Source organism: Psammomys obesus, unplaced genomic scaffold (genome assembly GCF_907164565.1).
Source record: "Psammomys obesus unplaced genomic scaffold, mPsaObe1.curated_primary_1811, whole genome shotgun sequence".
NCBI classification, from domain to species: Eukaryota; Metazoa; Chordata; class Mammalia; order Rodentia; family Muridae; genus Psammomys; species Psammomys obesus.
Genome location: NW_026594428.1, coordinates 13,678,002 through 13,750,090, shown reverse-complemented (window position 1 = coordinate 13,750,090; position 72,089 = coordinate 13,678,002).

Here is a 72,089-nt window from a genome sequence, read left to right as displayed (position 1 = left end):
TGAGGTGGGACCCGTCGGTAAAGGTCAGCTTCCAGAAAATAAAATAGTTGCCCTATCAGGTAGAGGAACAAAGGTCTTCATTCCAAAGTTCACCTGTGCATGGCCCACAGCATTCACGAGAGTAGGGCACTTTAATCCATTACAAGCAGCAAGCACGGCGCAAAGTAGATGCTCACAATCGTTTACTTCAAGTATTTGAAAGAGGTTTTTGTGATGGCTTGTTTTCACTTGGGGATCATCTCAAATCATAGGATCCCAGATTGAATGATATGAGAGATGCTTCATTCCAGTGGTGTGAGAAAGCCTTTGCCAACTTGCCCCAGGCCCAGCAGGTTTGGTTTTTCAAAACAAATATTACAAAGGTATGTAGATAAATATCAAGTCTCTAGTGGGTTTGTTCCCAAAGGATAAAGTTTCTATGTACATGATGCTAAGTATAATATCCAGATGAGACTTAATATTCAAAATGAAATTAGAGATTTTGATTTAATTACAGTTTACATGTCTGAAATACATAGCACCACAAATAGTTTCTGATTCCAGTGGCATTAAGTTACTTCATTTTAATGTGTCCTTTTCTGACCATCTCTTTGGTTTTATGCAGTGATGGCTTTCACCTTTCTTTTAAGGATTCATAAAGTTGGACTGCAAAAAATTTATCTCCATTTTATGCCTGGCATTATAAAAATTAATATATTTATACCTAACAGGCTGTCGAAGCTACACTGAAGAATCTGAGTGTCATTTACATAAGAATATTAGCCTACTTTGGGGTATTAAAATAGCATATAATATTGTATAAAATCAACTTGGCTGGAGATTGCTAAAGACACAGGAAGATTCCAGAGAGCGAATCTTGTCTACATTTTTTTTTCACTTTCCTTTAAGAACCACTTAAACTGATTATTTTTAAAATAGGAGTTTCTTGAGTTTATACATCTGATAAAAATGTGTTTGTTGTCAAATTTAAAATATGCTTAATTGAGAGAAAACAGGCTAAATTTTTAAATTTTTTTTAAGTCTATGTATTTACTTGGGCTTAAAATAAATAAATAAAAAATCTCTTTCAGCCTAGAAATAGAGCAATCTTATTATATTCTTAGAACCACACAGAATTTATGAGAGATTAGGAAACTGCTAGAAAATATCACTGGAGAGGAGTCAGGGAATCATGCTCATGCATATGGATTGAGAGCACAGGGTCTCTGTGCATAAAAGAGCTGACTTTGCTCTATTAACAGGTTGGCCTAGTTTGTAGTGTCAAAAGATAAATGGATCCTTCTTCAGTCTCAAAAGTTGTGCTTCCTCCAGGCATCCTGATTCTCAGCTCATTCGTGTGACTTTTTGCCTGTTCTTTTAATATGTGTGTCATCTACCTCTCAGTTTATCTTTGGGATGAGTCTGAGAAAGAGATAAAATAAGTTTTAGCCCAAAGCAGTCAGTAATTGGTGAATAATTTACCTTTTCCTGGACTGCCTCAAAGACCAGCTCATTCAACCACTTCATTCATTTACAGCGGATCAGTTCTTTGTTGAATTTTTGATGCAGAAGTAATTGCATCTGATGTTCAAAACACTGACCAATCAATGCAATTAAGCCATTGGCCATTCTGGATATTTCTTAATCAGAATTTGTATCAGTTCATATATTACTTTCCGGTGATAGCAGCCTTACATTTGTTCCTAACTTAGGTGGACTCTGTCCTTCTGGGTTCAGCTGCCCTCCCCATACCACCCAAAGACCTCACTTCCTAGGTATCATCATACGAGGGACATGATTTCAACTTTTGAATTTCTGTGGTGAGTGGGCCCAAGCATTCAGTCTATTATAACCACAGACTATTAGGTGTTCCGCTTACAGTTTAGTAGTAAAATATATGTTAAAGGCAGAGATTCTTACTTTATTTGAGTCACCATTTTCCCATAAAATTTGTGTAATCATACAGATGAGATCCTGGGAAGTGGATGATGTTGATTGAAAGTGAGTTCTTAAGAGGCAAAATTGAGCTTATTTGTGTGTGTGTGTGTGTGTGTGAGAGAGAGAGAGAGAGAGAGAGAGAGAGAGAGAGAGAGAGAGAGAGATCTGGGGACAGAACAAACCTGGGAGAACCAAGGACTGAGGTAGGTCTCCTGTTTGGGAGTGGACTCTGTTTATGCGGGGCATTGGTCAAGGGTTCCACTGCTGCCTCCATACCTTTCATGCTGCCACATTAGATGGGAGACAGTCAAAGCTGCAACACCTGTCATGATTTACCCAGTAAACATTATACACAGGTCACGTAAGGATTTACACATAAATCCAAGTGGTCTTGTTTTATCTCTTTCTCCTTTCCCATTGATAATGTTCTTTTCATGTGTTCCCAAACTGCCATTGGGTTTGCCAACTTAACCTTAAACAGGTAAAAAGACATCCAAAAATTTAAGAATGATTGAGGCATGTCGGGTAAAGGAGGACGTGGAGCTTCATAAGCCAAAGAAATTAGATGAGCCACTGTTTCATTGAGCCAGAGTGAAGTAAAAACCTGGAAAACATTTAAAAATTCAAATGCTCTCCATATACCTGCCTTATTCCACTTTTTGATTCTGGGTTCAGCAAAAGCAATGTGAATCAGAAATAGAAAACAATGAACCAAAAGGAAGACAAAAAGCAGGACGGGTATGTGAAATAATACAAAATAGGGTCACCAGAATGCCAGAGTAATTAGAATAGGGATAAATATACATTCCAGAGGTCTCCAAAGGATTAATTTTTGACACAATTAATTTTGTTTGCTTTATAAATCTGAAGTGGATTTGGCCCTCATCTGGATGCAATTGAGTCTTCCCAATTCTAGGCTACATGGTTATTTTTTTCTAACTTTAATATGCTGCTAGTGCCAAAAGTCCTCTGGGTAAATATATCAGATTTATAAAAATGCCCAACAAAATCAAATTAACCAAACACTGTTGAATGAATGACTCACAAAATGTGACATTTTCACTGAACAAATAATTTTTGCTCTCCATTTTATTAAGCTAAGAAAAAACAAACAAAGAAAATGTTTAGATAGATCCAAATACCTTAGTATGTTTATTATGACCATGTGTGTAATTCAGTATCTTAATTTCACATGCAGGTAGGTGAAAGGTGATGCATATTATTTGAAGGACTCTCAAAATACCCCTTTTTGAGATCTACAACATTTCCACACACTATCCAAGGGGATGCTCTTGAGGTTTCAACTTTACATGATTTCGGTTTAAAAAAAAAAGGCTATGTGATTGTTAAGCTGTGGAAAAAGTCTTATAAAACGAAATACATTGCAAGTTTGGCTTCTAGGAGCTCTTAAAATTAGATCCCTTTGAGAAGTGTTCACATGTGTGAAAAGAAACCATCCCTTTCTTGGAAAGAATCAGGAAGTGAGATCTGGTCCTGGGGACCACTTTTATAACTAACCCAGAAACAGTGTATAAAGCTACTTGTAAGTGACTCACATTCATTCTTTATGTTTACAGTGTAGTGTCTCAGTAGATACATATATTGTTGTGGTTGTTTGAAAGAGAATGGCTCCCATGTATTTGAATACTTTGTCCCAGTTTGTGGAACTCTTTGAGAAGGATTAGAGAGTATTGTCTATTTGAAGGAAGAGTGTTATTAGGCACAGGCTTTGAAGTTTCAAAAGGGAAACCATTCCCAGTAATAATTATCTGTCTATCCCCTCTGACCTCCTCCCATCCACCCCCCTGTCTCGTGGTTGTGGATCAGATTGCAAGCTTTCAGCTACTTCTCCAGCACCATGCCTGCCTGCCTGCTGCTAGGCTTCTCACCATGATGCTTACAAACTCAAACCTCTGAAATGGTAAGTCACTTAAAAGTACTTTCTTTTGTAAATTGCGTTGGCCATGGTATTTCAGCACAGAAATAGAATACTAACCGAAACAAAGGCATAATAATTATACCTGGTTATCACATCTGTCACCTCAAACACTCTGTGCTTCAGGGAAACAGTTTTACTGACAATAGCTAAAAGAGGTGTTAATTTTAGTGCAGATTTAAACATGTGTGGTTTATATCAACCACCTGAGTCTCTGGGTGTGTATTTATGATACAAATGTTATGTCAGATAAAACTCTGTGTAGTTGGGGAGTTATGGGGCTATGACAAATACCCAGATAGAAGAGGGCGCGACTGGGATGGGTGATGGGTTCGGATGGAATGGTGGCTCGGTGGATAAAGTGTTTCTTCTTTATAAGTTGCCTTGGCCATGGTAAAGAACAGGCATGAGGACTCGAGTCTGGGGTCTCAGAATCCACATAGAAGCCAAGAGTAGCAATGTCTGTCTGTAATGCTAGCTCTCGGAGCTCAGCAAGGCAGGCAGATCCTAGGAGATGCTGGCCAGTCAGCCCAGTCAGTCTATGAGTTCCAGGTTCAGTGAGAGCCACTGTCTCAGGGAATAAAGTGGACAATGAAAGAAGGAAACACTCCCTGCCACCCCCGGGGCTCCGTGTGCACACTCACACAGGTGTGCATGCACCTACTAACATTTACATGAATAGGTACATACCATACACAGCACAGCACACACAGAAACAAAGGAAGGAAGGCAAGTAAAGAAGAGGTCACGCAGCACAGGAACAGCCTGGGGAGAACTAAGAAAGTTTGAACATTGCTTGGGTTTATCACTGGGATGTCTTTGTTCACCAGAAAGATATTGAAAAAAGCCTAGCGGCAACTCTGAAGAAAGAGTCTCTGTTTTAGTGCCTCTATCTTTTTAAAAATAGTTATTAAACATCAGGAAAATTATGAAATGCCTATAAATAGTCAGAACAGAGTCATTCATTAGGAATTTTCTTAAGCCCCAAATGCTTCAACCTTTCCCAAAAAACTACAGGCAACTAGGAAATGCTGAGAGCAGGAAAAATACTCTTCCTAGAGAAGAGCACAGAATGTCTATCTAACCTCAAGAGTCAGCTCTGAAAGCATGTACATACTCACAACACTGTACTTACTGAGAGAGTTGTATGTGTTTACGAATATATGTATCCATATACATGTCTATGTAACAACAATGAAAAACAATCCATGAATTTGAAAGACAGAAAGTACTGTTATAGAGGAGAGTTAGAGGGAAAGAGAGAAATGATCTGATTATTTTACAATCCCCCAAATAAAATAATGGTTTAAGGTTCATTGGCACCATTTCAACATAACAGAAATGTCAGTAGTTACTGTGAAACTGTGTATTCTAGTCTTTTTTTTCGGATGTAGTCAGAAAGTGCACTATTCTAACCTAATAAAATATAACTTGTATTCATTTCTTGATCAATTATTTTATTTTGTAACTTGTTTATTGTCTGTTGATGTAATTTAGTTTTATATTAGCTAAAATAGTTTTTTTTAATTTAGCTATTAATCAGCTTCGTATTTGGCCACACAACCATTCACAGTTTTTGCACTAATCACTTTCTGATCACTGTAACAAAACACTCCAGAAAATTAACTTAAGAAGGAGCACGTTGGGGGATATAGGACTATTTAATTGATTTACCTGGTCCTGATTCAGCTTTGGTAAGTCAAATCGATCAAGAAAATTGTCCATTTCATTTAGGTTTTCAAATTGAGTGGCATATAGACTTTTGAAGTAAGTCTTAATGATTGTTTGGATTTCCTCAGTGTCTGTAGTTATGTCCCCCTTTTCATTTCTGAATTTGTTGATTTGGGTGGTGTCTCTCTGCCTTTTAGTTAGCTTGGCTAGGGGTTTGTCGATCTTGTTGATTTTCTCAAAGAACCAGCTCTTGGTTTCATTGATTCTTTGAATTGTTTTATTTGTTTCTAATTGATTGATTTCAGCCTTGAGTTTGATTATTTCCAGCTGTCTACTCCTTTTTGGTGTGTCTGCTTCTTCTTTTTCTAGGGTTTTTAAGTGGGCCATTAAGTTGCTTGAATGAGCTGTCTCTAATTTCTTCTTGAAGGCACTTAGTGCTATGAACTTTCCTCTTAGTACTGCTTTCATTGTGTCCCACAAGTTTGGGTATGTTGTGTCTTCATTTTCATTGAGTTCTAGGAAGACTTTAATTTCTTTCTTTATTTCTTCCCTGACGCAGCTGTCATTTAGTAGCAAGTTTTTCAGTTTCCATGAGTGTGTAGGCTTTTTGCTATTTCTGTTGTTGTTGAGGTCCAGCTTTATTCCATGGTGATCAGACAGGATACAAGGGATTATTTCAGTCTTCTTGTATCTGTTGAGGCTTGCTTTGTGACCAACTATGTCTATTTTGGAGAAGGTTCCATGAGGTGCTGAGAAGAAGGTAAATTCTTTTGTGTTTGGGTGTAAAGTTCTGTAAATGTCTGTGAGGTCCATTTGATTCATGACCTCTGTCAGAGATATTGTTTCTTTGTTTAATTTCTGTTTTGTTGACCTGTCCTTTGTTGAGAGTGGGGTGTTGAAGTCTCCCACTATTAATGTGTGGGGATCGATATGTGGTTTAAATTTTATCAATGTTTCTTTTACAAATGTGGGTGCTCTTGTATTTGGGGCATAGATGTTCAGGAGTCCTGAGTGAGTTGTCCCAGAAGCAAAAAGACATGCATGGTATATACTCACTCATATAAACATACAACATAGAATAAACCCACTAAAATCTGTACATCTAAACAAACTAAGCAAAAGAGAGGACCCTAACTAAAATGTTCAATCCCCATCCTGAAAGGCAAAGAGGATGGACATCAGAAGAAAAAGAAAATAGGAAACAACCTCGGAACCTGCTACAGAGGGCCTCTGAAAGCCAGAAGAAAGCAGGAAACAACCTTGAAACCTGCCACAGAGGGCCTCTGAAAGCTTCTGCAGTATAGACTGTCAAAGCAGATGCTGAGCCTGATGGCCAACTGATGGGCAGAGTGAATGGAATTCTATGTAAGAAGTGGGAAATAGTAAGAGCTGGAGGGGACAGGAACTCCACAAGGAGAGCAACAGAACAAGATAATTCGAACACAGGGAACTTCCCAGAGACTCATACTCCAACCAAGGACTATTCGTGGAGATGACCTGGAACCCCTGCACAGGTGTAGCCCATGGCAGTTCAGTGTCCAAGTGGGTTCCATAGTAATGGGAAGAGGGACTGCCTCTGACATAATCTGATTGGCCTGCTCGTTGATCACTTCCCCCTGAGGGGGGAGCAGCTTTATCAGGCCACAGTAGAGGACAATGCAGCCACTTTTGATAGAACTGATAGACTAAGATCAGAAAGAAGAGGAGAACCTCCCCTATCAGTGGACGTGGGGAGTGGCATGCATGCAGAAAGGGGAGGGAGGGTGGGATCGGGAGGGGCTTATGGGGGGATACAAAATGAATAAAGTGTAATTAATAAAAAATTTTTAAAAAAAAGAAGGAGCACGTTAGCTTAGCTCACAGCTTTAGAGTGCTCTGGCGCTCAGCTGCACTGGCTGCTTTGCCCTGAGGCAATAGAGAATCAAGGCAGCAATAGTGTATGACACAAGCTGCTCATACCCTGGAAGCCAGGAAGCAGAGCATGAAGGGAAGGAAAAGAGGACAAGATGCATTTTCAACGCCATGTCCCACACACCTATTTCCTCTGAATAGGGTTCATGTCCCAATAACACCAAAAACTCTAAAAAAATATTTTTTATTTAATTAAATTTTTATTTTTTATATTAGGGGACTTGGAGAGGGGAATGGGAGGAGACGAGGGAGAGAGGATGGGGTTGGGAGGGAGTGAGGGAGAGACGGAGCTACAGCTGGGATACAAAGTGAATGAACTGTAATTAATATAAAAATATTTAAAAAATTTTTATTTTGCTCTTCTGTGTGCATGTGTGGGTATGTGCATTATGTAAGTACAAGTACCATAGAGTCAGGAAGAGGAGCTTGAATTGCAAGCAATGACTGATGCCTGACATTTGTGCAGCCAAATTATTAACCCATTGGATTAATTTACTGATGATTAAAAGCCCTCATGACCCAATAACTTCACCCAAAGCTACATCTCTGATCACTGCTTCAATGGAAACCAAGTCATCAACACACAAGAGTATATTTTATATTCGGATAATAGCAGTGTTCCTTTGAAAATGTGCTCATACAGGTAACATATCATTGCATAATTATATTTGCCTTTTTTTGTTTCAAATCCTTTCTTTTTTTTTCTCTGTTGCAAAAAAAAAATGAGAAAGTGTGAGTGTGTAAACTCTTCTTTAAGCTCATTTTCTAGAACCCTGACTGAAACCGGCTCCAAAAGTTCTTTTCTGTTTAATGTCTCCCCAGATCCTTTTCAATTTCAGTCCACTAGCCCTAGGCCAGATTGTAAGAACAGAGTGAAACTTGGCCAAGCCGATCTGTCTTTCCACTATCACCACATTCCCGTTAACCGGAGATTTACCCCAGGCATCTATTTTTGCTTGCCTTAGTCTCAATCCGTGAAGGATCTCTTTTGAAATTAATTAAAAACTAAGAAAGACAAAAAGAATTCCCATTTTCTCATGAATAGCTGTGAGTAAAACTTACTTTGTTATTCTACAAATGCAGCAAATACTCAAAAGTTGATCCTAAGAGCAAATGGAAATTATACAACAGAATGTTGCCTGACAATCAGTTTCCTAATTTAAATTTTTTCCTCTCTGAGCTTCCATCTTGTCATCTTCTGTTTCCTTTGTTAACTTCTCTAAACATGCAACTAGTGTCTTCACCCACCTTGCTCTTAACTTCTAAATTAACTCCAAGCATCTGGTGGTATCTCCAAGCACAGTTTTAGAAGGTATCTCCATCTGTGTTTTTCTCTCAAGTCTCTTTAAAGTGTCCACCTAAGCACAAGACTAGGAAGGCAGTTTTTGCCCATTTAAATCAGGATAAGCTCCTGTTTTAAATTAAACACCTTTCAAATATTTGGGTAATTTTCCTCTCTGGTGATTAGTGGTCCTGGATGTTGGCCATGAACTCATTTTGTGGAAGCATTGGGGAGCATGGTTCCTCTTTGCTTCACCTCATTTATCAAGCATCCCTGTAAATCATGTCTCCTGATCTATACATGAACTTAGGTTCAGACACCAGGTAAAGAGTTTGAATTTACTTTCTCCATGTTGGCACTACTTCACAGCTCTTTTTTACTTTAATTATTTTTTACTACAAACCCCAGCAAAATTACAATCATCTCAGGATTTCTTTATGTTATCTATTCTCTCCAAACACAATTGTCATGGATATCAATAGGTCAGTGGACCTCAACCTTCCTAATGGTGTGACTCTTTAATTCAAGTCCTCATGTTGCGGTGATCCCCAAACCATAATATTATCTCATTACTACTTCATAACTGTAATTTTGCTACTATTTTGGATTATAATGTAAATATATGACAAGCAGGATATCTGACATATGAGTTCTCTCATGACCCACAGGTTGATAACCTACGCCATATTTCAAACCCTGATCCCAATTTTGTTCCTGTTTTGCCTCTTCTATCCTTGAGGAGATCTGTTTTCCTTCAAGAAATTAAGTTCTCTGCTTCATTAGAGCTTAGTTACAATGGAGGTCTGTGAGTAGAGACCCCAAGAGAAATTAGTAAGTCATGTTGAGAGGTGCCACCACTCATGTCCTCAAATAATCTCCCAGGCAAAGTGAGCTTTTTCTCTTTCATTATTCTAAGAAGGAAACTCTTTTGCTGGCCAGGAGAATTCTGCGATCTTGGAGAAGAAGATCATTAATCCCCACTCCTTAGCTGAACTCACTTACCTAAGACCACACGTTGCCCTCCGCCATTCCAGCAACTCTACCACCCAATGATCAGATGAGCATCCTGGCTTTCCGCACAGTGTATTTATTTCAGAAAAAAAGCAAAAAGAGAACCATTCTCTATTTGCCATCACAGAGGTCCTGTGCTTTAAAGTTCTTATTTAAGTCATTTCCTTCCTACAAGTGCCTGCTGTTAAAACATTAAGTGTCCAGTTTCCTCCACCAACTTTACCATTACCTTAGCACTCTACACTCATCAGTCTGTTGACTTGCTGGGGTTCCGACCTAACGGTTTAATATCTCCATTTTCAATAGGTGAGAGCTTTGGTGACTGTTGCTCTGACACCTGCCATCCCTATTGTCTTCAAACAGGTGAGAAAGTCTTATTCAAGATGATGACTTTTTATTACTCATTATCTCATCCAAGATGCCTAAAATTGCTTTACAACACACTTCCCATTCTGACCTAAACTAAGGAGGAAAGCCAAGTCTGAAAGGGGCAGAAAGCAAATCCAAGTGTTTGTGTCACCAAGCTGATGACAGCTTCACTGGAAAACTCAGCTGATTATGTAGACATGTAGCATGTCCCCAGGAAAGCTTCATGGAACACTGTTTTCCAGAACATTCCTTCTGGGGAAGAATGATCAGTGAATCTGTCATCGTCTCTCTATTTTTGATTGTTGAGTGCCATCCTACCTGTGTAGATGCTAAAGAGGACAGGAAAGAGTCAAGGATATGTAGACTCTATAGTAGAGGACAGATGCCTCCTGCATCAGAATGATAGACTTAAGGCTATGTGGCCTCCATAGAAAGCACAGATTGAGTCGACACACAGAGCTCCTGTATTTCCTGCTGCACCTGACACAGACGCTTAGAATCATCACTGTGAAGATATATGATGACATGAGAGGATGAGGGAGAGATTGCCATTGTATGAAAGATCTGCAATGGTTCAATGGTCCTAAAAGCAGGGCAGGTTTCCAAGGCTTTGGAACAGCTGTGTCTAAGTAGACCTGGGAAGGTGCCTGAACTGCGTTCAGTAGCCGTGCATAACATTCCCTTTTCTAAACCTCAACTATAGTTATTTAGTCATTGCTCTTCGTGGATTGAGCCATCCTTCAATACTTCCTCTTGTAAGCTTGTAGTCAATGTTATTAAATGATTCAAACTCCAGCAGTTCTGCGGTTCCTGATAGTCCTCAGACTATCAGAGAACAATAGATAGCACTAAGTACCAGCACCTTAGAGTAATATTCCAGTGGAAAAGATAGATAGTGAATTAAGAGAGATGTGAATCCATGTTCTGGCCTGTGTGTAAGTAAAGAAGTCATTGGGTAAATAATGGAAGTCTGGGACAATTTTTGTTGTTGTTGGTTTTGTTTTGTGGTTTGCTTTGTTGTTGTTGTTGTTTTGAGAAAATGACATTAAACAAATGTATAGGAAGTTAAAATTACTTCCATGTCACAAGTATAAAGGACACACAGACCCTGTCAATTCACTATAGAAAGGACACTCACTCAACAATCCTGCTTTATAATTTATAGCCTAGGACTTATCAAAAGCAAAGGAGCAGATAAACGTGGGTGTGATTTTAAATGATTTCAAGACTTTGGCATGATAGTTTCAAATTTGTGATAGATATAGAAGCATCTGTCTTTTATAATCATGTTTGAAAAAGTCATGCAGAAGAATCACTTCTTAGTAGCAATGACACTGGGTGTCCAGAGATGTGAAAGTGTAATAGAGATGGAAAGATGCTTAGGATCATCTACCTCATCTTAGCAATTCTGTGCTCTTAAATTCAACATGGGGTTGTTATTAACAGCTTTGCCTTTATTGCTGGGAATACTGTTTCCTCTAAAATAATGCTTAATATACTATAGCAGCTTTTCCACAGTGTGACCTTGCTTTATATTTTAGAATGTCCTAAGTGTTTTTAGTTCTGTACCTAGGTACCTAACAGGCTGTTCATTCCAATACAAGTAGAAATGCATTTAATGAGAAGAACTATACATAGCAAACACATAATGGGTGGAAAAACCAGCTGTATTTTGGTTTATGAAATGTCTTGATTTATTTTTCAAATATTTTGGATTAGATAAAACACAACTATGTTTTGCCAAGAACGTTTCCCCTTTAATTTTTGAAATCGTGTGTAATTTTGCAAAAATGTCCTCCATATGTTTCTGTTTCATTTACATTAAATCCCCCAAATACCACTTTGCACACACTTGATGCCCGAGAACTCATTTGAATTAGTCTGATGCAGTTTTCTTTAAACGGTGACGTAACTCATGTACTGTAAAATTGCCCCTTTAAGGGTAAAACTCCACACTACTCAGAATCTCCCCAGAGTCGTGGCCACTGCCACCATCTAATTCTACAGTCAAATTGAGGTTTAAAACCTTCTGCATTAAGGCAAGTATGGAGAGATTTGCCATAGGAAATACATGACCAAGCTGCGTGAGAGGTTCACCCTGACAGTCGATCCTGTTCGGGATTGCATGAGAGGCTTATTCCAGACCTGATGCCACAGTCACAAATCACAGCAATTCTCAGCTCTTCTATGTGGCTGCAGACTGGTGCTCAGGGATTACCACAAGAACAAATGACTTTGCCGTAATACATTTCTATGGCCCAAGTGGAGCATTCTACTGCTTTCCTCTGCAGACCCATTCCCTTCCTGATGACATCTCTGACAGTTTCTTGACCTGGACAGTCTGAGTCCACTGGGTCCTGATCACACAAGTTTTGGCAGGGAACTAAGTTCCCCTCATTCTCACTATCCCATCCAACCAAGCCATGGCCAGATAATGAAAGTGTATAACGCTGACTCTGAAGGCAGGCTGTCCCTGATGGCCTCTGTGTATGGCTGTTGGAACTGTCCATCTAAGAAGGAATAGTGACAGTGAGTCATAAAACTTATCATGTTATCTCACTGGTCAATAAAGACACAGCTGTCAGGTTCTTCATGGACAAAAATAGCCATCCCCATTAAATACAAAAAGCTCCTTTCTCCACAGTTAATTCTCACTTAGGTATATTTGATTTAGAATATGGGAAAAAAAAAAGACAGTGATAATGTGAAGTTAAAAAAAAATGAATGGTAGGGTATTTAACAATGATATTCATTTTCTTCAATTTATTATTCAAAGTCATTCCATTCAAAGTAAAGTATTCTAGATATAAACTTCAGTTAAGCAGCACACTACTTGTGGAGGTGATCATTCTGTGAGACCTTGGTGAGTTTCTTCCTCCATCTTCAAGGCCCAATACTGTATATGTAAAATAGGAATAGCAGCTACTATCGAACATGTTCAGGCAAGAAACCTAAAGGCCATCTGTGAAAAAGAAACTGGGGCAAGTCCTGGCTCTCTGGTGGTGAGTAGTTACTGGTTTTGTACTGGTGAGCTGACTTACTGTTAGAAATTTAGAAATCGTCTTTGCTTTTGTCCTTCCAGAAGATAAGTTGGTATGAAGTTACCACTGTCCTTTTCTGTAAATGCATTGTTTCATCTGTAAAGTAAACACAGTGTCAAGTAAAAAGTGGTTTTATGTTTTTTTAAGCACCTCTTAATGTGCCCATGATTTATTAGGATAACAATGAACCTGTGAAATGTTTCTTGTCATGTAGCTTAGAGTTTTTGAAAAGTGATTCGACACACTATCTTGTTTTCCTTTCCTATATCAAGTTTAGGAACAGTTCCCTCACATTCTACAATTCAGGCAAGTGTTGCTCTGTTGTGTGTTCTAAATTCTTTTTAATTGTTTTCTTCTTTTGTCCTTAAGTTGGCAGTGCTTTTTGTCCACATGACAGCAAAGTGTCTGGATGAAAAGTGCAGTATTCAATCATCTGGATGTTTTGTCTACACAGAGCTTACATGTTTTGATGTTGTGTAGACAAAACATCCAGATAATTGATTTTCTTCCTTTTCATCCAGATGTTTCAGCATTATTTACACATATCTTGTGTCTAATTTACTCAACATTGAAACAGGATGGAAGCACAAATCTAGGTAGTGACTTCTAATGACAAGACAGGGTTCTGAAGCATTAGCTGACAGAAGTCACTGCTCTGCACTGAAATGATTCACTGATGAATATCTTCTGTGTTCTCTTTGCCTGTGGTAGCCTTACTCATATAAGACAGTATGTATGCAGAAAAATATGGCTGGATACAGTGATAATTAAGGTAGTGGTTTATGTTCTTTAGGATAGAGATGGGGGAAAGTGAGAAAATCTTGAATGAAATCCATTTTTTTTTGCAGTGTTGCATAAAGACAATGAGTGCTTACAAAAGCCATTGTGAACCTATCCTTCTCTTTATTCATTTTATATTGAGGCTGAAAACTAAGACTCTTATTTGTTATCTTGGCCTTTAAGTCATGGGCAGACGTAAGGAAACTAGATTTATATATCAAGGCTGCAAAGAGAAGTGAGCCACAAGCTTTCTAAGAAACATGATTGCTTGATGGTGAAAAGACTAAGGGTGTGAACACTATTGGCAATAGTTAAGTCCTCTAGCTCACCTAAGTGTTCATCAGTAGATGAACAATACAGTAGAGAAAATACAGTACACAATGGAATATTATTTAGTTCCATTAAAGAAAAATGAAATTACTACATTCGTAAGAAAATAGATGGAACTGCAGACCATTATGTTAAGTGAAATAATCTAGAGTCAAAAGACAAATGCCATACTTTATGTCATATTCCGAATCTAAATTTAAATTATATATGTGCACAATTTTATGCTTGTCTCTATGCCATTAAAAGGGAAAGAGGATCATGAGAAAGGAGGAAGAGAGCTTAAGGAAGGCAGAAGAAGAAAATGGGGCGAGGGTGTCACAAAAGATGACATGAAAACAGAAGCTGGAGATATTTGGAGAAGATTTTAAGTAGGAGAGCCAGGGTGTAGGAGCAGAGAATAGGATGGCTAAGAAAGAATGATCACATGTATGTATGAGCATGGACACTTTTCAAGTGTAGCCATATTGAAATTAGTCTGGAAGGCCTTCATAGAAGTGGAAAAAGCCTATATTAGCTATGGTGGTTCATAATGTTTTAGGAGTTCAATTGCATGTTGGCTGTAGTGTATGGTACTTTCATTGAATAAAACTGTCAAAAAAAAAAAAAGCCTGGGACATGAATCTCCAGAACATATTGGTTTGGTAGATAGCATGTGTTTCCAGACAAATGATTGAAGCTTAATTTAGAGAAGGAATTATCAAATACCACCAGTCAATAAATAAACACTGGAGAATTTACAAAGATATGCACATCATCAGGTAGATTGCTTATATGCCATAGAAGGTAGTGCATAAGAACAGCTTCTGAGGCTTTAAGATGTGTAGGCACCAGAAGTCAGGGTTAGCATTCTGACACTCAGCTCCAGAGCAAAATTCCTGTGTCCCCAAAGACTTAACTCTGGTGACATGGGTTTAGTAGGGGAACAAGCATGAGTATTAAGAGGCAATCATGCAAAACCAGTCTTTACATAACTTACCACAGATTCACTCTCAGAGCAGAAACATACCTGCCCAGTTACTGATGGGTCACAGGATACAGATACAATGTCTATCTCCAGTGACAATTAAATGGCACAATATATGTACAGAACCTAGCTCAGTGTTTGACATGTAGTTGTAATGGAATAAATGATGCCTGCTATTATTATGGACTGGATAATGTCAGTGCTCTGAACAGTTACTCTTCTGTGCCACCCAAGGGACTTTCTCAAGTGTGCCCACGAGAAAATTAGATAGGAAGGCCTCAATGGAAGAAGTGAGATAATGGTGGTGGTCTCTAATGTACCAGATGTTTAGTGACATGTTGGATATAATCTGTTGCACTTCCATTGGTGAAATTGTACCTCGGGTGCACATCAGGGACTATCTGATTACTCAGCCCTCCAGTTACAGTGAAAGAACCAAGTGGGCCATCACACTGCCTGGCAGCTAACTTTTGCTTTTTCATGGGTGATCTCACGATCGTGAATGAGTTTGTTCCATTCTGCATTCATTAGCCTTTTGTCTTATAAATGGTTTATAGCTTAAGAAAGGAAAAAAGTGTAGTAATGGTGACCCTAAGGAAGGCTCACAACCAACCTCCAGATCTAAGTGGACTCTTATTGTACTGAATTTAGCTTACTGTGTGTTTTCACAAGATAACTACTCAGGAAGTCCTTTATGTTCAGAATTCTCAAATTCTAATAATACCTTGAGCTCTTGGCTAAAAGGTGGAATCTGTCATTCAATTCCCAAATTGGGAAAAGCAGCTGGAACAAGGGAACATGAAGCCCAGCCTCTTTATTTGTGCAGGAGATAATATTTTCTACAAGTCTGCCAAAGGACCACAAAGCAAGACACTTGATTTCTAGGAAATGGCCTTGGCTTTTCTGCTGGGGACAGTGAATATCAGGAATCCATCCCTAATGAAAACCAAACAGAAAATCTCTGCCTTTCCCTGTGCATTCCTTGCATATTTGTACTTGAATAGACTCTGTAAAGACTTTTTTTTCCTTTTTCCTGCACACTTTACACTTGGAGCGGGTGCATAGGAAAACCTTCTGGGCATAGAAGGGGCAAGAGAAAGTTCACTCTATTTCTTGCCCTTGACTCTGCAGCTCCTTTACATGATGGGTGGCTTAGTGGCCAGCTGCATCTTCAGTTATCAGTCAGTCATGCTCACTTTGCTTCTCTGGGGATGGAAGATCACCTTGCTACTGATCTTGTAATTCCTATTGTGTGGAGATGCAGTTTTCCTGGGGCCATATAAATTCATAAATTTCCAAGTAGGCTATTTGAAATAGCAGTCTTCAAGAAAGTTTTAATATCATTTGTTGTACAGCTACATCCAGGCCAGCTAACCTGCTGATTCAGTTTTCTAACTTCTAGTAGAGCAGCAATGATGGGTTCTCAGCACAGAACAAAGCTGTGCTGAGGGAATCCATGTGTGTGTTTTTGTGTGTGTGTGTGTGTGTGTGCGTGTGTGTGTGATGAACCACATGAATGAGGCCTCTTACCTTATGTCATACCAATACAACTCACACACAGTTCCAAACTAGAAACATTTCTGAAAACAAAATAAATAAATAAATAGATAGATAGATAAATAAATAAATAAATAAATAAATAAATAAATAAAAAAAAATAAATGGAGCACTCTTTTCAATGAAACATTTTGAAAATGCTTATTTTTCGTGGAAGGACAGACATAAAGTACTTGGTCTCAGTGTGCCCTTTACACAGTTTCTCCACGGCTCAGTCCACTCAGCACAATCCCATGGGCTGGGAGGCTAAAACAACAGAAGGTCAATATCCAGTCCTGGTTATCAAACATCTGAGATCAATGCAGCAAAATGATTGATTTCCCTGTGGACAAATGCCTTCTCTCGAAGTTACCCTGTTTGCCAAACATCATAGCTTATGCATGTGGGGGTTATGAAGTTGTTATTCAATATTATAAGAGCCCCTTATAGCTTGAAAGGCTGGTTTCTACGATCTGATATAGATTATATTGAGTAGTGGACAGGTCAGCAGTCTTCAGGGGAAAGGAAGATATGATTTTTAAAAAGTAAGAAAAGAAATAATGGCAAACAGGCTAAACATCAGAAAAGGGGAAAGCAGAGAACAGGACAGAAGCCTACCAGAGGGGGCTTCTGAAAGTCTCCACCCAGCAGTGTATCAAAGCAGATTCTGAGATTCATAAGCAAACTTTGGGCAGAGTACAGGGAATCTTATGAAAGAAAGGGGACCTAGACTTTCATGTTTTTAATTTATTGACCAGCCTCTTTATTTGTGCAGGAGATAATATTTTTAATTGTTTTTATTACAGAGGCTTGGGACATACATAGATTCATAGAACAAAGATGATAGTTTATTGTCAAATGTGTGATTTGTATTTTTAAAAATTTATTTATTTATTCACTTTATATCTAATTATAGCCCCCTCTCTTCTCTCCTATGGTTCCAACCTCCCTCCCTCTTCCCTTTGTCCTCCCAACCTCTTCCCCTTGTCTCCCCAACCCTACCCCTACAAAAGAGCAGCCCCTCCCCCCACCAACCCCAGCACAAGTCACATCAGGACTGAGTGCACTCTTTTCCTTGGTGGACTTGCAAGGCATCCCTGCTAGGTAGAAGTGATCAAAAAGCGTACAACAGAGTCCATGTCAGAGACATCCCATGCTCCACTTACTAGGGAACCTACATGAAGACCAAGTTGCCCATCACATACATCTGTGTAGGGGAGCTATGTCCAGTCCTTGCATCATTCTCTATTCAATTCTTTAACATATTTTATGAAGCAGACACTGCTAATTTTAATGAAATATAATTTTAAATTATCTTTTTACATGGTTCAATCTTTTTCTTCAAGTCTAAGAATTTGTTTTAAACCCTAGTTCATAAGATTTTTTTCTCATATAACCTTCTAAACATTTTAGACATGTCTTATATTTAAGTATCTGTTCAATTTAAAGTTAACTTTTGGTAAGGTATGAGATGTATATCCAGGTTTATTTGTATATTTTTGTGCTTATGAATTCATAATTATCGCTGTTCCACTTGTTTAAAAAGCTCTTCATTCCCTGAAGCTTTGCATTTTTTCTCTCAAAAACAAGCTCAACGTATTTGTATAGATCTATTTGTGATTTTCTGGCTTGCTCTACTGACCTGTGCATCTGCTTCTCTGAAATCACAAGTCTTGATTACCATAGCACTGTAAGTCCCAACTCAGGTTGGATCCTTCTTCCTAATTCTTCCTTCCTTTTCAGCACTCTAACATCTCATTTTTTTTTTTTTTATGAAAGAAAGTTAGGGTTATAAGAAAAGGTTTTAATATAAATTAAAAATGTGTGTGGAGAGAGAGGACAGGAAGAGAGAGAGATCTTCCTTTTCTATGTTTTATACTAAAACTATTTATGCCTCCAAGATACTGTCATGAGAATTTAATAGAAATTATATTACACTTATATGCTAGTTGAGAAGAAGTGACATCCTTTTATGAGTATTTCAATCTATGAGTAGTTTCTCATTTATTTCAATTTGTTTGAGTTCTTTTGTCAGTTTGTAGTTTTCAAGTAATTCCATTTGTACTTTATGAATCTGATAGCTAGTAATCTTAGTTTTAAATATTTGTAAATGACACTGTTTTTTAGCTACTTATGATTCCATATGCTCATTGTTATTCCACAGGAACACAGCTGAATTTGTGAGCTTATCTTGTTGGCTGGTCCTGACAGTGTGAGGAGACACCTGTATTTTAGACTGTCTTTCTTCTCCTTTATTTTTTTGCTAGATCTTGGGCTCTAGTTTTACATTTCCTTAATTCCAGCCCTTGAAAAATATTGCTTGACTTTTTTCAGATCTCTTTACTTTTCCAGCTATCCACTGCTTTTTGGCTTTTTGAACTATTTTTCTATAGTGAAGGCATTCTCTGCTCATTGAGTTACAGCTCTTCTTTCTTTCTTTCTTTCTTTCTTTCTTTCTTTCTTTCTTTCTTTCTTTCTTTCTTTCTTTCTCTTTCTTTCTTTCTTTCTTTCTTTCTTCTTTCTCTCTCTCTTTCTCTCTCTCTCTCTCTTTCTTTCTTCATTCTATAACCTGATCCCAGCCCCATCCCTCCTCTCCTCTCAGTCCTACCTTTATGATCTCTCTTCCCTTTCCCTTCCCCTTCTCAGAGAAGGGGAGGTCCTCCATGGGTACCAACCCATCCAGACATATCAAGTGACAGCAGGGCTAAGCTCATCCTCTCCTGCTAGGTCAGACAAGATAAAGGAAAGGTATCTAAAGGCAGGCAACAGAGTCAGAGATGGGCCCCTTCTCCTATTATTAGGAGACCCACATGATAACCAAGCTGCACATCTGCTACATATGTGTTTGGGATCCAGCCCATGCAAGCTCTTTGGCTGATGTTTCAGTCTTTGTGAGCCCCATGGGCCCAGGTTAGTTGACTCTGTAGGTCTCCTTGTAGTGTCCTTGACCCCTCCAGCTTCCTCCTGCCTCCCATTATTCCACAAACTCCCTAAGCTTGGCATATTGCTTGCCTATAAGTCTCTGCATTTGTTTTCATAAGCTGCCGGATTAAGCCCCTCAGAAGACAGTTATGCTAGGCTTCTGTCTGCAAACTCAAGACCCAGCTATACCACTTCTGGGCTAAGACACGAAAAGACACTCCAGCATACCACAAGTACACTTGCTCAACTATGTTCATAGCAGCTTTATTCATAATAAACTGGAAACAACCTAGATGTCTCTCAACCAAAGAATAGATAAAGAAAATGTACAGATACACAATGGAATACTACTCAACTCCTAGAATGAAAGACATCGTGTAATTTGCAGGCAAATTAAGATAGAACTAGAAAGATCATCCTGAATGAGGTAACCCAGACCCAGAAAGAGACATGATGTATACTCACTTAAAAGTGGACATTAGTCATAATGTACAGGATAATTATGCTACAATTTACAGCTTGTTCCTTGATCTTAGTTTACAACTCTGGCAATGAAAGGTCTATAGATTGACATGATTTTTTTCCCCAAGTTTTCTTCATTATTTCTCTTTCAGCCCTACTTCCTTTTTTCTATTCTTTCAGACAGAAATGTAAGTGTAGGCTTTATCCTTACAGTCCGTTCACTGGAACTATTCAAGGGAACAGAACCAAGGGGATATGTAAGGCATTTAAGGAATGAGCTTAAGCAATTATAGAGGTCTGACAAGGCCAAAGTAGGCCACACTTGGCATAGCATACTAAAGACTAGGGGAAGAGTTTGGAATGAGAGAAGTCTTTGCAGGGAGGTCAGTCTTCTGCTGATCAGATGAGGCCTACCACATTCTAGAAAATAATCTTTCTTATTCAAATACTTCCATTGTAACTCTTAGTCTCTTCCAAAACTACTTTTATAGAAACATCCAACATAATTTTTGATCAAATATAAATATAAATATATATAAATATATATATATCCAACATAATTTTTGATCAAATATAAATATAAATATATATATATATATATATATATATATCAGGCCAAGGGAAATCATCATCGTTGTTCCTTCATAAGATATTTGCTTAAATTTTTTTCATCCCTCAACCTTTTAAACTAATCTTATGCTTCCTCTATGAGTAATGTCTGTATTTGTAACCAACACTTAATAGAAAGAACAGGGACAAATATACCTACCCCATATTCCTGGAAGCCAGTGTTTACAAAAGCTCATTTTTATTGAGAGGCGGTAAGAAGTCAAACAGAACTAATGATTTGCTATTATAACTACAAAAGGGATTTGCCTCACCAGCAAGCTGGAAATCATAACAGTAGCTCCTAACTATATTTTCCTTATAGAATTACATTTTACTTTGGTATCCTCTTAAATCCCACTGCAGTTTTTTTCCACAAATACTTTCCATGTTTTAGAGTAATTTTATCTTTAGTTCATAGTGACAGTTGGATTTATGCATTCTCAACTTTAGTACAGGAAATAGCAACTATTTAATACTGTATATTTTATCATCAACTCCTACCTTCACTGGAAGAAAGCTAGCTATTTGACTTATTTCTATATTTTTGGCCACTTTCCAGACTTGTCACTCCTATATTCAAGTAAAAGATTTTAAGTCAAATTGACTATTCATTTCCAACAAAGTTCTAATCCACACTAAAACTTCCCTTTCTGTTCTTGTTATATTCAAATATTAATAGGAGCTTAAATTTTTCTATTTAAAATTGACATCTATCCAGAAAATACTTTTCTTTCCATATCCCAAGCTCCTATAATTATTTAAATAGTAAATATATTATGAATTGTATTAAAACCTACTTTATTTATGAGTTAGTTATTAAATAATTACAAATAAGTCAGTTTGCATGGTTAGCTGTATAAGGTTGTTGTTGGCAAAGCAAGCTGATGAGAGTCCTACGTTTAAAACGCTTTCATTATGATATCAGTATATTTTATCAATCTCATATTTAGTAAGTTATCTCATAAATCATATTATAAAGGTAGTATTGCCATTATTTTGAGAGCAGAATGTGGGTTAGGATTATTAGCCAATGCCACATACTTCAGAACCCATCTATTCCAGTTTCCAAAATAACATGTATAGTAGGAGTCATCATTTTCACTCCAAATTTAGTGATATTTAAAGTTTTATTTTTAAAGGTTATGTGTATATAACATACGAAGGGGGCAGGGTTGCAGATGTATGTAGGCTCCAGAATCCCTGAATCTCTAGTTCCAGACAGTTGTGAACACCCGATTTTGGCTCCGGGAGCCAAATTTTAGTTCTCTTGAAAGACATAATCTTAACCACTAAGATGGCTGTCCAGCCTCATCAGTGTGCTCCCCCTGAATCAGAGTTTCTCTCTTAGGCTAGTTCTATGCACAGTTTTATCTCAAAGAATCAATTAGCACATTTGAAGTTCCAGAGAGAGTGTCCAGTCCAAACACTATTCTTTTAATTTTGCTATGGTTCTTCTTCATAGCTTGCAATGACATACTCTTGTATTTTGACAATGTCAAGGTTCTTGATAACCTCCATCAAACTCTTCAGAAGCTTAGTTCTGCTTCTTATGATGAATGAATGGCTTCCCTCTGAATAATAAAAATGAAGGAAAAGACATATTAAACACAGATTCAAAGTGCTGAGCAACATCAAGCACTTCAGAAGTTTGACTCCTGAGAACCTTACAAAACAAAAACAAAGGACTGGAGGAATGGCTCAGTTGATAATGCACTTGCCAAAATGTATGAGAACATAATACAGAACCTATGTTAATTCCTGGGCACAGTGGCAGGCAGCTATAATCCCAATGATTATGAGATGAGAGGTGGTGACAGTCAGATCTCTGGGGAGCCTGAGATCCTGATAGCCAAGCCTATATAGTGAAGTTCCAGGTCAATGAAAAGTATGTTTCAAACTGAAGCGAGAAGGTCCCATAGGACCAATAACCTGAGATTGTTCTCTGACCTCTGTCTGTATTCCATTCACATGTATATTCATACATACACAAACACATACACATACACAAACACACACATGTCTATGAACAGATACATCCTTACAGACACTCTGGCCAAAACCCATTGTGTGCCCTCTGCTTATATTAGCTGTAACTTGAATATTGCATCTTTGTTGAAGGTCTTTTTTCACCTATTGAGATAATTATGTGATTTTCGTCTTTAAGTCCACTTTTACAATTTATTATATATATTGATTTATGTTGAACTATATCTTGTTAGACTAAATTTTATATACTGTTTTTGTGTCTCTTAGTTTTTCTCTTATAACGAGCTAGCATATTAATAATTGAGACTATACATTTGTTTCAAATTTGCATCACATGACAAGAACTGAGCAGCTATTGCTCTATCCTTAACTCTGTAGGCTAATTTAGTTTTCTCCCAGCTTACATCCCAGAATTCTTGCATTTTGTAGCTTTCTTACTCCATCTTCTTTCCTGGTGTCTCCTGGACCTCTGCAGTGGCTGTATTCCCAGGCTGAAACAAACTTCCTCTCCTCTAATTCCTCCTCCCCTGGCTGGCAAGATGTCCAGCCCTATTCTCTCCCCTGCTCAACGATTGGCTGTAAGCTGCTTATTGACATATTAGGGGACCATTGGGGAGTAGAGTTTATACAACATTAATACAGGAGATTCTCAGAACAAGGTTTGCAATCAGATATGAGGGAATACAGAAATCAGCATTGGAATTATACAATAACCTTATGCCTTCAGTGCGTCTAAGAGATAAAGCCAACCTGATAATGATAGATGATCTTTTAGACATACCTGTAGAGTTTTGTATGTGTTTTATTGTGGATCTTCACATTATTTTCATCAGAGATATTGGCCTGTGTTTTTCTTCTTTTGTTGTGATTTGCATGGTATTGTTAAAGGGTGATACTGGCTTCATAGAAGGAGTTTGGAAGTGTTCCTTCTGTTTCTTTCTCTTTTTTAAATAATTCAAAAAGTGTCCATTGTAGGCCTTCTTTGAAAGGCTGGTAAATTCCGCTATTAATCAAGCTGAGAAAAAAATTAATGTTTTCTTCATAGTGAAGTTATTTGAAGATGCTTAGAAAAGGAAAATGAGTTTTTGAGCTTAGCCATTCTGATGTTTGCAAGGTGAAATCTCAGGGTCGTTTTGAATTACATTTCCCTGATGACTAAGGACACTGACCATTTGTTTCTCTACCAATCTGTATTCCTCTACAGAAAATTCTCTGTTTAGCTCTGTTCTCCATTTTTTAATTGCATTACTTGATTTGTTGCTTTTTAACTTCTTGAAGTCTTTATATATACTGGATATTAGCCCTCTGTCAGATATAGGGTTGGTGAAAATTCTTCCCCAGTCTGTAGGCGGTCGTTTTGTTCTGATGACAGTGTCCTTTGCTTTACAGAAGCTAAGTGATAATACATACTAGAGAGGATGTGGAAAAAGGTAAATTCTCCTCCATTACTGGTGGGAATGTAAACTTGTACAACCACTTTGGAAATCAATCTGGTGCTTTCTCAGACAATTAGGAATAGTGCTTCCTCAAGATCCAGCTATACCACTCCTAGGCATATATCCAAAAGATGCTCAAGTACACAACAAGGGCATTTGCTCAACTATATTCATAGAAGCTTTATTTTTATTAGCCAGAACTTGGAAACAACCCAGATGTCCCTCACTGAGGAATGGATGCACAAATTGCGGTGTATCTACACAATGGAATACTACTCAACAATTAAAAACATGAACTTTGCAAGTAAATGGTGAGACCTAGAAAAGATCATCCTAAGTGAGGCAACACAGAAGCAGAAAGACACATGGTATATACTCACTTATTAGTGGATATTAGACATATAATATAGAATAAAAATATTAAAATCTGTACACCTAAAGAAGCTAAGCAAGAAGTAGGACCCTGGGTAAGACGATCAATCTTCACTCAGAAAGGCAAATGGGATGGACATCGGAAGAGGGAGAAAACCAGGAACAAGACAGGAGCCTACCACAGAGGGCTTCTGAAAGACTCTACCCAGCAGGGTATCAAAGCAGAGGCTGAGACCCATAACCAAACTTTGGGCAGAGGGCAAAGGGGGAGATAGTAAGACCTGGAGGATACAGGAGCTCTACAAGGAGAGCAACAGAACAAAAAAATCTGCCAACGGGGTGTTTTTCTGAGACTGATACTCCAACTAAGGACCATGCCTGGAGATAACTTAGAACCCCTACTCAGATGTAGCCCATGGCAGCTCATTATCCAATTAGCATTCCTAGTAAGGAGAATAGGGACTCTCTCTGACATGAACTGATTGGGCTGCTCTTTGATTATCTTTTCCTGAGTGGGGAGCAGCCTTACCAGGCCACAGAGGAAGACAATGGAGCCAGTCCTGATGAAAGCTGACAGCCTAAGGTCAGATGGAAGGGGAGGAGTACCTCCCTTATCAGTGGACTTAGAGAGGGGCAGGGTGGGATTGGGAGGGAATGATGGAGGGACTACAGCTGGGATACAAAGTAAATAAACCATAATTAATATTTAAAATATTTTTTAAAAAATAAAAGGGAAATGAATGGAGTATGGGATGGAGCAGGAAGTATACTCTGGAATCTGCCTAAGTTTCTTGCTGACTGAGAGGCAAGGATTTTAATACAACTAACAAAATGTCACAGTGAAGAATGCTTGCATATAGACAGTATTCACTTTTTAGTAAAGCTGTTTCAAATAATAGTGCTAAAACAGCAATAACAAACACTGATTCATGAGTTTAACCTGACACCTTCTTTGTCTATAAACCCGTAAGGATCTCAGAAACATTACAAACCACATCAGTAAAAATATGTGCTTTGACTTTCTTATTACCCCTGTATAGTCAGATTCCCTTTGACTATTTAAACATTATAGTTAAAACATTAGAAGTACTTATTTTTTAATGTTTTGGTATATGTTTTATTGAAGAAAATTTCCTTATTAAGTAAGTTACTAAGGTAGACTTTAAAGTGCACTATATACATCCACAGGCTGTCATGATAAAACCAGGTGTGGGAAAATGAAGGTTCAGTGTTTTTATTCCTGCTTTACAACTTAAAAAGAAGGAAGTTAAAAAAGTCAAAGCTAATGGAAGGGAAAACAAATTGAAATAGAAAACAGAAAATTCATGAAATCTGGAGCTGGTTCTATGAAAAACATCCATGAAACTAATAAATTTTGCATCGGATGGATGTACAAATTTGATGTTCAGTATATTGCTTTATAAAAACAAGTGTTCTATATATGGAAATAAAGGGTACCACCATGGGCTTAACAGCAATGCAAGACTCACAAGGGCATACTACCAACAACTCTGTTAACCACACGGCATAGTTTTAATAAATTTGTCAGTCTGTATAATGTTACCCATGTTTTCAGGACTGACCATTTGGTGTTGTTTATACTGCTGTATGCACTCTTTAATAGTCTATAGTTCTTTGTGTAGGATTATGGTCTCCTGGGGTTTCCTTTCCCATCCACTTTAACATATCTATTGCTTTTGTACTGTTTATGTTTAAGTGGTCACATTGGTAAGACTTTATAGGTATAGCTACTGACTTTACTAGAATACAACATCTCATAGCAAAACCCTATTCCTCTGGTGCTTAGAATCATAGGTGTAGCAATTGTTTTGTAGCTATATCCAGTGAATTAAGAATCCAGAACCTTGCATTTTGATTGTGGTCTTTCATAAGGGCCTTCTCCACAAGAAGCAATCTCTTACAAGAAGGGTAAGGACGACGCTTATTTTTAGGTATAAGGAAAATATTTAGAATATAGTTAGGGATTGTGCTGGTTTAGTACAGTGGTATACACACTGAGCAGAGTATTCATTTATTAGGTAATTTATATGTAAGTAACAATAATTAATGAAAAAGAAGTCCCTTGAATTTGAAAAAGGAAGGAGGGATATATAGGAAAGATCCAGGGAGGAAAGAGAAGGGAAAATAATGTAAGTATATTATAATTTCAAAAAATAAAGGAAATAATTTAAACATATGAAATAAAATATGCACATTTCTTGAAGGAAAAAATCAGAATAGCTGCAACACAGAAAAAGATCTTCTTTGGTTCTAGGGGGAGGGCTACTCTTGGATTTGAGATGAGAAATCACTGTGCATAAACTCTCCTGAGAGGTCGAACAGAGGGCTCCTCTGCCCTTGTGAAACAAGCTCTATAGCGACACCAAACCAGACAAGGAGATCAATAAACACAAGCAAAAGCAAAACTAGAAAGGAAACCACAGATGAACATACAAAGGAGTACCAGTGCAGACACCTGTAATGAAATGTTAAATATATATAAGTGCTAGTGGAAATGGCTAGAGAAATATAAAACCATGGGCAAGCTGAATTTAAACAAAACCAAAAATTGCCTTGCCATCATATGTGCTCACAGTGCTCCAGAAAAGTTATCTGGAGAGATTAATATCCACTTGCAGGAATGCAAAGGAAAGGTTTAGTAATTTAAAAACTGCAGAAATATTTTTCATTATATAGGAGAGCTAATAAAACTAAATAACTATCAAATAAGTTGTGAAATATTAGAAATATTAAATGCTTTCCTTTAGAAGCTGAAAATAAGGTGATTGTTAAAAATTAAAGAAAGGGACAGGAAGGGAAGGTGAGAGATTGGGGAGAAAAGGAGAAAAAGAGAAAGACTGGAAAATTAAATATTAAAAGAAACAGTCTTTTTTCACAGGCACCGTGTCTACTCATCCAAAAACATCCCACTGAATTGCACCCCCCCCCATAAAAACCAAACAGAGTAGAAATAATACGAGTGGGAATTTCAGACAATGTGAAGTTAATACACAAAAAAATTATTATACGTCTGCACACTCCGAGAAACATTTTAAGAGCAAATTAATTTATCATGTCATTCAATCACACACTTTAGAAATTGAAGATATGAATATAGAAGTTTAACAAGATTTCTAAAGAAGCTAAGCAAGCATGAGGTCCCTGGTTAAGATGATAAACCCTTACTCAGAAAGATGAACAGGATGGACATTAGAAGAAGGAGAAAACAGGAAATAGAACAGGAGCCTACCACAGAGGGCCTCTGAAAGAATCTACCCAGCAGTGTATCAAAGCAGATGCCGAGACTCTTAGCCAAACTTTGGACAGAGTACTGGGAATCCTATGAAACAAGGGGGAGATAGTGGGACCTGGAGAGTTCAGGAGCTCCACAAGGATAGCAACAGAACCAAAGTATCTGGGCACATGGGTCTTTTCTGAGACTGATACTCCAACCATGTACCATTCATGGAGATAACCTAGAACCCCTATTCAGATGTAGCCCATGACAGTTCAGTTTGCAAGTGAGTACTCAAGTAAGGTGAATAGGGACTGTCTCTGACATGAACTCAGTGGCAGGCTCTTTGGCCACCTCCCTCCGAGGATAGTGCAGCCTTGCCAGGCCAACAGAGGAGGACAATGCAGCCAGTTCTGATGAGACCAGATAAACTAGGGTCAGATGGAAGGGGAGGAGGACCTCCTCTATCAGTGGACTTGGAAAGGGAAATGGGAGGACATGAGAGAAGGAGGGTGGCATTGGGAGGGAGTGAGGAAGGGGCTACAGCTGGGATACAAAGTGAATAACTGTAATTAATATAAACAATTTAATTTAAAAAGTTTAACAAGGTTTCTATTGAAACAGCTAATTATTCCTGAGATAATGACAACTGAGCAATAGGTTCCTGGTTTAGCAGGTTTGATGTCATCCAATTTCATTTCTCCTCAAAGTGGAATGTATTTTCAGCGAGATCCTAGTCCCAATCCCCTAATATTTAGTTTTTGGGTTTTGAATGGAGATCAGAAAGACAATTTTACAGACCACTGAAAAATGATCTTCCAAAACAATCTTGAAAAACCAAGGGAATTTGAAGAATTTCCACAACCTGTTCCTTAGGCTTTCTATCAAATGGCAGTGGTTAAACTGTGGTATTGGTGTGAAATTTGGATTAATGCAACAGCACAGAGACTCCAGAGAGGTATATGCATTTAATTGCTTTTGGCAAGGGTGCCAAGACAATTCAACAAGGAAAAGCTAATCTGGATCAAATGATACTGGAAGCATCAGCTGACCAGAGTCAAGCACAAATACACATGTACATACATATGCAAAAAATTTTAAACTGGAATTTATACTGTATATAAAAGAGATTTCAGGTGAACTAAAAATCTAAGAGTAATAGCAATACAACTACAATTCTAAAATGACACCTACAATGAAATTTAAAGATATATAAAACATCTATAATTTTTCAGCATAGACAAATATTTTTAAACAGGACAGAAAAAGTACAAACAACACACTTTGTTAAAATGAAAACCATTAAAATCACTAAAGAAAGTGAAACAAAATCACAGACCTGTATGAATGTTTGTAAACTGTTTATAAATTTGTAATTCATATATATATATATATATATGCATATATATGGGAATATATTCTCTATATATGGTACTATACATTATTAGGAATTTATACATATTAATTTTATACATATAGATTGAAAAGTGGTGAAAAGATTTTAATATATAACTGATTAATATATGAAAATGTTCTACCAGCACATGCAAAGATGTTCAGCATTATTAGTTTTAGGTGCTATTTTTTCCCATCCTATTTTTTAATTTCTTTTACTTTATTTAAATTTTTTTATTATTTACAGTTTATTCACTTTGTATCCCAGCTGTAGCCTACTCCCTCAACCCCTCCCAATCCCATCCTCTCCCCATCTTCTCCTTTGCTCCTCCCCCAGTCCAATGATAGGGGAGGTCCTCCTCCCCTTCCATCTGACCCTAGTCTATCAGCTCTCATCAGGACTGATTTCTTTGTCTTCTTCTGTGAACTGGTAAGGCTGCTCTCCCCTCAGGTGGAAGTGATCAAAGAGCCAGCCCCTGAATTCCTGTCAGAGACATCCCTTTTCCTATTATTGGGGAACCCTCTTCTACACTGAGCTGTCATAGGCTACTTCTGTGCACGGGTTATAAGTTATCTCCATGCATGGTCTTATCTGGAGTATCAGTCTCAGAAAAAAACCCTGTGCCCAGATTTTTTTGTTCTGTTGCTCTCCTTGTGGAGCTCCTGTTCCCTCCAGGTCTTTCTATCTCCCCTTCTCTCATAAGATTTCCTGCACTCTGCCCAAAGTTTGTAATAGCCAGAAGCTAGAAACAACCCAGATGTCCATCAACAGAGGAATGGATACAGAAATTGTGGTACATTTACAAAATGGAATACTACTCAGCAATTAAAAGCAAAGTAATCATGAAATTTACAGGCAAATGGTGGGATCTAGAAAAGATCATCCTGAGTGAGGTATCCCAGAAGCAGAAAGACACACACGGTATATACTCACAAATAAGTGGATACTAGACATATAAGATAGGATAAACATATTAAAATCTGTACACCTAAGGAAGCTAAACAAGAAGGAGGACCCCAGCTAAGATGTTCAATTCTCACTCAGAAAGGCAAACGAGATGGACATCAGAAGAGGGAGAAAACAGGGAAGAGGACAGGAACCTAACACAGAGGGCTTCTGAAAGACTCTACCCAGTGGGTATCAAAACATATCCTGAGATTCATAGCCAAAATTTAGGTGCTACTTCTTTTTTTTTAATTTTATTTATTTCTTATCAGTTACATTTTATTAACTCTGTATCCCAGCGGTATCCCATTCCCTCATTCCCTCCCAATCCCACCCTCCCTCCCTCATCTCCACCATGCCCCTTTCAAAGTCCACTGATAGGAGGGGACCTCCTTCCAATTCATCCGATCCTGTTTTATCAGGAATCTTTCAGGACTGGCTGCAAAGCCCTCCTCTGTGGCCTAACAGGATGGCTCCTCCCTTGGGGGGTGAGGAGGTCAAAGAGCCAGCCATTGAGTTCCTGTTAGAAATAGTCATTGTTCTCCTCACTATGGGAAACAAATTGGTTACTGAGCTACCACAGGCTACATCTGAGCAGAGATTCTAAGTTATATCCATACATGGTCCTTGGTTGAATGTCAGTCTCAGAAAAGACCCTGTGCCCAGATATATTTGGTCCTTGTGGAGCTCCTATCCTTTTCCCATCATACTAAGTCCCCCTCTTTCATATGATTCCCTGTACTGTGCCAAAGGTTTGGTCATGAGTCTTTGTATCTTCTTTGAAAACACTGCTAGTTAGAGTCTTTCAGATGCGCTCAGTAGACTCCTGTCATAAATTCAATGCACATCCCATCTGTCTTTCTAAACGAGGATTGATCATCTTACCCCATGTCCGCTCTCTTGATTATCTTTTTTAGGTGTATAGATTTCATTGTTTATCATAGCTTATAAGTCTATGTAAGTGAGTATATACCATGTTTGTCTTTCTCCTTCTGGGATATTTCACTCAGGATGATCTTTTCTAGATCCCACTATTTGCCTGCAAATTTCATGATTTCCTCCCTTTTGATTGCTGAGTAGTATTTCATTGTGTAAAAATACCACAATTTCTGTACCCATTCCTCCGTTGATGGACATCTGGGTTGTTTCCAGGTTCTGGCTATTACAAATAAAGCTGCTATAAACATGGTTGAGCAAGTATCCCTTTTGTGTACTTGAGCAAAGTTTGGGTATATACCTAGCAGTGGTATACCTGGGTCTTGAGGAAGCACTATTCCTAATTGTCTGAGAAAGCGCAGATTTCTCTGACAGAAAGCAGAAATTGCAGAAATCTATCCTGAGATAGATTTTCAGAGTGGTTGTACCAGTTTACATTCACACCAGCAGTGGAGGAGGGTTCTACTTTCTCCACAACCTCTCCAGCATGTGTTGTCACTTGAGTTTTTCATCTTGGCCATTCTGATGGGTGTAAGGTGAAATCTCAGGGTCGTTTTGATTTGCATTTCCCTGATGGCTAATGAGGTTGAGCATTTCTTTAAGTGTTTCCCTGCCATTCAATATTCCTCTGTCGGGAATTCTCTGTTTAATTTTGTTCCCCATTTTTTAATTGAATTACTTGGTTTGCTGCTTTTCAGCTTCTTTAGTTCTTTGTATATACTCAATATTAGTCCTCTGTCAGATAAAGGATTAGTGAAGATTCTTTCCAATCTGTAGGCAATCGTTTTGTTTTGATGACAGTGTCCTTTGCTTTACAGAAGCTTTTCAGTTTCATGAGGTCCCATTTATTGATTGTTGCTCTTAGAGCCTGTGCGTTGGTGTTCTGTTCAGGAAGTTGTCTCCTGTGCCAATGAGTTCTAGGCTGTTCCCCACTTTTTCTTCTAACAGATTTAGAGTATTTGGTTTTATGTTGAGGTCCTTGATCCACTTGGACTTTAGTTTTGTGAGGGTGATAAACATGGATCTATTTTCATTTTTCTGCATATAGACATCCAGTTGGTCCAGCACCATTTGTTGAAGATGCTGTCTTTTTTCCATTGAATGGTTTTGGCTTCTTTGTCAAAAATCAAGTATTCATAGGTATGTGGGTTTATTTCTGGGTCTTCTATGCGGTCCCATTGATCCTTCTTTCTGTTTTTATACCAATACCATGCAGTTTTTATTACTATTGCTCTGTAGTACAACTTGAGATCAGGGATGGAGATACCTCTAAATGATCTGTTGTTGTACAGGATTGTTTTGGAGATTCTGGGTTTTTTGTTTCTCCATATGAAGCTGAGAATCTTTTTTTCAATGTCTGTAAAGAATTGAGTTGGTATTTTGATGGGAATTGCATTGAATCTGTAGATTGTTTTTGGCAGGATGGCCATTTTCACAATGTTAATCCTACCAATCCATGAGCATGGGAGATCTTTCCATCTTCTGAGATCATCTTCAATTTCTTTCTTCAGAGACTTGAAGTTTTTCTCAAACAGGTCTTTCACTTGCTTGGTTAGTGTCACCCCAAGGTACTTTATGTTATTAGTGGCTATTGTGAAGGGTGTTGTTTCCCTAATTTCTTTCTCGGCCCTTTGTCTTTGGTATACAGGAGGGCTTCTGATTTTTTTGACTTGATGTTGTATCCTGCCACTTTGCTGAAGGTGTTTATCAACTGGACAAGTTCTCTGGTTGAATTTTTGGGGTTGCTCATATATACTATCATATCATCTGCGAATAGTGACACTTTGACTTCTTCCTTTCCGATTTGTATCCCTTTGATCTCCTTTAGTTGTCTTATTGCTCTGGCTAGGACTTCAAATACTATGTTGAAGAGGTATGGAGAGAGTGGGCAGCCTTGTCTTGTCTCTGATTTCAGTGAGATTGATTTAAGTTTCTCTCCACTTAGTTTGATCTTGGCTATAGACTTGCTGTATATTGCCTTTACTATGTTTAGTTATGTGCCTTGTATTCCTGATCTCTCCAAGACTTTAAACATGAATGGGTGTTGGACTTTGTCAAATGCTTTTTCAGCATCTAAGGAGATGATCCTGTGGTTTTTTTTTCCTTCAGTTTGTTTATGTGGATTACATTGATGGATTTCTGTATGTTGAATCACCCTTGCATGCCTGGGATGAAGCCTACTTGGTCATGGTGGATGATATCTTTGATGTGTTCTTGGATTCGGTTTGCAAGTATTTTATTGAGTACTTTTGCATCAATGTTCATAAGAGAGATAGGTCTGAAGTTCTCTTTTTTTGTTGGATCTTTGTGTGGTTTAGGTATCAGGGTGACTGTCGCTTCATAGAATGAGTTTGGTAATGTACCTTCTGTTTCTATTTTGTGGAATAGTTTGAGGAGAATTGGTGTTAGTACTTCTTTGAAGGTCTGGTAGAATTCCGTGCTGAATCCATCTGGCCCAGGGCTTTTATTTTGGAGGGGGGACTGTGAATGACTGCTTCAATTTCCTTGGGAGATATAGGGCTATTTAGTCTTTCTACCTGATCTTGACTTAATGTTGGAAGATGGAATCAATCAAGAAAATTGTCCATTTCATTTAGGTTTTCAAATTTTGTGGCATATAGGCTTTTGTAGTATGACCTAATGATTGTTTGAATTTCCTCAGTGTCTGTAGTTATGTCCCCATTTTCATTTCTGATGTTGCTGATTTGGATAGTTTCTCTCTACTTTTTAGTTAGTTTGGCTATGCGTTTGTCTATCTTGTTGATTTTCTCAAAGAACCAGCTTTTTGTTTCATTGACTCTTTGAATAGTATTATTTGTTTCTAATTGATTGATTTCAGCCCTGAGTTTGATTATTTCCAGCCGTCTGTTCCTCTTGGGTGTATCTGCTTCTTTTTTTTCTAGGGTTTTCAGTTGGGCCATTAAGTTGTTTGTATGTGATGTTACGAATTTCTTCTTGCAGGCACTTAGTGCTATAAATTTTCCTCTGAGCACTGCTTTCAATGTGTCCCATAAATTTGGGTATGTTGTGCCTTCATTTTCATTGAATTCTAGGAAGACTTTAATTTCTTTCTTTATTTCTTCCTTAACCCAGCTGCCATTGATTAGTAAGTTGTTTAGTTTCCATGTGCGTGTCGGCTTTTTGTTATTTCTGTTGTTGATGTCCAGCTTTAGTCCATGGTGGTCAGATAGTATACAAGAGATTATTTCAATCCTTTTGTATCTGTTGAGGCTTGCTTTGTGACCCACTATATGGTCTATTTTTGAGAAGGTTACATGCGGTTCTGAAAAGAAGGTGTACTCTTTTGAGTTTGGGTGAAAAGATCTGTAGACGTCTATTAGGTCCATTTGATTTAGGGATTCTGTGAGTGCTTTTATTTCCCTATTTGTTTTCTATCTAGTTGTTCTGTCCCTTGTTGAGAGTAAGGGGTTGAAGTCTCCCACTATTAAGGTATTAGGATCAATGTATGATTTAAGCTTTTTTTTTTTTTGATTTAAGCTTTAATAATGTTTCATTTACGAATGTAGGTACTCATGTATTTGGCATAGATATTCAAGATTGTGATGTCCTCTTGGTGGATTTTTCCTTTGATGAGAATATAGTGGCCGTCCTTATCTTTTTTGATTAACTTGGGTTGAAAGTCTATTTTATTAGATATTAGGATGGCTACTCCAGCTTGTTTTCTGGAACCATTTGCTTGAAAGACATTTTTCCAGCCCTTTACTCTGAGGTAGTGTTTATCTTTGTTGCATAGGTGTGTTTCTTGGATGCAACAGAATGTTGGATCCTGTTTCTGCAACCATTCTGTTAGCCTGTGTCTTTTTATTCGCAAGTTGAGTCCATTGATATTGCTAGATAACAGTGACCAATGCATGTTAGTTCCTTTTGTAATGGAGTCAGTGATCTTACCCTGTTTCATTGCTTGTTTCCTTTTCATTTTTGTTGGGATATTATCTGTATGCCCTGTTTTCTTGGGTGAAGTTGTTTTCGTTGGATTGGAGTTTTTCTTCTAGTATCTTCTGTAGGGTTGGTTTGTTGTGTAGATATTGCGTAAATTTAGTTTTATCATGGAATATTTTGTTTTCTCCATCTATGTTGATTGAAAGCTTTGCAGGGTATAGTAGTCTGGGTTGACATTTGTGATCTCTTAGAGTCTCCATGATACTTACCCAGGCCCTTCTGGCTTTCATAGTTTCTGATGAGAAGTCCGGTGTGATTCTGATAGGGCTACCTTCATATGTTACTTGGCCTTTTTCCCTTGCTGCTTTTAATATCTTTTCTTTGTTCTGTAGATTTAGTGTTTTGACTATGATGTGATGTGATGTGTTTCTTTTCTGGTCTAGTCTATTTGGTGTTCTGTAGGCCTCTTGTATATTTATGGACATCTCTTTTAGTTGGGAAAATTTTCTTCTATGATTTTCTTAAAAATATTTTCTGGACCTTGGAGCCTGGAGTCTTCTTTTTCATCAGTTTCTATTATTCTTAGATTTTGTCTTTTCATAGAATCCTTGATTTCTTGGATATTTTGTGATTGGAACTTTTCTGATTTTACCTTTTCTTTGAGAGAAGTACAATTTCTGTAAGTGTGTCTTCAGCTCCAGAGATTCTCTCTTCCATCTCTTGTATTCTGTTGGTGATGCTTCCTTTTGTGGTTCCTGATCTTTTCTCCAAGTTCTCCAGCTCACGGGTTTTCTCAGTTTGTGTTTTCTTTATTGATTCTAATTCTGTTTTCATGCCTTGCACCATTTCTTTCATTTGTTTGATTTTGGATTCTTGTCTCTCTACGATGGTCTCTACTTCTTTGTTCATTTACTTTTTATATGCCACTAATTTTATCTCTACTTGTGCCTCTATTTGTTTGGCTATGTTTGCCTGTGTTTCTTTAAGGATTTGTCTATTTCTTCTTTCTTTACCTCCAATTGACTGGCCAACTCTTTGAAAGATTTGTTCATTTCCTCCTTATGAGCCTCAAATAATTGTGCAAGCATGGCTTTAAAGTCATTTTCCTGTGCTTCTGATGAATTGGAGTATCCATCAATTTGGGGGTTTGCTGGTGAAGTCATGATGTCCTGATTTATGTTGGAAGTGTTCTTTCACCTACCCCTAGCCATTGGCTTATCTGAAACCTTCCCTGTTTGTTTTTGGATTTTGCAGATCAGACTGGTATTGTCTCTCTCTGGCATCTGGAGAGTTCTTCAGGAAGCTGAGAGAGGTCCTGTATCCTCAGCATATGCTGAGGACTAGCTGTACCTGTGGGAGAAAAGTACGCAGGCGCAAATGGGGCAAATGCAGGCGTGTGTGTGTGTGTGTGTGTGTGTGTGTAAGTGTGCGTGGACGTGTGTCTTGAGGGACAGGGTGATGGATAATGTTGAACCCTTGAGTGTGTGGGAGGGGCTCTGTACTATATATGTTGCAGGCGCTAGTGATGATCGCAGTGTAATTTCTGGCATTAACTGCCTTAACTCCTCAATTAGACCCACAGAGCAGGAACTTCAATGTCCCAAGTGCACCTCTGTTTGCCAAAGTGGGTATGTGGTTGGGAGGGGGTTCGATGCCTGGCTTCTGTTTTAGAAGGACCCAGGATCTGTGGGTCTGCAGATTCTTAAGGGTGCACTCACTTACAGGCAGGTCACTTGGCAGAAATCGGGGTATCCGGGCTCTCTGCTCTCTGGTTTGGCCCTGCTTCTTTGATGTGCTCTGCCTGCTCCGTGCTGCTGTCACTGCCAGGTTATGAGTTCCTGCTGCAGCTGGAGATTTCAAGGTTGTCATGTCAGTAGGGATTGGGGTAATCAGGTTCTCTGTTCTCTGGTTTGGCCCTGGTTAGTCTTAAACTGGAGGGCTGATGTGTCCCGCCAGCTCAGTGCTGCTCCGCCGCCAGGTTAGGAAGTCTCGCTGTAACTGGAGACTGGGTTGCTAGTCCAGATGCTTTCTGGGAAGTCCTGGGGTCTCTCCACTGTGCTCTCCAAGCTTCGGAGGCCCAGCGCCTGGTGTGCCTAGCTTGTATGGCATTTCTGCCTGGTTTTGGTGAGTATATAGCATATTTTCTGTCACTGTGGGATTGGGCGGGCCATACCGTCAGTGATATCAAATACTGCGGAGCCAGTATGGCGTCTAGCAGACTCGGGCCCTGGGAAGGATGGTGCAGCCGATGCATGAATCTGGGACTCCGAGACGGGTACTGCTGGCATTTGCCGCTAAAGGGCTTGGAGCCCTCAGCGGCTGCAGACCCCAGGCAGTTAGGTCTGTGCTGAGAAAGATGAGTCTGCTGTGGAGGAGGGAGGTCTGAGGGAGGGGAGTGCCGGGAGATCAAAGGATTGTTTCTCACCTTCCCCAAACAAGTTCCCGGGTGACCAAAGTTTTCACCTCCTTCGATGTTCCCTGTTGTTTAGAAAGCCTCACGTTGTTTTCCTGGGTTAGAGGTCCTTCCACTCACCGAGACATTTAGCTCTTCCAGAGCTTAGAAACTGTGTGTGCTAGTCGCCATCTTGGCTCCGCCCCCCGAAGAAAATTTTCTATCACCAGTCAGTAAGAGGGTCCTAACCAAATGCATTCCTGAAAGCAAATTTAGAATTGATGACTATTTTGTCTTCATATTATGTTACATTGCAGTTGATTCTAAAATCTAATACAAATGCTAACTCAAAAAACAAACTAGTTGAAAGAGAAATGAACTACATTAGTAAGTAGATTTCAAAATAAAGTTTACTGAAGAAATAAAAAGGAATATTTCATAATATTGAAAGGCATACTTTATCATGACAGTACATGTAAGCTTACTTAACTACCAGTTCAGATACCTTTAAAATTCTTGAAGTAGATTGTGCTAGCACATTTTAATTCCCTTTAAAAGAGACAATATAATTTTTATGATTTTTTACTATTTAGGAGTAGAAGATTTTTTTCTTAAATTATAAGCTGAAATAATTAAGGAAAAACTCAACTTCTATTCTAATTATTGTAAGAACTGCTTATTGAGTTATTAACTTTAATTTCTAAGTCTGAAATTTGAAAATTTTGCTGATGATAAATTCTCACTTGGCAAAAAAAAAAAAAAAAAGCAATACCAGGGCTGGAGAGACCTATTGACTCTGTAGTGTAGTTCTGAATAATTACTCTTATGCAGCTCTACAGTGGAACAGGCAAAAATAAATACAAAATATAATTTGAAGAGAAAGATTCACCAAGAAATGTAATGTTGGAACCAAAGCTTGTGCTGAAAGAAATGAGATCAAGGCAAGGTTTGATCCGCATTGGAATAAAGGGGAAAGGCCCCACTGATCTAAGATTTTGAGGTCCATGTATATAAAAGATAAAATTGTTCACAGGTTAGAAGCTTCCAGGCCTGCTCCTAGAATAGCTAGAACAGAGAAAAACGAAACAAAACAAAACAAAACAAATCACTGCGGGCTCAGCCCAAACTGGATATTTGAATATTTCGGGTATGGCTCTCATCTCATTCCTTCCTCTGAGAAGAGATAAAAATGACATTAACACTTTTATACAATGCCTTGGTCATGGTATTTTGTCACAGCGATAGAAAAGTAACTGATACATCTGCGACTGAGATTGCATTCAATCTTTAGATTGCTTTTGATAGGTTGATCATTTCACAATACTAATTCTTCTAATTCATGAGCATAGAATATCTTTCTATCTTCTAGTGTCTTAAAATTTCTTTCTTTGTCTTAAAATTTTCTTTGAAAAAACTCTTTGGTTACATTTATCTTCTGGTAGTGTGTATGTGTGTGTTTTCATATGAGGTGGAGAATAGTGAATGGGAGTGTTTCATTGATTTCTATTTCAGTCTACTAGTATATAGGAAATATGGACTTTAGTATGCTAGTCTCCTTTTTGATGCCAATAATATTTTTATGAGTATTTTATGAGGTCCCAAATCTATCTTGTGTTCAATTCATGAACTTCTATAAATTATCATTGATCTTTACTAAGTGGTACACCTCCTCTTCCTTGTCTACAGTCTTTGATATCCTGTTTCCCATATGATCCATCTACTGCTGAGGCTTTTCATTGATATTTTTATCTATATAAATGAGTCATTCCAATATCATTTCAATTAGGTTATTTTTCAGTAATTCTACTATTGAATGTAGATTTTGCACATTTCACTAATTTTCTCTTGAACATAATCATGTCTTCTTCAAATTGTTTGAAAATAGTTATGATCATTTCTTCTTTATTAATTAATTTTATTTAATCACTTTGCAGCCTGATCCCATCCCTTCCCTCCTCTCCTCCCAGTCCTACCCTCAGATCCCTATCCTCCACTCTCCCTTTTCCCTTTTTCTCAGAGAAAGGGAGGCCCCTCACGGGTATCTATCCATTATGGCACATCAAGTTGCAGCAGGACTGAGTGCATCCTCTCACATTGAGACCAAACGAGGCAATATAGATAGGGGACAGGAATCCAAAGGCAGAATTAGAGACAGCCCCTACTCCAATTGTTAGGGACCCAAATGATGACCAGGCTGCACGTCTGCTACATGTGTGTAGGGGGCCTAGGTCCAGCCCATATCTGCTCTTTGGTTGGCGATTCAGTGTCTGTGAGCCCCCATGGGCCCAGGTTAGTTTATTTTGTAGGTCTTCTTATGGTGTCCTTAACCCCACCAGGTTCCTCAGTTCTTCTTCCCACTCTCCTGAAAGACTCCCAGAGCTCTGGCTATGGGTCTCTGCATCTGTTTCCACGAGCTGATGGATGAAGCTTCTCAATAATTATGCTAGGCTCCTGTCTGCAAGAATAGTAAAGTATTGTTAATAGTGTCAGGAACTCTCTCCCATGGGGTTGGTCTCAAGTTGGGCCAGTCATTGATTTGTCACTCCTTCAATCTCTGCTTCATCTTTATCCCTACACTTCTTATAGGCAGGACAAATTTTGGGTTAAACGTTTAATGGGTAGATTGGTGTCCCCTTCCCTCCACTGTAAGTCCCACCTGGTTACAGAAGGTGGCAACGTCAGGTCTGATGTTCTTTCAGGTCATTCTCACAAGGATCTCTTATTATCTTGTTTCTGCACTAGAACTTTCATATCTAGAGTTAGTTGGTTGAACAGTCTGGGACTGCTTAGCTGCCAGCACTTGGAACCAAGGAAACTCAGATGTGTGAGCAGAGGATTAGGGTGTAGGGAGCCATTACCTGTAGATGCTGAAGTTGAGCACGCAGAACTGAATCATTCTTTCTTGAGGGTCTTCCCATGCTCTAGCAGGTAGCTCCATACCCATCCACATATGAGCAGCACAAATTGAACTTAATGAGCTATCAAAAAAAACAGACATAAAATATGGAGAGGATGAATTAGAATACAGTAGTTAAATATGATATAATCATATTTCATTGCATACATATATAAAATTATTAAGAATAAAAAAATTATGCTGTAAAAAGAAGGAAACCACTAACTGAAATAATGAATTATGTTTTAAATAGAAGGATATCACTGAATGGAATAATAAAAAATAAGATTTTAAAACATATTTAGAAGATAAGGTTTATTATGTATCATAGCATAAATTCACATCATTTACAACCACTAATTTTTCAGCAAGATCTGTTATAAAGCATTATAAATGATCTACTTCTGTTGCCCTTGAAAGCCACCTGAATGGGTTGTAATTGAAATGGCTCCATGATATAGCACAGTGGGGTTGACATGGAGCCTCCAGGAGGGGGCAAGATGAGGCAAATGTGAAAAATGACAGAAAAATGGTCCTAGCTTGCATCTTTCTTCCGTCCATCACTATAGGGAAGGAATATCTCTCCTTCTACTAGAATCAGGAGGAAGGTATCAGGATCTCACTCCGTCCACAGTTGTCTCTGCAGCTTAGATGCATCCATCTCAGCTAGATCCAGGTGGGAAGACTAGGCCAAGAACCTTGTCTAATTGGTCCAGTACCTCCATAAAGGAGAAATTTCTCATAGAGAAAGCATTTAGTGAGTGCTTTAGAAAAAACACTGACAAAAGGAGATCCAAGATGGCGGCAACCAGCGTGCACCATAACTGAAGGGCAAAGGATCTGAAACTCTGAAATTGGTGAGTGAGTGGCTGCTGAACCCAGAACAATGATGTCGAGGCTGCCAGGGAGAAAGGGGACTAACCATCAACTGAGTCCATTTAGATTCGGGTCACCCACAGACTCCTCTGTGGACTTTTCCTGAGGGTTTAATCCCCAGGCACTTCACTGTATCCACCTCCCTCTTTGGTGGAGGCAGAGGAAGTGGCTGTAGAGTCCACCATAGACCACAGCACCCAGGCCCCAGCACCAGCGGCTCCTAGCAAAGAAACCCTGGCTCTGGATCTGGGACAGAGAATACTCAGTTCCCCCCACACACACTAATCCCCCCCAGGAATTAGTGACTCCTCCAAGATGGGCCACCATAATCCTTCCCTGACAAGAGGTGAAGAATGTAGAGGCGGCCTGCAGAGTCCACCACAGAGCACAGTGCCTGGGCCCCAGTGCGGGAAGCTCCCAGCATGGTGCACAGTGTAGGTGGACACTGAGACCTGCTGCTACAGCACCACTGAGTTGACTGTTAGCCTATACCCGCATTTGCCCAGCAGGATCATATCAGAGAGTAGAGAACAATGGAAACCCCTGTGCTTTCCAACTGGTCCTTCTAGAGAGTGAGTGCACCTTCAAGTGAGTGTTTGAAGAGCCCCAGATCCAGGGTCCCTCTACACAAGCAACAACACAACAGATCCCTCCCATACATACCCCTATTGTGGGCAACATAGGGAATCTTGGGACAGTGTTCTCAACAATGAAACCTCTGCTCTGCAGGTCTACCAGTGAATTCCCAGCAAACAATTCCTGGAGCCCAGACAGATCTGCATACCAGTGGCTTGTAGGTCACTGAGATAGTCAGGGCATCTCCATATGTGCACTGCGCCCACTAACAGCACCTGCAAATAGTACCAGTGTCACATTCCTCACTTAGGTAAAGCTGAAACACCAATGCACACTTTCAAATCAGTGAACCTCTCTCATATTCCTGAAAAACATTCCAAAAACCGGAAAAGACGGATATAGTCTGAAGTACAGACTCCAGGAAAAAACAGTGAGGGTTACAGATAAGCACATGGCCAGAGGCCTGCATAAGAACACATGCAACAAAAATCAAGACATTATGGCTTTACCAGCAACCACTAAATTCAATGGACACTTCAATTTATCAGAAACACAAGAAAATGACTTTAAAACTATGCTTATTCAGTTATTAGAGGCTCATAAAGAGAAAATGAACAAATCTCTCAGAGAAATAACTACACAAATAGAGGCTCATAAAGAGGAAATGAACAACTCTTTCAAAGAAATAGCTACACAAGTAGAGGCAAATAAAGAGGAAATGAACAAAGCTCTCAAAGAAATACAGGCAAACACAGCCAAACAAGTAGGGGCACAATTAGAGGCATATAAGGAGGAAACAAACAAAAAAGTAAAAGCCATCTTTGAAAAGCAGGACTCCACATTCAAACAGATGAAGGAAATGGTGCTAGCCATGAAAACAGAATTAGGATCAATAAAGAAAACACAAACAGAGAAAAACCTAGAGCTGGAAAACTTAGAGAAAAGATCAGGAACTACATAGGTAAGCATCACCAACAGAATACAAGAAATATAAGAGAGAATCTCAGGTGCTGAAGATACACTTGTAGAAATTGATATGTCTCTCAAAGAAAAAATAAAATCAGAAAAGTTCCAAACACAAAACATCCAAGAAATCAGGGGCACCATGAAAAGACAAAAATCTAAGAATAATAGGAGTAGATGAAAAAGAAGATACCAGGCTCCATGGTCCGGAAAATATTTTCAAGAAAATCATAGAAGAAAACCCAGTAACAAAACCCAGTAACACCACCAACCCCACATCAAAATATATTAACATTTGTTGGTCACTAGTATCTATCAACATCAATGGACTCAACTCTCCAATAAAAGGACACAAACTAACAGAATGGTTGAGGAAACAGGATCCAACATTCTGCTGCATCCAAGAAACACACCTCTGCAACAAAGATAAACACTACCCTTTACAGAGTAAAGGGCTGGAAAAATGTTTTCAAGCATATGGATCCAGAAAACAAGCTGGAGTAGCTATCCTATTATCTAATAAAATAGATTTTCAAGCAAAATTAATCAAAAAAGATGAGGCGGTGCACTACATTCTCATCAAAGGAAAAATCCACCAAGAGGACATCACAATTCTGAACATCTATGCCCCTAATACAAGAGTACATACATTCATAAAGGAAACATTATTAAAGCTTAAATCACACATCGATCCCAGCACCTTAATAGTGGGAGACTTAAACACCCCACTCTTACCAAGGGAAAGATCATCTAGAAAGAAGCCAAATAGGGAAATAAAGTCACTTACAGAGCCCCTAAATCAAATGGACCTAATAGATGTCTACATAACTTTAGCCCAAATTCAAAAGAGTATAGCTTCTTTTCAATACCTCATGGAACCTTCTTCAAAATAGTTCATATAGTTGGTTACAAAGCAAGCCTCAGCAGATACAAGAGGATTGAAATAATCCCCTATATTCTTTCTGATCGATCAGCATTGACTAAAGCTGGACCTCAACAACAATGGAAATAGCAAAAAGCCTACAAATACATGGAAACTGATCAATTTGCTACTCAATGACAGCTGGGTTAAGGAAGAAATAAAGAAAGAAATTAAAGAGTTCCCAGAATTCAATGAAAATGAAGGTACAACATAGCCTAATTTATGAGATATAATGAAAGCAGTGCTCAGAGGAAAATTCATAGCACTAAGTGCCTTCAAGAAGAAATTTGTAACATCACATAAAAGCAACTTAATCGCTCAACTGAAAGCCCCCCCCCAAAAAAAAAAAAAGCAGATACACCCAAGAGAAGCAGACAGCTGGAAATAATCAAGCTCAGGGCTCAAATCAATAAATTAGAATCAAATAAAACAATTCAAAAAAAAATCAATGAAACCAAGAGCTGGTTCTTTGAGAAAATCAACAAGATAGACAAACCCTTAGCCAAACTAACTAAAAGGCAGAGAGAAACTATCCAAATCAGCAAAATCAGAAATGAAAATGGGGACATAACTACATACACTGAGGAAATCCAAACAATCATTAGGTCTTACTACCAAAGCCTGTATGCCGGGGCAAGAAATGAGGTTAAGAGCAGTGGCTGTTCTTCCAAAGGTCCTGAGTTCAATTTCCAGCAAACATGTGATGGCTCATAATGAGATCTTGTGCCCTCTTGTGCATGGAGGCAGAATAATGTATAAATAATGAATAAATATATCTTTTTTAAAAAAGCCTATATGCCACAAAATTTGAAAATCTAAATGGAACGGACAATTTTCTAGATAGATTCCACCAAAATTAAGTCAAGATCAGATAGAAAGATTGAATCATCACATATCCCCCAAGGAAATAAGAGCAGTCATCAAAAGTCTCCCTTCCAAAGAAAAAGCCCTGGGCCAGATGGTTTCAGTGCAGAATTCTACCAGACCTTCAAAGAAGTGCTAACTCCAATTCTCTTCCAACCACTCCACAAAATAGAAACAGAGGAACATTACCAAACTCATTCTATGAAGTCACAATCACCTTGATACCTAAACCACACAAAGACCTAGCAAAAAAAGAGAACTTCAGACCTATCTGTCTTATGAACATTGATGCAAAAATACTCAATAAAATACTTGCAAACTGAATCCAAGAACACATCAAAGATATCATCCACCACGACCAAGTAGGCTTCATCCCAGGAATGCAAGGGTGGTTTAACATACAGAAATCCATCAATGTAATCCACCATATAAACAAACTGAAGGAGAAAAACCACATGGTCATCTCCCTAGATACCAAAAAAGCATTTGATAAAATTCAACACCCATTCATGTTTAAAGTCTTGGAGAGATCAGGAATACAAGGCACATATCTAAAGATAGTAAAGGCAATACACAGCAAGGCTATAGCCAACATCAAACTCAATGGAGAGAATCTTAAATCTCCACTGAAATCAGGGACAAGGCAAGGCTGCCCACTCTCTCCATATCTCTTCAACATAGTACTTGAAGTCTTAGCTAGAGGAGTAAGACAACTAAAGGCGATCAAATGGATATAATTTGGAAAGAAAGAGGGCAAAGTTTCACTATTCACAGAATATTTGATAGAATACATGAGCAACCCCAAAAAATTCAACCAGAGAACTCCTTCAGCTGATAAACACCTTCAGAAAAGTGGCTGGATACAAAATCAACTCAAAAAATTCAGAAGCCTTCTTGTATAACAAAGCCAAAATGTCCAAGAAAGAAATTAGGGAAAGAAGACCCTTCACAATAGCCACTAATAATAAAGTACCTTGGGGTGACTCTAACCAAGCAAGTGAAAGACCTGTTTGAAAAAAAAAAAAAAAACAACAATGAAACAAACAAAAAAAACTTCAACTCTCTGAAGAAAGAAATTGAAGAAGATATAAGAAGATGGAAAGATACCCCGTGCTCATGGATCAGTAGGATTAACATGGTAAAAATGGCCATTCTGCCAAAAGCAATCTACAGATTCAATGCAATTCCATTCAAAATACCAACACGATTGTTTACAGACATTGAGAGAAAAATTCTCAACTTTGTATGGAGAAACCAAAAACCCATAATTTCCAAAACAATCCTGTACAACAACAGATCATCTGGAGGTATCGCCATCCCTGATCTAAAGCTGTACTATAGAGCTATAGTAATAAAAAACTGCATGATATTGGCATAGAAGCAGAATGGTGGATCATTGCAACCTAACAGAAGACTCAGAAATAAACCCACACACCTATGAATACTTGATTTTTGACAAAGAAGCCAAAACCATACAATGGAAAAAAGACAGCATCTTCAACAAATGGTGCCGGTCCAACTAGATGTCTACATGCAGAAAAAATGAAAATAAAACCATATTTATCACCCACACAAAACAAAAGTCCAAGTGGATCAAAGACCTCAACATAAAACCAGATAAACTAAATTGGTAAGAAGAAAAAGTGGGGAACAGCCTAGAATTCATTGGCAAAGGAGACAACTTCCTGAACAGAACACCAGCAGCATAGGCTCTAAGATCAACAGTCAATAAATGGGACCTCAGGAAACTGAAAAGCTTCTGTAAAGCAAAAGACACTGTTGTCAGAACAAAAGGACAGCCTACAAACTGGGAAAGTATCCACACCAACCCTGGTGTGATATCAGAGGGCTGATATCCAGAATATATAAAGAACTAAAGAAATTAAAAAGCAACAAATCAAGTAATCCAATTAAAAAATGGGGCAGAGAGCTAAAACAGAGAATTCTCTGTAGAGGAATATCGAATGGCAGAGAAACACATAAAGAAATTCTCAACGTCCTTAGCCATCAGGGAGATGCAAATCTAAAAGACCCTGAGATTTCACCTTACACTCATCAGAATGGCTAAGATCAAAAACTCGAGTGACAACACATGCTGGAGAGGTTGTGGAGAAAAGAAACCCTCCTCCATTGCTGGTAGGAATGTAAACTTGTAAAACCATTTTGGAAATCAATCTAGTGCTTTCTCAGATGATTAAGAATACTGCTACCTCAAGATCCAGCTATACCACTCCTAGGCATATATTCAAACGATGCTCAAGTACATAAGAAGGACATTTGCTCAAGCATGTTTGTAGCAGTTTTATTTGTAATAGCCAGAACCTGGAAACAACCCAGATGTCCCTCAGCTGAGGAATGGATACAGAAATTGTGGTACTTTTACACAATGGAATACTACTCAGCAATTAAAAACAAAGAAATCATGAACTTTGTAAGCAAATGATGGGAACTAGAAAAGATTATCCTGAGTGAGCTGTCCCAGAAGCAGAAAGACGCATGTGGTATATACTACCTTATAAGTGGATACTAGACCTATAAGATAGGATAAACATACAGAAATCTGTATACCTAAAGAAGGTAAACAAGAAAGAGGACCCGGGGTAAAATGATCAATCCTCACTTAGAAAGACAAATGGGATACACAGTGGAAGTAGGAAAAAACAAGAAACAGGGCAGGAGCCTACCACAGAGGGCCTCTGAAAGACTCTACCTAGCAGTGTATCAAAGCAGATATTGAGACTCATAACCAAACCTTCAGCAGAGTGCAGGGAATATGAAAGAATGGGAAATTAGTAAGACCTGGAAAGAACAGGAGCTCCACAAGAACCAAATATATCTGGGCACAGGGGTCTTTGCTGAGACTGATTCTCCAACCAGGGACCATGCATAAATATAACTTAGAATCCCTGCTCGGATGTAGCCCATGGCAGCCATGTATTCAAGTGGGTGCCCTAGTAAGTGGAATAGGGACTGTTTCTGATATGAACTCAATGGCTGGCTCTTTGACCTGCCCCTCCACCACACACACCAGGAGGGAGAAGTAGCCTTGATAGGCCACAGAGGAAGACAATTCTGCCAGTTCTGAAGAGACCTGATAAGCTAGGGTCAGATGGAAGGGGAGAAGGACCTCCCCTATAAGTGGACTTAGGGAGGGTCAAGGTGGAGATGAGTGAGGGAGGATGGGATTGGGAGGCAATGAGAAAGGGGGTTACACCTGGAATATAAAGTAAATAAACTGTAACTAATATAAAAAATGAAAATTTAATTAAAAAGGAAAGAAAGAAGAACACTGTCCATTTCCCTTTCAAACTCATCATTCTTAGCCTCAAACACCTCATTATATCCATCTACAAAAGAAGTCCTGGCTGCCTCCCCTGTTGGGGTTGTGAGTTCATCTGAGGATGATGATTATTGGTTTCCGGAAACTAGCTCACAAGCTCTCCGAGATCATGTGCTGTGTCTTAAAGTGAAGAGGAAAGTCGATGCTTTTTGCCAACTTTGGTCTCATTGAGAACACAGAATTATTTCAGACGGCTCCCAAGAGATCAATAACCTTAATATTCTGCCTCAAGCTTGTTTTCTCCTAATGAGAAATTGAGCTGAATTGTGTTGGACAAATCCTTCCAACTGCAAGCTTTGAGATTTCTCCCTCATGTAAAAATATCAGTAAGGTATGTAACAAAGTTGGTGACACCTTGCTGTGATTTCTGACCACTGCTTTAGCAGAGAATAATCCAAACTCTGCCAACAGTGCACCCTCTCTCTTTCTGAGACAAGTGAAGATATCACTAGTGTTCTAGGTTGGTCTTGAACTCATATTGATCCTTTTGTCTGAGCCTACAAAGTACTGGAATTATAGGAATACATCACTTTCTGTAGATTCTTTCTGGCCTTCAACTTTACTTCCTAGTAGAGGACAGATGTCCTGGAGCCCATGTAAAGAAGTGACAGAATGTAGAGTAAGAATTCTTCCACTTATGGACAGCTGAGTTACAGGAATAAGCACTTATAAAACACTCTCAGCTAATGAGGTGGTGAGCTAATTGAGAAAAATGGAAGAAGTCTAAATTTCTTGCAATTCTGTGGGCACATCTTGACTCACAAGAAAACGTCTTGTGGCTGATCTTTCCAAATTGTTTTTCCTCCAGGCTGCTGTCATCTGGAGAAGCATGTTAAGTATGTTATTTTTCTTGTTAAACAGGTAAATATGACTGCTTGCCTTATTTTTGTTTTTAAAAAATTCTCCAAAGCTTTAATCCACTGGCAACGTATATTGAGGATATAGTGTTTTTAAATAAAGAAATTACAAAGAGATCTGCTGATGAAAACAAGAGTTTGTATTGCCTATATTTTTTTGCAGGAATCATCCACGTGCTGGCAACAGCATTCCAATATTATGTCCCAGAATGGAAGATCTGGAAGAAAGACAAAATTCTTGACTAGAATGCTATAGCATATTGGCCACATTACTTAAGATGAGAAAATTGGACTAGTTATTTTTTTTAAAAAAAAAATGATTCCTTACAGCCTTAGATTAGTTATACTACTGGACTTGAAACAGAATGAGTCTTACTTAGAAGCATCACATTTAGGAAAGTGGAAATTTTTAAAAGCTGAGAGAATGGTACTGGCAAGGAAAAATGGCAATTAGCAACACCACAAACAATAGACAGGGGCAAAAATCTGAAACTCAATAGCAACCTCTTGATAAACAGAGTTTAAAATAGCTTACTTCTTTTGTTTTAATTCTGCAATCTTGCAAACTTGAAGTTTTTAAACTGTTTTTTTGGCCTTCTGTCATGACATCTGCCTATCATTAAGCACAGAAATATCATATTAATGTCATTATAGATCCATGGATGGCATTCCATCTTCTAACACATTGTGGTTGAGTACTGTGTGCTCTGGAATGCTGATAAACCAAAAAGACTGTCACCCCTTTACTACACTATTTTTGAAGCCATATTTCCTCTTGAATGTTTTTGTCATGACTTTGAACCAAGATAGTTTGGCAATAAGTATGTGATGTTATTTTAAAACGATGAAAATAACAGTTGGTTCAAATCTTCTAAAAGCTTTTATAGGCAGCAGAGTATTTCCTCTCTTCAGCAGTTTCAAGAGAATCTACACAAATAGATGTATTTCAGATTTGTTGAGTATCAGTCAATAACATGGCTCTAAAATCCATGTGCTTCAAGACTTTCTAGAAGAAGAAATCTTAGAAAACACTAAGTCATATTAATAGCCTGTTACTGTGATCACTAATGAGTTAAATATATATTAGTACATTATTCCTTTTATTATATAACACTGTTAATTTAATGTATATACATCAGAATTATTTATTTTTTTTTCTTGGTTTACTGTTAATGTATGTTAGTGTGACAGGACAAGACAGTACAGAGGTTCTTCTACCCATTATTTTTGCTGAGGCCATTTCAGAGTTAACTAAAATTTAATATTTTTGATGGAGAATCTCATGGAAAATTACCCGGCACTATTCTATGAACCTGAGGTCAAGATATCCTAGCTAACTGATTAAACTGATTGCTTGAGCAATACCCCACCATGTATCTATAGAGCAAGATACAAGGTTGTGGAGTTGGGGTTTTTGTTTGTTTTGTTTTCTGGATTTTTTTTTACCTTTAAATGTATCTTACTCTAAATGCTTGAGACTACATTTAGGTCTGGAATACTTGAGTGTAGTCCCAGCTGCCTGGAATACATACTGTTAATTGTCCATACAGTATGTCTGAGGGACATCTCTGGTGAGCTTCTTGTAACATTGGTTTTGATTAACTATAGAACTGAGGAAAGTGAAAAACTAGTCACAGTATGCGCATCATTTAGTTTAGATGCTGCTGCACAAAGACAGAGGAATGATTACTTTACCCTTTACCTGCTTATCTCCTGGGCTCTATTTCAACCATGTGGATTTGTAGGCCTTGGAGACGGGCAATAGTCACCGCTGTTGTTAGTCGTTGCTCTATTCAGAAATTGTTTACCAATAAGACTAATAGCATAGAGAAGGCCATAGTCCTACATATCTTCTGAGCTTCAGACATTTCTTGAATGTTCTAGTGCTTGTGGAGTTTATGATGAAACACTTTGTGAGTTAGTAAATGAGGTGACATAATTAAGCAAGAAAAGATTCTATACTACACATGTTAGGACAGTATAACCCAAATACTAACTTGGAGCACTATTTTCAGAAGCCATTTGAGTCCCACACTGGATTGAAAGGAAAAAGTGATTGCTTCCAGACTGCAGACCCAGTGTGGCCAAGCCTCATGCTCCCATCATGATGTCTTCCCTGCTGTCGCAAACAGACCCTCAAACTGTGAGTCATAGCAATCTCTTCCTTCTTCAAAATGCTTTTATTGAGTGTTTTTGTCAAACAATGAGAAAAGTAATTAAGACACCAAGTTTTCAATATGACTTTATATGGCCACAAAGAGTCATTAGAATATGGTTGAGACATTAAAATTGTCTGATTGGTGGTACTTTTTGGAATGACAGGCAATATTGATTTTTCCTTCTAAGACTGTGGTACAATGTCCCAGGAAAGAAAATTGTGGTTCTCTAGCAGTGGGTCTTCATCTTCGGATGTTAGAGCAACACAGGAACACTAACATCAAGTAGCCATGAGTGTTAGTACTTTAAAATTGTGCTGGGAGACTTTACACACATAGAAATAAAAAAGAACAGAAAAGCTTTTAAATGCTCCTTTACCGCTATGGCTATTTTCTTTGAAACTGTAAGTTTATCGTGGAGTAGAAATACATCTTAAATTATGTCACCATGCATATCACATGGGATCCTTTGTCTCAAGTTTTAGATTTTTGTACTTATCATCAAGATGGTAGAAAGTGGACTAACTATCAGTGAGCTCATAGGTACCTGTGAGATGCATACAATTCTTGGGTTAAGTTATGAGGTTGAATAGAACTGAACAGCAAAGTAAAAAGAGGTGAGTCTTTATTATTCATAGCTACTCCAAATTACTTCCTGTGATCTTATTTCCAGCTCAGAGTTTGGAGATATTTATCCAGGTCTCTGCCTATTATGTGTGATGGAGGGGAATCATTGTATTTATCCTGAATGTTGACAAGTGATTACATCTGCTGGGATTGAGAAATCTGATGAAAGTCCTCTACAACCTATCATCACCTGATTTAATTAACTCAAGTCAAGACAGATGTTTCACAGTTGCTGAATAGTTAATTTAGAGTATTTCCATTACCCATTATACCCTTCATATAGGAATAGAAATAAGCCAGGCTGAGATAAAAACAGACAAGGGTCTCAGATATATTTTTATTCTCATATTTATAAAAAAGCTATATACATGTTTTTCTATTATGTCATATTCAAACTGGTTTTTTTTTTTTTGAGGAATTAAAAGATGAATTCTCTTCCTCTATCCTCTCCCTTTTGCCTTATCTCTCCCTCTCTCTGTCTCTTTCTCATCCCATTCCTTCCCTTGTTCTATCTTCTCTACTTTGTTCCTCTTGCTCTTCTTGTGTTGGGACACCTATGTTCTTGTTTGAACATTGGGGTGAATGGTTCTTTATAGCTTTTGGACTCTGGGACTCATAACATTTGGGACCAGGGCCTTAGATTTTCTTGGCCCCTTAAAGAAGCTCAAGTAATTTCCACAATACATTTTCACATAGATAAATAAATGGTAGATATAAAGTCTGCTGGGTCTGCTTCTCTGGAGAACTCCAATCCATTTGGTCAGTGACACTTTTCACCTTGTCTTATAAAGCCACAGTTATTTGCCAAGGTCAATGCCATTCTTGAGTCTTGTATGTGGTCTAAACAAGTATGTAACAGTGAAATTGTACTTTATGTTGAAGTGTAACAGAAACTAGTTTCTCTGGTAAATGCTGTAGTTCCAAGTGTTCTTACTCTTTTTCTCTTAACTAAAATAACAGAAACATCTGTGTCTCCTCCCTCAATCAACACAACACTTTATGAGTCCCAGATTTACAAACAGTATCAGTTACATGCAGCAAACCTTATTTTTGGTCTTATTAATTACTTTCCACCAACTTATCCCTCAGGCATTTTTGGGTAAAAAGCTGTGATCAGCAGTAATGGTTTAAGTTAGCTCTTTGATAAGTAAGTCTTTTGCAAAGAGTTTCTCATTAATTATTTAAAGATTCCATGCCATGGAAAGGCTGTTCCTGATCACCAGTAAAACATGTATTCATTTGTCTCATTGACTCTTCCTCTGTTTTTGTCTTTTCTCAATTCTCTGTAAAATTTCTAGACATTTAAGTTCTAAACACTGCAAAGCTTATTATGATTTTCTAACCCTTTATACAACAAACTCACTCCAGGTCTGAACTGCTAATCTCAAGGACAAATGAGATCCTGTTCGTATTTATCTGACATTATGTAAAAGGAGAAGAGCATAGAACACATTTCCATGGATCTCTCAGATTGTTTTTTCCTTTATTTCAGTTTCTGGGCATGATGATGATTAATGGTTCATTAAAATGCATGTGATCTGAAGTTCACAGGGGAAAAGGTAAATTGGGGAACCATTTCTTCAAAGGTTGTGGGCAAATGATGTGTGAAATTGTTGACAAATTGCCTTCATTAAGGTTTTGAAGTGGGCATTTTTTTTTTCACAAACTTGGCTTCATTTCAAATATAGTTGTGCAGAGTTTTAAGACACTCATTGTCAAGTAAAAATCTGCCTAGATGTCTGACCTTGAAAATGAAAACCTTCACTCATGGAGAAAATATTACCAAGTTTAAAGTAGTATTCTCCATAATAGTATTTGCATGAACAACACTCATTTCTGGGAAAATCTGTCTTAAAAAAGCAGCCCTGATATCTTTTGATGCATGAAGGGATCAGATGATGGTATCAGAAGAGTAAATTTCTCCTCTCTCAAAAACTAAGTTTCCTGTTGACCTTTAACTTGTAGTACACTGCATTGTCTATGTCTCTTTTGGGAAGTCTATGGACTAAAGTGCAGGTGACTGTGGACTTTTAGTCTATTAGGAGCTCAAACTGTAGCTCTGTGACTTATACAATCATCTCATCTACTGTTCTTCATTTCCCTGCTTCACTCTTCTCATCTGTACATGAAAATAACAACATTTAGATATCATGATTATCCAGAGTTAAATTTCATCCCACAACACAAGCAAGAATCTATGTATAAAAGGCCATCCTAAAAGTCTTTTCTTGTCTTCCTCAGATAACTCTGTAGTTTTTTGAGAGCCAGGGAGGCAATCATTGCCCCATTTTGGATATGAAAAAAAAAAAAACAAAAAACAAATGGAATGGATTTGTTTTTCCTAAAAAGAAACCCAGAACTCTTCGGGAAGTCAAATATCATGGCTAGTAGCACATCCTGCACCTAAGTGTATTTATCTGCCAATGCGTACAACTAGGACACCACTCCAGTAAGTGCGTTTACCAAACAGAACATGTGTTTCTCAAGAATTCACAATCCAAAAGGCATAAAACTGTCACTCAAATATTTTTTAATGGTATCATTTCCTAAAATTGGCTGCATATTCCACTCATCAGTTTTGCAACTGAACACCCTTGTAGTCTGAGATGTGAGGACAAATATTGACTGAATTAGGTAAAATGCCTGTACTGTAGTGGAAGTTTTAGGTTCTTTAAAAACTCAGCTGTGTTATATGAATGTGTTTTTTGTTTTGGTTTCAAGTTTGTGATGTGGAAATGCCTTATCCACCACTGAAAACAGACTAGTGAGTGGGTACATGACCTTTGTCAGCTGATAAACAGCTTCATGAGAAGGCATGTGATCTTTGTCAACAGGAAACTGTCTCATGTGGAAGGCATGGTTTTGGTCAGCTGAAAAACATTCTAGTGTGGACTTTAGGAAGGCATAAGAGCTCACAGACACAGAGAGAATACTTTTCATCTCTTCTTGCTTTACTTCGCTTTGTATCACTTCCCATCGCTTTGATTCACTTCAAGACACTCCCAGAAAGAAGGCTGCAGAGAATGCTTCCAGGTTGCTATTACCATTTGCTGTTTGACTGGAGTGCTGGAATCCTGGTGACAAGAGTGGAATCACTCAAGGAACTACTTCTAAAAAGGGTCACATCCCTTGTCCCTATTAACCTCTTTTTCTCTCCTACTTAGTAATGGGGTGTTGGAAGGGATTAGTGTGGAGAAGGGAGAAAGAGACATAAAGAATCCCAAATAAAGTAGGTTTCAAAAAGTCAAAGCCTACAAGCTACAGTTCTCAGATCGATATGCCTCCTTTGCTTCTGGATCAAGATCAAGAAAATGTGGTGTGTGTGTGTGTGTGTGTGTGTGTGTGTGTGTGTGTGTGTGTGTTTGTCTGAGTATGTATGTATTTAGTAAGAAAAAGAAACCCATTCTAGTTTGACTCCATTACCTTAAATGCAGTAGTTACAGGCACAGTGTATAAGCTTTTAGTTAAGATGAAAAACAGATTAAGTTTATATATCTATATTTATATAGATATTTATATAGAGATATAGAGATAGATAGATAGATAGATAGATAGATAGATAGATAGATAGATAAAAATAAAACATTGTATTTATATAGTTTGGGATACAATAGGAGACATGGAACAGATCCTTATAAATAGAAGCATGTATCAGTTACTTTTCCATTGTTTTGACGCAAAACCATGACCAAAAGCAAATTGTAGATGGAACAGTTTTATTTTAGCTTACAGTTCTAGAAGGCTAGAGTCCATATGGTGGGAAAGTGTGGTTTCAGATGCCTGGAGTAGGAAGCTGGATGATCACATTTCATTCATACACAAGAAACACAGAGAACAAGCAGGAAGTGGAGTGAGTCTATAAATACTCAAAGCACACCAGAGATACACTTCCTCCAATCCTGTACTTCCTAATGGTTCTATAAGTTCCTCAAACATAACCATGAACTAGGGACCAACAATAGGTTGTACAACTATACAAATATAGAAGAGCACATTTTAGCTCTGGATACTGTCCAAAAATTTTCTTTTTAAAACGTTTGTATTAATTATTTGAAAATTTTATGCTTGCACAAAATGTACTCTATTCCTTACACATTCCTCCCAGATCTACCCTACAACACCTATTCTGACTTCATGTGCCTCTTTTTATAAGTGACTGAGTCAAATCTGTGCTGCCCATATACTTAGGAGCTCAGGATCATCCATTGGAACATGCTCAATATGCCAAGGGCCACACCCTTAGAAAACACCAACTCTTCCTCTCTCAACATTTCTCCAATTTCAGTAGCTCCTTGGATAGTAGTGGGAGTTTGTGAACTCCTCATCATCTGTGCTGGAATGGATCTGATTTGATTGTGTTCAGGACTTTTGCAGGCAAACATAGCTCCTGTTGAGTTCACAAATTCAGGTTCTTGCTATGTCCAGAAGACACTGTTTCCAAGCAGTCATCGCCAACATCTGTCTCTTCTAATCTGCCTTCCTCCTCTTCTATTACAACCCCTGGGTCCTGGGGAGCAGTAGAGTGTTTTGGTGTTCCACTTGTGGCACTTCATTGATACTCAGACTATATTCTTTTAGCAGTTGTGAGTTTCTGTGTTGGCCACCAGCCACTGCACAAAGCGACTGCTCTGATGAGCTCAGAGAACTGCACTAATACAAGGATATAGGAGCATGAGTTTAGAGGATAGTTTGATACCATGTTAGTTTAACAAAATAATGATAGGAGGTTCTGCCTTGATGCCTAGGAGTTTCCCAGCCATGGCTTCGTGTCTAGATTTACATCAAGCCTGTGGTTCTTCACCAGCCTCTGGACTGAGCCACTGGATTCTTGGACCTCCATTGGTAGACAGCCAATGTTGTACTAGCTGGATCACAGCCTATAAGCCTATAAGCCATTCTAATAAATACTACATATACACACACATATTAATATATATGGCCTAGGAAATGTTGCCAGCCAAGTAAAGAATAAAATATATAAGTGATCTCCAACCAGCAGACCAAGGTTGTTATTTAGATGAGAGAAATGGGATACTCTGAGAAGGATCCTTGAAATATATCTCAAAAGTATATACTGATGAGTACTGTAGTCATCTTCTTTGGCACAAGAATAAATCAAGAATTCAATTTCATGTTATTTCCACTGATAAAATATGAATTGCTATAGACTACACCAAGAGTTAACGCCTTTGCATCTTTTCTTTTGTCCACGTATTTTTTACATCATTTATAAAACTGGCTGGGGAATTCTGAGTATTAAGAAATAAGCAGCCAATCATGTTGTAGAACAAATCAATACAAAAACTGGACATTAATTTTAAAACTATTCATTATTGTGCAGAATGTATTTCCTAGAATACATGGTTTTCCTGACTTCTAGGCACCTGTCTAGCTAAGAGGTGACAAGGCAGTATGATTGACAAGTGGATAATGATGAAAATCTCATCAACTTTACTAGGTCTGCAATGAACTAAAATTACATATCTGTATAGATATTCTTCCAGTTTCTCTCCTCTAGAGAACCCTGCTTAATACACCCACTATGAATGAGCTGCCTTCCATACTATTATCCACTGCTTTTGAAATTAATTCAAATAATGAATAGTGACATCCAAAACCTAAGATTTTTAAATTGAGAACCTGACTTCTTTTTTTTTTAAGCTTATTTCATAAGTCACAAGAGTAGACGACCAAGGTATCACATGCTTGGAGAAATATATTGCTGCCTTTGCAGTCCTTCAAGGTGTAAGGATCCACACCTCTGAAGGAATTTGTCCACAGTCTATCAGATAAGGACAGACTTTCATAACATTGTCATTAAAGGTCTTTCTCTGGTTTACACATTGGGTTGATTATTTTTCCGGAGACTTTAAAACATCTGCTAATGCCTAAAAACTCGCATTGATTTCTGCATCGCATGTTTGGTTCTGTAATACTTAGACTAAAGACACCAGGCTGCTTTCCAGTTTACTCCCAGATATAATTTAAGGGCTGATGCTAATCTGTAAAAGCACATGGGATTTGGAGCCTTGGCAACCTTAAAGGCAGCCCTCCTCACAACACACTGTCTTGATGGCTGAACTAAGCAAACGATCTCTGGATTTTACCTCCTGCAAACTGGCAGTTCCTAAGTGATTAACGTCAACTCTGCAGTTGGCTTCTACCCTTGGCATGAAGAAGCCAGTGTGTGCTCTCCTTAAGGTCATGCTTAAAAGGGGTACTGTGGGAGATATTTTTTTGTATGTGATAGTGGAGTTTCCATGCTACAAAAGCCTGACTTCACCATTATGTAGAGACTGACTTTTTTTTTTTTTTTAGGATAATCACATTGGCAATATAAACCAAAGACCTTAGTTGAAGGAGAAGACTACTGGGTGTTTTCAGAATTTCTTTAGTTACAAACACTGATAAGTGGCTTTAAATCATTCAATAGAGATTCAATTCATATATTAGACCTCAGTTTGGTGCTCCAAGTCTGACAAAAAAATTTGATGAACTTTTCTTTGTGCTACATAATTTATACAATAGGACAAACTTCTGGAAAATGTGAAATAATTTTGAAATTAACTCAAAGTAATCAAAACACTTTTCTGCTTAAGGTTCATTTAAAATATTCAAAATATCCAAACTTAGTTTCAGTTCTGAACAATTTTAATACAGATCCAGTGTTTTAAAATATTTATGATATAGAAAATGATTCCATCTGTGCAAGGAATTTATTACTAGAACATCATACCAATTTGAATTGAAGCCACTATGAGATTAATTACTCTCTACTGTTTGAATATAAATGTGTTCTGATGGCTGCTTTCTGTAGCGGAGGTGTCCTTATTTGTATGCAAAATACTCAACTCAGTGAAATCACACCTATAAGAGGAAATTTGAATGGATTAAGCAACAAATAAAGATTGATTATCAATGTAAATACCAGCCAGGGATTTGCTATAAGTAACAGAGTATTAGCAAGCCCTATTTTGGAATCAACACTGGTTATTTAGTGCTTTCTAGGAGAGAATGGTGTATTTCAGAAGACCTCAGTGATGTTTAAAAATAAGTAGTTATACAAAAGGGAAAGATAGCCTGGATTAAAAGTCTTTCAGGTTCATGACTGATTAGCACATCCAGAGCTTGCTTGTGAATTGCATTCTCTTCAACCATGGCTTGAATCTAACAGGAATACTATTACCACAGGAATATCTTCTGAAGGTAGCAATGTAGATATTTATGTGTAGCCTATATAGGCACAGTTATCCATGATTTCGGCATTGATGATGAAAGAAAAGGGCTTCCCAGTTGAGAGCTAACTTTGGCATTTTTTTTTTCTTTCGTAAATACTATCTAACTGGGAGGAATCAGACTTAAGCATGTAAGTGTAGAAAACAGTATAGCTTACAGTCAGCTTCCTTCAGGAGTGAATAAAGACTTAGTTTAAGTGAAAACTGATTCACAAAATAAAGAATTGTAAGTAAAATGATGCTAAATCAAACTCACTTTGAATCTAAAATTTACTCTATTTTTTTCTGAATTTCTAAACTCTATTTATTTTTTGTGTATGCGCCTGTATGCATGAAAGAAATGCTTTTGACTCTGGGGACAATCTCTTCATCCCCTATTCTCTCTCTTAAGAAGTATTTTTATAGGTAGGTGGATTAGCTTGCTTTCTCTTGTTAGCAACTAGACACTGACAAAAAGCCTTGAAGGCAGCATTGAGAGAGGCTGGTTGGAAAGTCTGAGCTCTAGGTGTTGTCTCTGTTAATAATGATTTTCTCTAAGCCAGATAGAAAATTCCAGAAGTAGAGGAATCTTTGAAGATTGGCAGGAACTGAAGGAGTTTCTTTCTCTACATGATCCATGTTGCACATTATTTCTAGTCATTTAAAAGCAAATGTAAGAAGTGAAACTACCAAGCCACTATGAGGCGACAATTCCTCCATGAAAACACGTTAGCAAGAGTTCCTAATTTCTGCTCTACAATAGGGACAGAAGTAATTTCATATGCAAGTAGTAAAAGCACTTTGAGTAGCAAGTTAGAGTGAGATTTAGAAGCAGAAGGGAAATACTATCAAGATGCTCTGTTGCTTACAATAGGAGATGTTCTACATTCACACAGAGCTGCTCTGTTCTAAGGCATCCCTGTTACACAAAAGCCATGACTTCCTAGTATGATTCCTTAAGAGAGAGAGAAAAAAGGTCAAACTCATTTGAAATTTCCCATCACCTGGGAATGTGTAGACTATCAAGTGTTTTCAAGGTCTTTGATGAAAGACAAGGAAAGAAAAATTAGCATTTAGTGCTGACAGGTACTTGCTACCAATGTTAGCTGGGTTACTTTTAACCGCTTCTGTGGTGCTTGGCATCAAAGCCTCAATTCTCTATTTAGAATATATAATTTTAAGTAAAATACACTTAAATATAAAAATAATTTACAAGCTGCAGACAGTTTTTTGGTGGGGTGCATGTATAATAGACTACTCACTCTTTCAAAAACTTAATAGTATTAAATTTCTTGTTCAGAAGGAAAGAATTATAAATTGCAATTAAACTAACATTTTCCCCCAATGTTTAGGTATTAAAAATGTTCCACTTCAAAATACATCATCTAGCATAGTGATTTTAAACACTGTTTATACCTAAGTATGCTTGGACCTGGTCCTGACTTCTGTGGGCATCAGCCTTCCTATTTTCGGAAAGAAACTGATTGGAAAGATAAACTATCAAATGACTTCAGAATCTTAGAAGTTTATGTTTCTATGTTTAACCTGAAAGTGTTGTCCTAGGAATGAGTTGCTAATAAAAGATTGATATCTGGTCCAGTTCTTCAAATGATTTATGAGCTGCGACAAGTAGACATTGAGGCGGTGAGAGGAAACAACTGTAGGTCTTTTCTGGCCAAACAGTCAAATAAATGGCTTTGCTCTTATCCCGAACTAGAGGAACTAAACCAGGGATCCAAGGACAACTGATTTTTTTTATTACATTTATTTACTTTTTATTAAATACAATTTATTCACTTTGTATTCCAGTTGTAGCCTCTTCCCTGCCCCCCCCCCAATCCTACCCTTCCTCCCTCTTCTGCCCCCATGCTGCTCCCCAAGTCTACTGATAGGGGAGGTCCTCCTCCCCCTTCCATGTGACCCTAGCTTATCAGGTCTCATCAGTACTGGCTTCATTGTCTTCCTCTGTGGCCTGGTAAGGCTGTTCCCCACTCAGGGGGAGGTAATCAAAGAGCAAGACACTGAGTTCATATCAGAGACAGCCCCTGTTCCCATTACTAGGGAACCCACTTGGACACTGAGCTGCCTGTCAATGGAATTCTCAAGGTTGGTTTCAAAAGATGTTTAAAGCTAGCATCTTTTAAATGTTTTGCAGAGAAAATGGCAGTGCTTCTTGGAGAAAGTCGCAAACTCATGTTGCTGTTAGCTTACAAATGTAAACACAAGGGTAACAGGTCTCCTGACGTTTTCTCTAATAGATTAACTATATTAGAGTTATTTTTTGTGCTGATGAGGTGCTCAGTAGTTAAGCATCTGCTGCCAAGCCTGATGAACCTAGTTCAATAACAGGACCCACTTACAAACTCATATAGAATATGAGTCTTATAGAAAAGATATAGAAGCTTTTAATTTCATCAAGTCCCACTCATCCTTAGTCATCAGGAAAGTGCAAATTAAATTTACCTTAAGATTACATCTTAGATCCCATTCATGCACTTTTGTTTGGAGTGAAAATTGGTGCAATCACTGTAGAAATCAGTTTAGTGGTTGCTCAATAAACTAGTCTCCTATATATCCCAGCTATACCACCCTGGCATTTATACAAAATACTCTATCTCCTAGTGCTCATATGTGTTCATAGCTACAGTATTCACATTATCTAATACACATAATTGGGTTAGATTTCCATCAACCTACAAATTAATAATGCAAATGTATTACCTATACACAATGGAATTTTTTTCAGCTCTGAGGTAAAAATGAACTTATGAAATTTTCAGGTAAGCAAATGAAACTCTGCTTGGTCTTCATGTGGGTTTCCTAGTAAGGGAAGTGGGAGGTGTCTCTGACAAGGACTCTCTTACATGATTTTTGATCACGTCCACCAGGTGCTTAGTCCTGATATGTTTTGATGTGCTCAGATGGGTAGGTAGGGGGAGGGGCTCCTCTTTTCTGAGGGGGAGAAGAAGGGAATACAGGGAAGAAGGAAAGAAGGTGGGACTAAGAGGAGAGGTGGAAGAGGTTACCACAGGGATGTAAATTAAATGTATAAATTAATAAAAATAATAAAAAGATAACAGGAAAAATTATATTGACTGAGGTAACCCAGAATCAGAAAGACAAATATTGCACTCATGTGGATCTTACCATTGGGTCTTTAGACATTCAGGTTTAACTAGAAGTACTTGTAGAAGCCAGGAAACTAGAAAGGGATCATTGGTTGGCAGGGGATTTATGGTCTTAAAAGAGGAAGTATGTGAGAACACAAGCGAGATGATGGGGAAATAAGAATGCTGATGAGGAAGGTTTAGGTGCGGAGATGGATGAAGGAGCACAGAGGATGGGGACGGATAGTTTTCCTTAACATTAAGGCAAGTTCAAAAGCTAAATAGAAATCTACCATTTTCTAAGCTTATAAAAGGGTTGAATTAGTTATCCTACACAGGGATGATCTCCTCCCAGAAGACATAAGCTGCCAAATATAAGGCCCAGTGCTCGGTGTTGGTCAGTGGTGTCCTCAGAATATTAAAGGCTATTGTCATTGAGCTTAGCTTCCCACAAGAACTTGATAAAAGAACTTATTGCTGAAGAGGTCACATGCATTGGTCACCTGATGTGCTAACTGGGAAGCTTGTTCCCTGCTGTCTTGCTTTCATAGTATCACAAGGTACTATCTAGGCTCCTGAGGAGAAAAAAAGTCATCACAACTCTTATTCATCTCTGAATCCTCTGAACAAAAATAGTGACAAGTATACAAGATACATCAATGGGTCCAATAGTGGCACAAATGTTATGGGAGTAACATATTGCTAGAATTTTTGTTAGAATTAAGGACTATTCTACAGGAGGAAACACATCCCTAGTACTATAAATCTGGCCACAAAGTCATAGGTAGGGGCCTCATAGGCCCCAGGGTGCAGGTGGTGGCCAAATGAACATATGACTTTTGTGCTTAAGTCCATCACCTGCCTTCTTAGGCTGCAGCTATTTGTCTTCTTCCAGGGTGCTCGTGGGCCTTTTCTAACATCAGAGCTTGCTTGCTTTCCACTTTTCCATGTTCTTTTGTCCACATTCTGATGTCAACTGTCCTTGCTATTCCCTAATACAAGTTTGCTTACTAAGAACCAGAGAAATGACTCAACGTACATTCCCTGTGACCTGTGGTCACAGTTATCTCCACTTACCTGTGAGAATGAGGTCAAATAAGGTCAGGAGGTTATAATGCCATTTTACACTTTGGCCACCAGTGTTTTCATATGAAGGTGAATAAATAGTTCTTGGAAAGATTGAATTAATATAGCACTTCCCCTTCACCGCCAAAGCTCCAATATCTTGAGGCCTGCTTTCTATCAATATGATTGTTTTCCTCTGCATTAGTCAGCAAAACTTATTTCACCTAGTGAGCTAATCATCAATGTTTACTGAAATTATTGTATGATGAATGTAACCCACTGAGTGCTACAGAAAATGTTTAATCTTTGCTTCTGAAAACCTCAGTGTACAGAAAGTGTTTATGTGTATGCCAGTGAAAATAATAAGTAATAACATCACTGCACACACATAGTCCAGTGTGCACAGGAGAGTAAATGCCTCCACACAAAACAGATGAGAGATTACCAAAACAATAGTTCAGGTACCACTGATTGATTGGTAAGTAAAAATTTGATTGGATATGCATTTATAGGTAAAAGTACGGCAAGGAAAGAGACAGTTTTCCTTTGGTTGTGATCCATACTGAATGAATATATATATATATATATATATATATATATATATATATATATATATATATATATTACTTTTATGCACACACATATGTATGTGTTTGTGTGTGAGCATGCGTATGTATGTGTGTGTGTACTTGCACATGCATGTGCCACAGCATGCACATGGAACTCAGAGAACAAGTTGGGATGGTCATTCTCTCCTTCCACTCTGCTGATGCTATTCTGGGGATTGAACTCAGGTTGCCAGTCTTGGCAGTCAGCACCTTCACCCACTGTGCCATCTCACTATGTCCCACTAAACCATATTAATAAAAGAAAAGAAATGAAAAAAGACAAATCTTTCCTAATATAACAGCTCTGGCCTAAAATTTCTCTGTGGTGATTTGTCTTTATTCTGCATATAATGAGTTCATGAGAAAGAAAATACTAGGACTTATAATAAAATCCTTTACAACTTAGAAAATAATAGTTCACTAAAGAGTAGGCGCAACCATTCCCAAAGAATATGCCAGCAGGAACTCTTCTTAACAACTGGCTAGTTTATCAGTGTGGCTCCACTGTCATTGCACAGCTGTACTGGAGCCAAATGGTACTGAAACATTTATTGGAGCATTTGGTTTGTTTACAAAAAGCAAATGTTTAGTGTATGTTATATTAAAAAGTAGCAACAAATGTTGGTGGGATGGGTGGGACCAAAAGTGATGTGAAAATAAGAATTCATTTACAGTTTAAAAACTGGCTAAACTCACTTTTTGAGTCTTGTGTGTCCTTGAAGATATTAAGAGCTTGCCAATTAAATATGCCTTGTGTATGTTATCAGAAACAAGTGAAGACTTAACATAGGCAAACTGCCAGTGCTTATGAACTCCTACAGAGGAACCAAACACAATCACATATAAAGTGTGACTTTCAGTGTCTTGCTTTTTAATTACCATTGATATGATAAGTGAATGATTTGTGAATGATAAATGAATGATAAGTGAATTGATCAAGGAAGCCTAAAGATACTCATGCTTGGGCAGGATAATTGAGCTAAGTGCCTAGGAATAAATTTTTTGAGAAACTTGATTTTTGATATGGTAATTTCAATTCTTTGGAACCCCAAACACATTACTCAGGAGAGGTTCCTTTTACCCGTTCCATACTTGTTGATGAGATAAAGATTTATGACGTTGGAGTCTGCCAGTCTGTAGGAAGACTTATTGAGCAAACCACTAAATAAAAGCCACTAAATAAAAACCACTAAATAAAACCTTCAAATTTGGGGTTCAGATCTTGTAGGTAAATTAGAGTTGAAGTCAGAGGAAAGCAGTTGCAAGTGACAGTGAAAGGATAGGATGAAGTCAGAGCACAGTTACATAGAATGGAGTTAGCAACATCTGCAGCCTTGGAGGCTGGACACAATCATGGTGAAAGCTCTGGAAGCCATCAAGAGAGAAAGAAGGAGGTGGCTCTATACTAGGAAGGATCCAATGCTCAGAAGAATTGGCAGCAATCAGGCAGGTTTCAGGAGTCAAGGTGAACAGGCAATGTAGAATGTAGGCATCCTGATAAGAGTCTAGAATCAGACTGAGATCCTGGGATCAATGCAGACAAAGAAAACACATGACGGGAGAAAACAGGAAAGTAATGACATGATGGCTATAAGGAGTTCAGCTGTGACTCTGAATGCAATAGGAAGACAGTGGAGACTTCAGAACAGTGGAAGCAAGAGCCTGACTTTCTAAAAAATGATCACCCTGCAAGGTGTTGAAAAGTAAACAGCAAACATCATAATAGAGGGATGTCTTCACAAATCCTGGTGTAAGAAACACTGGAAATCATGACAGGAACTACAAATTGAATGTATTTTGTAGGAGGAGCTAGTCCAGTACTCTAATAGACAGTGGGAAAAAGAGGATTGCAAATGACACTAAGATTTTTGGCCTGAGTATGAAGTTGAAGTTCTGGTCACTAAAACAGTAAGGGCTGAGTGAGTTTGAGATTTGCTAAAGTTGGGATATTTATATTTATGATCTGTGTGAACATGCCAGGGACAGTGTAAGAGATATTGGTCTATAACTTAAGGGAGCAAACTGAGCTGAAGATGTCAACTTACAAATGACCATTTTGTAGTTGAATGCAATGTTGTAACACTCATGTGAGGTTACTGTGAAAATGAACTTATATAGAGAAGAAGAAAAGCCAAAGGTAAGCATCCTTGGACTCAAATTTGTTACTACAGAGCTAAAAAGCAGAAAGGTAAGAGGAATGTCAAAAGGAGATGGAGAATGTGATCACTGGGGGAATTAGAAAGGAAAATGTGAGGCTCTGAACTAGAATCTGTTGGGCTCTGCAAAGGAAAATAGAATCTCAGGAGGAAGGACTGTATCTTAGTGTTTCTATTGCTGAGACACCACGACCATTGCAACTCTTATAGAGGAAAACGTAGTCAGGGCTAGCTTACAGTTTCAGAGGTTTAGTCCATTATTGTCATGGCAGGAAACATAGCAGCATGCAGGCAGATATGGCTCTGGAGAAGTAGCTGAGGGTTCTACATTTTGATCCCCACGAACCAGAATTGAATGCCACACTAGGCCTAGCTTAAGCGTATTAGGCCTCAAAGACTGTCCACACACTGACACATTTCCTCCAACAAAGCCTTATAATAGTGCCACTCCCTATGGGTCAAGCATTCAATCACATGAGTCTATGGGGGCTGTTCCTACTGAAACTACCACGTTCCACTCCCTGGCCCCCATAGGCTTTTTTTCTTTATTAATTACATTTTATTCACTTTGTATCTCCCCCCCTGTAGTTCCCTCCCTCCTTCCATCCCAATCCCCCCCTTCCTCCAACCTCTGCATGCATGTCCCTCCCCAAGTCCACTGATAGGGGATGTCTTCCTCTCCTTCCTTCTGATCCTAGTCAATTAGGTCTCATCAGGAGTGGCTGCAGTGTCTTCTTCTGTGGCCTGGTAGTGTTGCTCCCCTCTCAGGGGGAGGTAATTAAAGAGCAGGCCAATCAGTTCATGTCAAAGACAGTCCCTGTTCCTATTACAATGGAACCCACTTGGATACTGAACTGCCATGGGCTACATCTGTGCAGGGGTCTTAGGTTATCTCCATGCATACTCCTTGGTTGGAGTATCAGTCTCAGGAAAGACCCCTGTGTTCAGATTTTTTTGGTTCTGTTGCTCTCCTTGTGGAGTTCCTGTCCTCTCCAGATCTTACTGTTTCCCACTCTTTCCTAAGATTTCCTGTACTCTTCCCAAAGGTTGCCCGTAAGTCTCAGCATCTACATTGATAGTCTGCAGGGCAGAGCCTTTCAGAGGTCCTCTGTGTCAGGCTCCTGACTTGTTCCCTCTTTTCTCCTTCTTCTGATGTCCAGCCTCTTTGCCTTGCCCCATAGGCTTATAACCGTAAAATAATGCAAAATGCAGTCTGTCCAACTTCAAAAGTTCCCACAGTCTTTAACAGTACCAACTCTGTCTAACAGTCCAAAGTTGAAAGTCTCTTCTGAGACTCATGCAACCTCTTAACTGTAATCCCCTATAAAATCAAAATCAAAAAGTAAATCATATGCTTCACAACATATGATGGCATCAAGTATACATTACCATTCCAAAACAGAACATAATAAGGATATAAGACCAAAAACCAGCTGAGCAAACTCCAAACTCAGCATCTCCATGTCTGATGTCAAATTCTTCAGATCTTCAATCCTTTCTCCTGTGTCTTGGACTTGTTCCCATTAGCAGCTCTCTTCGACAGGCATCCCCTGACTCTGCAGATCTTGAGGTCTGTAAGGCAATTTAGGCTTCACCTTTACACAATGGCCTCTCTAGGCCTCCATGCAGATATACCCCTGACACATGCCTGGTCTCAGTGGCTTTCCTTAGTCTTAGAGAGAGATTCCATAACCCTTTTCTTCCATCTTTGACTCTAAAGCCAGAACCATGTGGCTAATGCTACCAAGTTCTGCTGCTTGCTGAAACTGGAACATGGTCCCTTCTTTTAAAAACAGCTTTCTGTTTTTGATGATTTCCTGTACTTCTTAAGCTTGGATGTCCTGGAACTTGCTATACAGACCAGGCTGTTCCCAACCTTAGAATCTGCCAGCCTCTGCTGTCTGAGTGCTGGTATTAAAGCTGTGCACCACCACACCAGGACCAAAGCTGTTATTTATTTCCTTTTCACAGGTTGGAAGCTTAGCTGGGTAGGGTCTTTTTCTCAGGTCACCACTCCTTTTATTCCATTTAATATCATGTATTTCTTTAATTTGTTTATCTTCTTGAACAGGACTTAGCTCCATTATACTTCCTGGTGCCCCCTTTCTCCTTGAACTGTACATTTCCCTCCCCTTGATCAGCTTGATCCTTTTCATTCTAAATCTACAAATAAGTGAACACTAATAACCATAGGACAAACTCTATACTAGGCTGTGTGAGATTTTTCTCTTGCAGTTCGACCAATCCAAAACTCTTCAATTTTAGCCTCAGGCATATTTTTTGGACATGGGCAGAAAGCAGCCACTTTCTTCACCAAAATATCACAAGAATAATGTCTGTGCCCCATACTAACATTCTTCTCCTCTGAAACCTCCAGTCAGGCCCCACAGTTCAAATCACCCTCAGCACCAGCATGCTTCTCTTATTATGGCCCACTAAGCACCTCATAAAGTATTCAATTGACTTTTGAATCCACAGTCCACGTTTCTCCAAACAAAAGCATGGTCAGGCCTACCACAGCAATACCCCATTCCCTGGTACCAACTTCTGTCTTGTTAAGGTTTCTATTGCTGTGAAGAGACATGATGATCATAGCAACTCTTAGAAAGGAAAACATCTAATAATGGATGGCTTACAGTTTCAGAGGTTTAGTCCATTGTTGTCATGGTAGGAAACATGGCAGCATGTAGACAGACATGGTACTGGAAAAGGAGCTAAGGAGCTGAGCATTCTACATCATGTTCCATAGGTAGCAGAAGTGAATGTTGTCTCACTAGGCTAGGCTTGAACAGGAGATCTCAAAGCCTATACCACAGTGACACACTTCCAAAAAGGCCACACTTATTCCAACAAGGCCACACCTCCTAATAGTCCCACTTCCTGTGGGCCAAACATTTAAATACATAAGTTTGTGGGAACCATTCGGATTCATACCACCACAGAGTGGATCCACTGAACTGGAGCTGGTAGAAAGGAGAGGTGGAGAGCTAAACTAAGACACCATAAACCTGAAGGACACTGGCAAGAACTACTTTGTGACACAGTGCAGGGAACATTTGTTTGAGACAGATCAAAAGAAAGGCAAGGGAAGAAATGGAAGGCAGCCATGCATGTAACTTAAAACAAAACAAAACAAAACAAAACAAAATAAAAAAAAACCTCTGGAGTAATAGTATTGTGAGAAAAGTATGCAGTGATTTTCAAAACAAAACAAAAACGATCAGACTATAAAGGTAAAGAATATACAAGTTTACATTCTGACCAGCAGTGGAGGAGGGTTCCCCTTTCTCCACAACCTCGCCAGCCTGTGTTGTCTCTTGAGGTTAGAGATTAGCCATTCTGATGAGTGTAAGGTAAAATCTCAGGGTCGTCTTGATTTGCATCTCCCTGATGGCTAAGGATGTTCAGCATCTCTTTGTTTCTCCTCCATTCTATATTCTTCTACAGAGAATTCTGTGTTTAGCTCCATACCCCATTTTTTTTTTAATTTGTGTTGCTTGAATTATTGCCTTTGAACCTCTTTAGTTCTTTATATATTCTGGATATCAGCCCTCTGTTAGATGTAGGGTTGGTAAAGATCCTTTCCCAATCTGTAGGCTGTCGTTTTGTTCTGACAACAGTGTCCTTTGCTTTACAGAAGTTTTTCAGTTTCATGAGGTCCCACTTATTGATTGTTGCTCTTAGAGCCTGTGCTGATGGTGTTCCCTTCAGGAAATTGTCTCCTGTGCCACTGAGTTCTAGAATCTTTCCCACTTTTTATTCTAACCAATTTAGCATAGCTGGTTTTATATTGAGGTCTTTGATCCATTTGGACTTTAGTTTTGTGCAGGGTGATGAATATGGATCAACTACCTTGGAAATCAATCTGGTGCTTTCTCAGACAATCAGGAATACTGCTTCCTCAAGATCCAGGTATACCACTCCTAGGCATATATCCAAAAGATGCTCAAGTACACAACAAAGACATTTGCTCAAGCATGTTTGTAGCAGCTTTATTCCTAACAGTCAGAACCTGGAAACAACCCAGATATCCATCAATGGAGGAATGGATACAGAAATTGTGGTACTTTTACACAATGGAATACTACTCAGCAATTAAAAACAAGGAAATCATGAAATTTGCAGGCAAATGGTGGGATCTAGAAAAGATCATCCTGAGTGAGGTATCCCAGGAACAGAAAGACACACACGGTATATACTCACTTATAAGTGGATACTAGACCTATAAGATAGGATAAATATACTAAAATCTGTTCACCTAAAGAAGATAAACAAGAAAGAGGCCCAGGGTAAGATGATCAATCCTCACCTAGAAAGACAAAGGGGATCGACATTGGAAGTAGGAGAAAACAAGTAACAGGACAGGAGCCTACTGCAGAGGGCATCTGAAAGACTCTACCTAGCAGTGTATCAAAGCAGATATTAAGACTCATAACCAAACTTTCGGCAGAATGCAGGGGAATCATATGAAAGAAGGAGGAGTTAGTATGACCTAGAGGGGACAGGAGCCCCACAAGGACCAAATATATCAGGGCACAGGGGTCTTCTATGAGACTGTTTCTCCAACCAAGAACCATGCATGGATATAACCTAAAACCCCTTCTCAGATGTACCCCATAGTAGCCCAGTACCCAAGTGGGTTCCCTAGTAAGGGGACAAGGATTATTTCTGACATGAACTCAATGACTGGATCATTGAGCTTCCCCTCCCCCTGAGGGAGGAGCAGCCATGCTAGGCCACAGATAAGGACGTCACAGCCAGTCCTGAAGATACCTGATAAGATAGGGTCAGATGGAAGGGGAGGAGGACCTCTCCTATCAGTGGACTTGGAAGGAGGTAGGGAGAAGATGAGGGAGGGAGGGTGGGATTGGGAGGGAATGGAGGAGGGGCTATGGCTGGGATATAAGTGAATGACCTGTGATTAAAATAAAAAAAGAAATAACACTGTTCAAAGTACATAAAATATATGTATTTTGCCCACAGTGTCATGATTTGAGAGGATAATAAATGTTAAAATTATAAAAAAACCAACTGATTTTAAAAGCCAATAAAAGCAAAATTTGTGTATTTAAAAAAAATAAAGGTAAGGGATGGAAATTAACATCTCAATTTATGGTTCTGTAGATGGCATCAAAACAGGGATTTGAGTTAGAAGCAATTCACTGATAGGTGTTTGAGAAACCATGGAATGATGAAGTTGGAAATGGAGGAAATGTACCTTTGCTATCAGCTACTATTCTGGATGCCTACAGCCAGTTTTGGAAAACACATCTTACAATCACCCCAGGCAACAGTATGGGAATTAGACACCAATTACCATTTGCCTTTGATTGAGGGATGATAGATGTGGGAGAGTGTCCATCTCTTTCAGTCTTGAAAAAGTGAGAGAACAGTGGCTGTCTGTTTTGTTTTAGGGACAATATTTTGGGCACAGATATCAACAATTGACCATCCACTAGAATGTAATAAAGCAATATTCATGCAGGAAACAGGCTGCATACATGGGATAGACTATAATACCAATGGAGAAGTAATGGAGGATTACAATCAGAAATGAAAGTAAATTTTCATTTATTTTCATCCCTTGTGCACAGTTGCAAGGGATGCCCTTAGGTAGCATAGGAAGAATAGGAGGTGCAGACAGACATGGCAGAGTGGTGGTGTAAGTCCAGACAGTTCTTTTATTTGCTTCTGGTGTCTCCGTAAAATAAACAAGTAAAGTTGTCAGCTAAGCTGGAAGACAGAGCTTTTGTAGACAGAGCACAAAGGAAAATAAGTGACTGGAGAAATGAAGCAGGTGGCCAGGTGCCATTAAGTGTCCGCAGGCACATTTTCCCTAATCTCATTCAAATGAAGTGATTGAAATCTAAGTAAGGCAGATATAGTACTTGTATTCTTGGCTTGACTGATTAAGTACACTGACACAAGAGTGAAACACGGGAATTTCAGTGATGAATGGGAACTAAAACTCTGATAGAAGAAAATAAGCCTACGAGGCCAGTTTGGGACAATGTAAAAAGTCGATTAAGATAACTAAATTACATGTTCTTAGAGGGTAATCATGAAGTAGGGAAAATGTAATAGAAGTAAACCAGAAAGACAGGCTATTGTCTCTGCAGATATGATCTCAGGTTGTCTATACTGGGTTTAAGAGATGGGCCTTTGGATGTTGATGAGTATAAGCAGCTGAGATGGGGGAGATAAATGAATGAGGTTATAGACTGAGAGGCAAGAGATTTTGAAGTGTTATTTATTGAAATGTGTTGAAATCACTGGTGTTATTTATTAATGTGAGTTTGGAAAGAGTACACACACATACACACACACACGCACACACACACACACACACACACACACACACACACACAAATGACCTAAACCTTTAACTCTTCCATAGAATTGCAGGAATCGCCTCTAGTGCCAACAAATAGCCACATTCCAGAAAGGGCAGTAGAATTTTCATCAGATGATGTGTAGACCCTGTTGGTACAGAAGAAATACTTTAGAAGATTTTGCAGAATGC